Here is a 72,089-nt window from a genome sequence, read left to right as displayed (position 1 = left end):
AAAACCTATTGCTTTGCTGTTATTTATAGATCTTAAAGAAGTAACATTGATTCAAGAAGGGGAAAAATACAGGATTAGCTTTATCATTACAAATATCCCACTTTGCACTCATGCCTAGATAGCATATATTACAAGAATGATTAAGTATACCAATATGGTGATTATTTTGGGTGTAAGTTTTGCCTATTTACAACATTAAACTCTGTTTACTGCCTAGGTAAGGTTGCTTCAATTCACATATTTGGAAGATAAGGAATTCTTCTGACTAAATTTTGCTCTCTCCAGAACTCTGGCTTGCATTATTTATCCTCAAACATTTTCTTATAACATACTTCTTTTCTTGTTTGGTTATAAATGTAGTAAGGAGAACAAAGTATTTTAAAAGCTGTCAGCGAAAGGATATTACTATTAAGAAGAGATCTCATGTTTTGTTTTGTTTTTTGAAAAACCATCCTAGAACTCAGAAGTATGGAAATAAACACCCCAGAGGCAATTGTGAAGGAACGGAAGGTAGCAGAAATAATAGAATAGTGAGGGATCTGAGTAGAAGGAAGAAGCATGTCCAGAATGAATCAAAGAAGAATAAACTTGTTGCTCAAAATGCATTTTTTTTTTTTGAAAATGCATTATGTTATATCACTGATCACCTATCAGGTAAGTGAGGTTTGTAGACCAGCCACATAAGCTCTGGCTTCCCGCTAGGCATGTGGAATCATGGGCCGGATTTTCAAACTTATTTGAAAGGATTGTCTCGGGGTAGGATCCAGGAATCTATGTTTTAACGAGCTTTGCAGGTGATACACATCACATTTCTAGAAGTGTTGTGCTGGATTCTAAACACTTCAAGGTTATTCACCATTTGTATCAAATACCTAGAATTGCTCATACTACCACATAGTAGACAATCAGTGAACGTTTCTTGAAAGAAGGAATTGGAGGGAAAGAATGCTATATACTATGCTTCAGTCGCTGTGCGGGAAACCAAAACATTCATGGTAAAACAGATATAGGCATTTCACTCTGGGTTACTATGGCCATCTAGTATGTGTTCACACTCCCTACTGTTTCTTGCACTAAAAATTCATTTTTGTGGGGTGTCTGTGAAGTGTGGAAACAGATAATATTTTTTTTTCTAGATCAACCTCATGCTTGATGGCACGATGGAGCTGCATTCATATCTCCCGACATTAGGAACATCCTGTACATGGCACCCAGACAGGTATACCTGAGAGGAGCTTGTATTGTGTTGCTCAGTGTAACACAATGTAACATAGTGTCTCCACCAGCTTGACAGTAGTGCTTTCTGTCATTCAGCCTTTGCTCCTCCATCCAGTGCATTCCATGAATACTCTCAAGTATTTTCAAGTCTTGTTCTTAATTCATGTGACATTTTTATAGCAGTTAACTATCTATGCCAAAGAGTCGAGTAAAGAAAATGACAATATGATTAAAAAATATTTTTATAATTGTCCTAATTGTTTTCAAGCACTAGTTGAGTTATTATTTTTAATCAGTGTTTCACATAAGGAAGACATAGTGATTATCCATACTCTGGGAGTAAGGGAGACTACGAATAATTGAGATGCATGAATAATTATGGTCCACTGATATCACTACATTCTATACAGCCATGTGGTCGGTTGTTAATACCCAGAAATCAATGGCTGTTATTTAGCCATTTAGTTCCTGCTTCTGTCCATCCCTGTGTATGGATATTTGCCACAAATGATGTAATTCAAACTCGGGCACCAAATTCAATCAAAGTCAAAGAAGAAATGATACCAAAGGAAAAGAACACTTTTCACAAATTCTATAGCTAGCCTCTAGGTTAAGGGCTTGCTTCATAAGCACGCATGCATTCATCCATTTCTATGAATTATGCAGTAGTAAATTGGTTTTGGTGCTGTATCCAAAGCTGAGTAACAAAGAGAATTAAGAACTTTTTCTTACAGTGCTCGTTCTCAGCAGGGGCGATACTGCACCCAAGGGAGCAAAAACCAGTTCCTGAGCAAAGTCTTCCTCTTTGTTATATATAAAGCACAGGGATATATAGAACATGAAAACAAATGTATACGTATGATCTATGGTATTAAATTTTCATGTGGGATTATTGGAAAAAAGAAATGTCTAAAATGGATCCATGGGAGTGATTATGAAAAAAAGAAAGTTGAGAAATGCTGATTTGAAGGAGAGTGAAACGCAGTACTAGCAGTTGTAACTCTAGAATGTCTACATTATGGGGAAGGGAATCTTCAAAACAATAATCTGATTAGAAATAGGACAAGGTTAGGAGGTGCTTGCAGACAAGAGTTAGGACACTTTGCTTAAAGTTTTATTCCATTTATACATTGTGGGAGCCAGAATTCTTTTTTTTTTTAAATTAATTTTTATTGGTGTTCAATTTACCAACATACAGAAAAACACCCAGTGCTCATCCCGTCAAGTGTCCACCTCAGTGCCCGTCACCCATTCCCCTCCAACACCCGCCCTCCTCCCCTTCCACCACCCCTAGTTCGTTTCCCCGAGTTAGGAGTCTTTATGTTCTGTCTCCCTTCCTGATATTTCCCAACATTTCTTTTCCCTTCCTTTATATTCCCTTTCACTATTATTCATATTCCCCAAATGAATGAGAACATACACTGTTTGTCCTTCTCCGATTGACTTATTTCACTCAGCATAATACCCTCCAGTTCCATCCACGTAGAAGCAAATGGTGGGTATTTGTCGTTTCTAATTGCTGAGTAATATTCCATTGTATACATAAACCACATCTTCTTTATCCATTCATCTTTCGATGGACACCGAGGTTCCTTCCACAGTTTGGCTATTGTGGACATTGCTGCTAGAAACATCGGGGTGCAGGGGTCCCCGTGTTTCATTGCATCTGAATCTTTGGGGTAAATCCCCAACAGTGCAATTGCTGGGTCGTAGGGCAGGTCTATTTTTAGGAGCCAGAATTCTAACGGCGCCCTGACTCCTGGCATATGTGGCTTCTATAATGCAATCCTTTGAGTGTAGGCAGGAGAGGTGAATACAATGGTGTTAGCCCTCTGATTAGATTCCATGGCGAAGGAAAAGGCATCTGCATATGGAATTAAGGTCTTACATCAGTTGACGTTGAGTCAATCAAAAGAAGGGTTCTGCTCAATGGGCCTGCCTGATTGGACATGGTCTTTAAAAGATGCTGAAGCATCAAAGACACTGTCCTGGTCATCCTGAAGACAGCAAATGACCATTTTGTTAATGTCCTGTGAAAAGAGATGACCTCAGGACCTGAGGATCTCACTTCCACCACTGCAAGGAAGTGAATTCTCTCAACAACCACACAAGCTGAACTTTATGGCCAACTAATATTCAATAAAGGAGGAAAGACTATCCATTGGAAGAAAGACAGTCTCTTCAATAAATGGTGCTGGGAAAATTGGACATCCACATGCAGAAGAATGAAACTGGACCACTCTCTTCCACCATACACAAAGATAAACTCAAAATGGATGAAAGATCTAAATGTGAAACAAGATTCCATCAAAATCCTAGAGGAGAACACAGGCAACACCCTTTTTGAACTTGGCCACAGTAACTTCTTGCAAGATACATCCACGAAGGCAAAAGAAACAAAAGCAAAAATGAACTATTGGGACTTCATCAAGATAAGAAGCTTTTGCACAGCAAAGGATACAGTCAACAAAACTAAAAGACAACCTACAGAATGGGAGAAGATATTTGCAAATGACATATCAGATAAAGGTCTAGTTTCCAAGATCTATAAAGAACTTATTAAACTAAACACCAAAGAAACAAACAATCCAATCATGAAATGGGCAAAAGACATGAAGAGAAATCTCACAGAGGAAGACATGGACATGGCCAACATGCACATGAGAAAATGCTCTGCATGACTTGCCATCAGGGAAATACAAATCAAAACCACAATGAGATACCACCTCACACCAGTGAGAATGGGGAAAATTAACAAGGCAGGAAACCACAAATGTTGGAGAGGATGTGGAGAAAGGGGAACCCTCTTACACTGTTGGTGGGAATGTGAACTGGTGCAGCCACTCTGGAAAACTGTGTGGAGGTTCCTCAAAGAGGTAAAAATAGACCTGACCTACGACCCAGCAATTGCACTGTTGGGGATTTACCCCAAAGATTCAGATGCAATGAAACGCTGGGACCCCTGCACCCCGATGTTTCTAGCAGCAATGTCCACAATAGCCAAACTGTGGAAGGAGCCTCGGTGTCCATCGAAAGATGATGGATAAAGAAGATGTGGTCTATGTATACAATGGAATATTAGAAATGACTAATACCCACCATTTGCTTCAATGTGGATGGAACTGGCGGGTATTATGCTGAGTGAAGTAAGTCAATTGGAGAAGGACAAATATTATATGTTCTCATTCATTTGGGGAATATAAATAATAGTGAAAGGGAATATAAGGGAAGGGAGAAGAAATGTGTGGGAAATATCAGAAAGGGAGAGAGAACATAAAGACTCCTAACTCTGGGAAATGAACTAGGGGTGGTGGAAGGGGAGAAGGGCGGGGGGTGGGAGTGACTGGGTGACGGGCACTGAGGTGGGCATTTGATGGGATGAGCACTGGGTGTTATTCTGTATGTTGGCAAATTGAACACCAATAAAAAATAAATTTATTTAAAAAAAAAAACCCACACAAGCTTAGAAGAGGTCTGGTGAGGAGGTGCAGGCCCGGCTTAGGACCAGATGGCAGTCTTCTACGACTGGAGAAGAACCAGCTTAACACTACCTGCACGCCTGACTCAGGGAGATGGGCAAAAAATAAGTGGATGTATTTTTTTAAGCTGGTGAATTTGAAAGAATTTGTGAGACAGCTATAGAAAACTAATACACATTCCAGGAACACAATTTTTATTTAAATTTGTGTTATTTGATGCAGATTCGGAGGCTGATATGATACTAAAACCTACCGACCACACCTGAGCTCTCACTGATAAGAAAGAAGTTTTATGGAAGAAAAATACAGGGTTAGAAGTGAAGTGCTCCTCATCCTTTCTGAGAATGAGCTAGGATGAACATTCTTCTAATGGTAATTTCAAATGGGCTTTTTTTTTCATGTGAAAATTCATATAGTATTTGAAATTTAAAAGTATACTTTTGTATACTTCAACTTTTCTGTCTTTTAACCTAAGGTAGATATTATTAAGTAGACTCGAGAATGGAGATTAGTAGCAACTATACAACCAAGTTGATTAATCCAAGTAGACCTGGTGCTTTAATAGTGGGAACAAAATCTAGAACCATGGTCTTCTGAGGGCTTTAGATCTCTTTCTCCAACACGTTCCTGTTTCTGTCCCATCCTAGTGGTGGTTTATTTATTCATTCAAATCCAGCCTTATGATATTGCTTATCAGAACATTGCATTTTAAGAGAAGTTAATTAAGATTTTTTGCTGTTGTAAAGGTAGATAAATAGGCATGCCTGGAATAAATATGTTTATGGAAGATCTATGTTTAGTACTTGTACTTTATGGTAAGTGTTGTTAATTCTTTTAACATGGCTCTGGCCAAAATATCTTTTATTCAAACTTCAGTTGAAAACTGACATATCCTACAGTAGTGGCTCCTTCACAAGGTAAAAAATTGATTCTTTATTCGGTTTCATACCTGTAAATAAATTGTTAAGAAGCTCTATTCTGGGAGTTTCTCTTTTCTTAAAAGTTATATAGAAACCGGAAAACATTTGCACCTTTCTCTGACATGGAGAGAAACCCCATATTCTGTGAACAGAAGGAATCCATTTACTTGTCAATATTTAATACATTCCTTTCCCAAGTATTACAATTACTTATTTTTCTCAAAAATTTTTGTCTGTGTCCATATATCCTCAACTCCTGAATTTTGCATTATATTTCACATAGTTTACGCTCACCTTTCAACTTTGAGAAATGCTTCTATTTCTGCTGTGAAGTTAATTCTGAAAAATTGAAAAAAGATCCCCACATAAGCCTGGTATCTTTTAAGCTTATTTATAACTTGCACATAGTAATGCCACTTTCAGCCCCTCTTGAATTCTCTCCTGTACAAATGCCTGGGGAATATTGAGCTACCACAGTACGTACTGCGTCCCTTTGAAAGATTTTGAGTCAACCAGGATAAGCAGATACTATATTCACAGCTTTGATAAGTGCCTCTGTAGAGGCATTTGAAAGCAAAAAGATCTTGTTCTAGCATGTCTCCAAGTGGGATCACAGGATGCAGAACTACAGGACTACAGACTGTAGAAAATTATTATAAACATCACTTGTATCAAAGGCAAAAACTTGTTGAGAATTTGAATTTACATCTGGAAACACATGAGCTTTGATATATGGCAACTTCAGCTTCACAGAAATTTTAGATATGTCATGCTTCTTCCCCTTAAAATTATTCCACTCGCCCTGCTCAATAAATATATACACAGACAAATTTTGTATTACAGGTATATCTTGTTTTATTGTGCTTGGCAAATATTGTTCTCTTCAAATGAAAGTTTGTGGCAACCTGTGTCAATCAAGTCTACAGAGGTACAAAGGCTCACTTCGTATCCCTGCATCATGTTTTGGTGATTCTCACAATATTTCAAACATTTTCATTATTATTATATTTGTTATGATCACCTGTGATCAGTGATTATGAGTCGTTGAAAACTCAAATGATGGCTGGAATTTTTTAGCAATTAAGTATTTTTTAATTAAGATATATACATTGCTATTTTAAACTTAATGCTATTTATTGTGCACTTAATAGAGTATAGTACAGTGGAAATATAACTTTTACATGTACTGGGAGACCAAAAAATTAATTCAACTTGCTTTATTACAGTATTCACTTCATTGCAGTGGTCTGAGATTGAACCTGCAATATCTTTGACGAATGCTTGTAGTTTCCAATTGCAGATATGACAAATTACCATAAACTTAGTTATTTGAAACAACAAAAATTTAATCTTTTACAGTTTTGTAGGTGACTTGTCTGACATAGACCTGACCAGACCAGAATCAAAGTTTTGTCAAGGTTAGTGGTTTCTTGCTTCTTAGATTCTAGAAAATACCAGCACTCTTTGGTTCCTGGCAATATCACTTAATCTCTGCTTCCATTATCAACATCATTTTTTCTCTCTCTGATCTGCTTGTCTCTTATAAAGGACCCTTCTGATTATATTAGGCCCACGAAGATCATTTTCTCATCTCAAAATCCTTTTCTTAATCCTAACTGCAAACTTTCTTTTGCTATATAAAATAACATTTACAGATTCCAGAGATTAGGATAAGGACATCTGTGGGGTCATTATCCAATCTACTACCGGTACTGAAGGTCGAGTTCATGAGAAGAGTGGGAGTCACCATTTTAATTTTTTAAAAAATATTTTATTTATGTATTCATGAGAGACACAGAGAGAGGCAGAGACACAGGCAGAGGGAGAAGCAGGCTCCATGCAAGGAGCCCGACATGGGATGTGATCCAGGGCCTCCAGGATCAGGCCCTGGGCTGAAGGCAGGGACTAAACCACTGAGCCACCCAGGCTTCCCGGGAGTCACCATTTTATGATCAGCAAAATAGAACCCAACAATGATAAATGCTTGGAGGGATGCTGTTTTGAAATTCACTTGGGAGCTTGCTGCTTGGGTAAACGGAAGGGGGAAATACAAGACCATTGTATGAGTTGGAGACCATGAGTGTCAAGAGTTGTTCATCTGATTGCTATAAAAGCATTGTTTAAAAAGAAAAGTGGTATTTATAGGGATCAGAAACTAGGTTCATTTTTTACTTAACTGCAATACTATATACAGGCCATATGATTTCTGGTCATGTGAGGTGAAGTGTTGATGTGACTTCAATGCATACCTCATTAAAACATGGTCATGGAATCTTGAAGAGCCTTCTGGTTATCTTACAGTCTCGGTGATGCCAGGAGCTCTCTTCCAGGATTTGGAGTGCTTCAATTTCCACAGAGTTATCAAATACATGAAATGACAAGAACAGAAAGACATTTGAACCCAGGCAATGTGGCTTCAGGACTGATATTTTTAAGTTAATGACTGACACTATAGTGTCTACATGACACTTCACCAAACTTCATCAAAATCTACCTCTAAAATTCTTGTTAGGATTAACAAGAATTCTATTAAAAAATCAGTTATACATTAGTTAAAAGGACTAATGTGCAAAATGAATGAAGAAATGATAGTGACACAATTGACAAAGAATATAAAATCTCTAAATATGATGGCCAACTGTCACCAAAGCAAACAGCTCTGTGGATAACTGAGCCTTCCACGTGAGAGCACAGATAGCTCTCTAGGACTGATGTGGCCGGGAGCCAGATCTTCTTCATTCTCTGGTTCTGCCCTCTTCTTTCATAGGGATCCCCCTGTAGGCTTCTTCACTCTATGCAGATTCATTATTCCACATTATTTCAACAAATATTTATTGAACGGTCAGAGTAATAGAATCAGCGTCATCATGGAGTCAGAAAATTTAACAGCAAACATGTATCTGAAAAATATTTTTTATTATACTTGTGATAAAGGCTACAAATACCACCACAAAATATCATCCTTGTATCCTAACTGAAGTGATAATTGCAGAAATTGGGCAGCTTAGGTGGCTCAGCGGTTTAGCGTCTGCCTTCAGCCCAGGGCATGACCCTGGGGTCCTGGGATTGAGTCCCACGTCAGGCTCCCTGCATGCGGCCTGCTTCTCCCTCTGCCTGTGTCTCTGCCTCTCTCTCTGTGTGTGTCTCTCATGAATAAATAAATAAAATATTTTAAAAATAATTCCATAAATTATTTGATGTACAAAGGTCGCTTAAAATCTTAGAATTTGTATTTGTACTATGCACACCATATCGACTACATCCATATTGCTTTAGATATATCCTGAGACATGCTCAAATTATTACAAATATAATTTGTCTCAAATACAGAGACACTCTACAAAGTTACCTCTGACTTCAAATGTTATCAGAAATCCATAAAAGGAGTCTTGAGGTTAAGCTAAGCTAATCTTAAAGGTTAAGAAAATTGTAGCTGGTTAAAAATAATACCATGGTGTTCCAAAAACAGTTCTCTTATTGTCACAACTCCCTTCTCTCCACACTCACTGCTTAACTACTAAAGGCTCTGCCATTTTCTGCCTGGCTCCACCTCTCCCAACTATCTATCTGAACATGGAAATTCCACACCTGCTTTTCCCAGCACTCGATTAATACAACAAAAGTAGGTTTGTTTTTGGGCATTTTGTCTCTAGAATGTCAATGTGTAAATCTTCTACTATGACTGAGATTCCAAGCGAAGGGGGCTGTTTTTGAAAGGCTTCTGGTTCTCAGCTCACCAACGTATCATTTCTGCTAGTGCTTCTTACTGTTAACGACCTAGTCTTCTAGTAGAATTTATTTCTGTCCCTATTACATTTCATTTAGCGAAGAAAATTCCAGTAAAATGTGCTAAGTCCTAAATGACAGGTGGAGTATGATTTCATAGGCCTCCTGAAATTTATGTGGGCAGTATTAAAATTTCTTGGCTGCATGCTGTCCAGATTATCTTTATTGAGCAAGAGCACTTTCTTCTGTAGTTGATTATTATTACTCAATCGTCCTCTAGTGACAGTATCAGGCTTTCAAAGCATAGATATACTTGCTAGAACATGCCTGCTTGCTCTTGGGGCTTTGCAATTTGAGAGTTTATGTTTTTGTTTACAAAAATTATAAGTTTTACTTTCAATACATGTTATTATTACCATGCTATTAAAGTTGTCAAGCAATATCCTTTTTAATTTATTTTTATTCCCTCCAATTTATTTTCCCCTATTTTGTAACAGATCCCTATGTCCCTAGTAAAGTATTAAAAGTAGGTTTTGCTATATTTATCATGATTACAGAAACAGAAAATACCATAATGACTATAAAAAAGTTAAAGCCAGTCCACGGTGGCTAATATTATGGGCCCTGGTTATAAATACCAAAAATCAATCTAGCAGAAAGGGAAAAGCTAGGATTTAAAGCAAGCTGCTTCTATGGGCTTTCCCCTCAATTAAAATAGCTCAGTGCATCTTCAAAAGAAAATAGTTAAAGAGCTATGGATTATGGAAAAAATAAGTGCTCCAGATATCTTTTGTAAAAATAAATTTAATTTTTCTTTTTGAGCTAACACCCTATGTTATATCAGATATCTCAAGCAGCAGACCAAAGTGAATATTTCAATTTATTTTGGTAACATTTCCTTGAAATTATTTTGCAGTTAAGAACTTGACTTCATATTATTTTCTGACTACTAAGTAGGACACTGTCATCTTTTGAAAGTAAAAATTTATATTAAATTGACCGTGTAAGTTAGCAGAGGCTCATAATGCCAAAGATTGCTTCTAGAGAATGATTTCTCAGATGCTTTGTAATTCCTACACTGAATGTTACCATCTGAAAGTAACACTACGAAAGGAAACATATTTCTAAAGATGTGAGGCATTACCTTTATATATCTAAAAGACAAAAACATGGTAAAACTCTACCTGACAAATAAGCTGCATGTGTAATTTTAAGATTTTAATAAGATACATTTCTCATGTTATGCAAGATTTGGGGCAGTCTCTCTCTCTCTCTCTCTCTCTCTCTCTCTTTCTATCTATATTTTTGCACATGTTTAAGAATGAATCCCGAAAAGGGACCATATTTTCCACCTGATTTTTTTCTAGTAAGGCAGTTGTTTTCTGTAATTTATGTATTGCTCATTGTGGAATCTGGGATTTGATTGTATTCTACACGTGACTTAATAAGTGGACCTCAATTGTTACATATGCTAGAAGATAAGAAAGTGCTGAGTTAGGGACATAGCACAGCAAGCAGCATGACCATCAGCATATTTGTGTCAGTTCACTCTGCCCCCAATTCTCTTTGGGGCAACATGAATGGCCAGGTTGCCATCCATGAAGCATTCATGTTACATACACTGTGGGGTTCTTCATAGTTGGGGGATCATTGACCTTTGGGAATCTACTGCTTTTATATCAAGCAGTAAGTAAACCCAATTTTTATCTTGTAACACCTCACCTCTCAAGGTTGCTCACTACAAACACAATCCTGGGAAACAGCTTAGGGAAACAATTGCCAGAGGCTTGAGGCCCAAAGTGGGTTTCTAGTACTCATATGCTGCTCCTCATCCCAAATTAATAAACATAATTTAGATCAATTGCTTACTCAGCTATAGTACACTTTAGAAGAAATTTTACAGTACTAGTGATGTAGTAGTGATATACAGCCATATGTTTTTTAATGAATTTTCCTGTTTTAAAAAACATGGAGTTTGTGAAAACAAACAATCAAAATTCCTATCGTGATTTTTTTTTAACAAAGTAATTGTTAAAATGATATAGTATGTTCTCATAGTAGCCCAAGGTTTACAGGTAATTGAAAAATATAGTATTATGAAAACAGAGCTACTAAACAGACACTTCTCTCTTCATTTCTCAAAAATAAAAATATATCCTGGATGAACTTAAGGAGAAAATAGTCAACCATCATACTTATAACATCTGTTTATTTGGATACAAGAGAGCTAGATGAAATTATATGAGACTTTGGCACTATATTAGTTTATATGTAATAAAAATATGCTAGTTTTATAAACTTAAATATGATTTAAAAAGGCATTCAGAGAGATACAACATGTTCAAAGAAACAAACATACAACTTTGTAAATTATTTTCCATACAATTTCAAGTAAGATGTAGGAAAAGAAGTTTTATCCATTTTAATTTTGAAGAAGTTGAAGTTCAAATTATTTAAGTAGCCTATCTAATTTCTGGGACAGGACAGCTGCTTGCAGAAACAACAATCTTAAAATTGAATCGTTGAAGGGCTGCAAACCATAACAAATCACATTATTTCTTCTTCCTGGCTTGAAATGAAAAGTATATAAGATCAGTATTATTCACATATTTTTGCTTATCTATCTCTTACCATATCAAATGACATATTAAAATCTACCAATTTCCTACAATTTAATAGTGATTGTCATTTTACATGTGTATGTCTTAACTTCACAGTCAATGTGTTAACTCCTTTAGAGTCAAAAACTTTTGAATTACAATTGTTTACTGAAATATTGCATCATTTTTTATCCCCCATATGATTCTACTTCAGTCTAAACTGGTTACTGGGCATCATAACTCCTTGCTTTGTGGGTTTGGAATGGGTTTAAAACAGAAGCAGTCAGGAGTCAAGCCTCTATATATTCTTTCTAATACTTAAATATATGCAAAGAATTCTGCTTAGTAAGAATAAGGAAAAAGAATGAAAGAATATTTGGATATTGAGAAGGGAGTAGATACTCCAAAAAACTGTGAAGGTAACATAGTCTATGGTCTCATTTCTACTTCTTTTCTTTTCTTTTCTTTTCTTTTCTTTTCTTTTTTTTTCTTTTTATTAATGAGGTCTTTCCTGACCATTTTATTCAAATTGCTTATGTGGTTTTTCTCCTTAGGCTTCTCTGTATTTTTCTGTAGCAATTATTATTTTCTAACATACTGTATAATTTACTCATTGGCTGCATTTGTTGTAATTGTCTGTATTCCTTCACTAAAAAGCAAGTTTCATGAAGGCAAGCCTTTATTTTGTTCATAACTGATTCTTATTTTACCTAACTTCAAAAGTAAACGCTCTTTAAAGGGATGGCTAGCATTGCATAAATAAAGAATAAGAACATAAGAACACCAAAAAACATAGAATTTTCTGACTTGAGGGTGGGAAAGTGAAAGATAAATGCAGCTCACATGTAAAATTTTAATTCAGCAAATTTATAGAGGTATATGAACTGTATCCACTTATTTTATGAATCAATAAATAACTGAGTTTTTAATTAATTGGACTAATGGATGACATAGATGCAGTGTATGAATATTGTAACAGGTGACATTTACACTGATTAACAGGATAATTAAAGAATGTTAATACTCACAGTGCATGAAAATGATTAACAATACACTACTTCATCCTTTTATATGAAAAGGAGGAATATAGCAAAGCTGCTATTCAAAAGATCAGAAAAAGAGGTCTATTTTTGTCAGGCATATTTTAAAAATCCATTTTATCTGTAGTTTTCCTTTTCTTTTTCTATGAATATGCATTTTGTTAAAATAGAGAAAGAACTTGAATTTCTTTAAAATTGTGTGAGATCAGGGTCTTAAAAGCCTATAAATGGCCAGTCCAAATATTTTGTAGTCACAAGGAATGAGCATATAAAAATTAAAGTGATAGTTTATTGAGACACATTTTCAGTATTCCCCTTTTAAATACATCTTACTATAATGAAAGTTAAATAAAGTGACAACCACCTGCTTTTCACTGTTCTGTTTCAAATGAATCCAAAGAGTTTTAAAAACCCTTCAACCTGTCAGGATCTCAGATATATCTTTGTATCTTCATTTAGCTCTATTTTTTTTTTCTTTTTAAATTACTGTCTAGCAGAACTACAAAGAACAATATTCTAAATCTTGTCTGTGGACTTCCTCTTCCACATTTTTATCTTCCTTACCTCAGGAAGATAGTTCAGAACAGTGAACAGTACTTGATGGAGCTATGAATTCTAGTTTTATGCAGTAACAAGGGCAAATTGAAACACATTTCTGAGTATCATTTTTTTTCTTTTGGAAAAAGATGTATATAGAAAGAACTGGCCACATTTTAGCATTAAAATGCCTATAAAAGTCACAATTACATATTATGTGTTCAGTAAATGTCCATTCAAGTTTCATTTCCCCAAACCCAGTCCCAATACCTAACAATACTCTCCACACTGGCCTTTCTTTTTTTCTACTGAATAAACCCAATTAGTGTAAACTAGATTTTTATGATTCATACTTCTCTAGAGGCATTTTATTTTAATAAGTCTAAAGGGATATGTTAAAGTAAAGAAATGAATTTCCAATCATGGAATAGAGATATTAGCAAACGATTTAAGAATGGAGAGTAATAGTACTTAAATTAATCATATCATGTAGGCAATTGCCTTGTTCTGCTCATAACTTAAATAATTATATCTCTTGTATGTTCTCTTATTTTATTTTACCTTAGTTTAGGTTCTACATGGAGTTCTATAAAATTTTTTGAGGGGTTAGATTGAATGATGAGTAAGCTATATGTGGTAGAATTAAACAAGGGAATGCCAATTAATATTTAAGAAAATGTTAATTGAGAATCTACTACATGAATGACATATTTCCAGGCACTGGGGATACAAATATAAGGAAAACACAGACCTAGACACATTTTGCATAGAAGCATCTACCTGTAACATGGAAACTATGGAAAGAATACTGACCTTAGGTAACTACAGCTAGACCTGTATATTAGAGTTAAGTCAGTTTATTATTGTGAGATTCAAAGTCCTCATCTATCAAGTGACAAGGTGGAACTAGATAATGTTAAGTTTATTCTAGATACAAGAAAGTACACATAAGCTATTTGTACCAGTTGTCAATAAATCCCGTTAGAAGATTTCAGCTAAAATGTTTAGCCAATTGCTAAAGATAGAATCTTGGGTAATTTGTGAGTATATTCATGAGCTGCATACTCAAGGGGAATTCATACCTATACACAGGCTCTTCTTTACGGAACTTTCTAGATACACACACACAAAAAAATAAGAGTCAAAGCCAGAGATTGAAGAAAGCTTCCTCTACAGTTCAGGCCTCAGCGTGGAGAAAAGCAACTGCTGCAGAAACAGTGGGAAAGGTGCTGGACTGCATCACCAACAGAATACACTGCAGCGGGGAGGGACAAGGCCATATGCCACTAGGAACCACCTTCTGCTGGGAAAGGAGGGATGGAATCACTGAGTAAGTCCCATCCATGAGACAAAGGGACATAGCACCTACCCAAGACTGATGACCCATGATATCAACACAGCAGGACTCCCAACATAAGGCTAGTAAGAGTTAAGTAAAAAAGAACTGTTACGGGCTCCTGGGTGGCCCAGTAGTTGAGCATCTCTCTTTGGCTCAGGTTATGATCCTGGGGTGGAGTCCTGCTTTTCCCTCTGCATATGTCTCTGCCTCTCTTTCTGTGTCTCTCATGAATAAATAAGTAGAATCTTAAAAAAAAAAAAAAAAAACTGCAAAAGAGGGGAAGCAGCAAGGAGAAACATGCTCCAGGTTGTAGGTACAAAAAAACATAAACTGAGTGTGAAGAAAATATGAAAAAAATCCTATTGAAAATCAGCCTCAATCTACCCATAAGGTAACACTAGAGGAACTGAAAATCATGGTTTCACTGAGAATAACTGTAGCAACAAAAAATACCAAACCAAGCTCAGGTTGTCAATGATTCAAAACCCTCACTAGAAAATGAATTCTCATTTCCAGAAATGAATAATATTTATAACATTTTCCACTGTCATACAAAAGATGTCTGACATTCGACCAATAATGATGAGGCTCATAGAAGAGTGAGAATAAATCTAATAAATCTACATACTGTCAAGAAACAAAGCAATCATCAGAATTAGATTCTGAAATGAACCAGATGTCAGCATTTTCAGACAAGGGATTGAAAACAAGTATGATTAATATGTTAAAAGTTATAGTGCATAAAATAAACAACATGAATGGAGAAACAGTTAATTTTGACTGAGAGATGAGAAGAGTAATGAGGAAATGGATATGCTATAAGTGAAAGCACACTAAAAGAGATGAAGGATGGCTTTGAATTCATTTTCAAGCCAACACAATTGAGAAAGCAATCAGGAAATAAGATAGATCAATACAAAATACTCAAGCTGAAACAAAGTTAAATAAAAAGTGAAAAAAAAAAAACAACTACTACAGGACAATTTCAAATTGTCTAACTTAATTTGAATCTCAGAAGAAGATAGAAATAATAAATATTTGGAGATAATATTTGAGATTAAAAAAATCATTAAAAAACATCAAAACAAAAATCTAAGAACTCAGAGAACATCAAAAGGCATGAAATAAACAAACAATATGTCCCTAAACTCATAATATCCTAGTACCTGAAGATTAATGGGAAGGAGAAAATCTTGAAAGTATCAAGAAAAAGAGATTCATTACATGTAGTGGGTCAAAGGTGAGAATATAGCACGTTTCTTCTCAGAACAGTACAATCCAGAAGGTAAAGGCGACATTCTTAGAGTTATCTAACACACCACACACCACACACACACACACACACACACACACACACACGATTAACCCAGAATCCTATACTCAGTAAATGTATCTTTCAAAAATGGAAGGTAAGTACTGATTTCCTTAGAAATACAAAAAAGGGCAGAGAACTTATTAACAGTGGATTTATCCTAAAGGTATATTAAAGTGCCTTCTTTAGCCCAGAAGAACAATGGCACAGGAGAGAAACCTGGATGCAGACAAAGAAATTAAAACTTTAGAAATGGTATTAATGAAATAAATTGATTTGTTGTTATATTTTAATTGATTTAAAATAACTGATCAAAGCAGAAACAGCATGAATTAATTTTGTGTTTATAACTTCTATAGAAGTAAGACATATGACAAAATAGCAGAAAATATGGAAAGCCAATTGGAAATACCCAGATATTGAGGTCCTTACACAGCATACAAAGTAACATACCATTTGAAATTAGATTGCCATTAATTAAAAAATATATAGTATACTCATTACTTTTTAAAGAGAGATATAAAAATTAAGCCAAAAGTAAAGACAAAATCAAATGATAAAATGTTTCTATTACACCAAAAAAGAGGAAAAACAAGAAACAAAGAACAAATGAAACAAATAGTAACTATAACTACTTAGAGGAGAGTTAATTATATGCTTATATCATATATTATATCATATACTAAGTCAACTTATATATAAGCAGTCTAAACATACCTATTAAACAGCAAATACTACCAAAGATTGTCTGGGTGACTCACTTAGGCAATGGAATCTTGATCTCAGCTCAGAACTCAATCTTGGTGTTGTGAGTTGAGGCCTCATATCAGATTCCATGCTAGCATGGAGGCTACTTAAAAAAAAAAAAAAAAAAAAAAAAAAAAAAGCAAAATCTAACAATTCCAACAATTAGCTATTCATACAAACTGACTTCTAATATAAAGATATAGATAGATTGGGGCACCTGGGTGGCTCAATGGTTGAGTGTCTACCTTTGGCTCAAGTCATGCTCCTGGAGTCCTGGGATCAAGTCCCGCATCGGGCTCCTTGCAGGGAGCCCCTGCTTCTCCCTCTGCCTATGTCCCCGCCTCTCTGTGTCTCTCATGAATAAACAAATAAAATCTTTTTAAAAATAATATAGGTAGGTTAAGATTAAAAATATGTGGAATAATAAAACATGCAAACGTGAATCAACAGAGACCTGGGGATACTAATATCAAACATAGTATATTCAGAAGTAATATTCCCAGGAACAAAGGAGGATATTACATAAAAATAAAAAGATTAATTCACCAAGAAATGTAAACCTAAATGCACATATATGTAACAACAGAGCTTCAAAATGCATTAAGCATAAGTAATAGAATAGATGGAACAATTACACAGAAACACAATTACAGTTGTAGACTGCAAAAGCCAATTGATTAAAAAGAAAATCATAGGGAAATTAGAGAATACTTCGAGTCAAGTTAAAATAAAACACAACTTATAAATTTTTTAGATTCAGCTAACAAAGGGCTAGATAGTACTTATAATATTCCATGTTTATATTAAATGAAAGGTCTCTAATCAATTACCTAAGCTTATACCTTAACATACTAGAAAAAAGAAACGTCAGTCAAGCACAAATCAAGACAATAAAGAAAATGCTAAACACGAGAGTAGAAAATATATTGAGAATGGGGAAAAATAGAGAAAAACAATGAAAGTTAAAGTTAGCTTTTTGAAAAGACCAATAACATTGATAAACCACTAACCAGATTGACCAAGATATGACATACATGTATTAGAAATGAAACAGGTACCTTACTACAGAACCTACAGATATTAAAAAGTTACTAAGTGAATGCTACAAATAATTCTATGCCAACACATTTGATCACCTAGGTGAATGGTCAAATTTCTTGAGACACAAAATCTTCCAAAGCTCATCAGAAATAATTAAACAAAATAAATAGCTCTATATGTTAAAGATATTCAATTTGTAATAATAAACCACTCAAGAGGGACAGTTTTAGGTTGCAATGTGGTCACTTGGAAACAGTAGCAAACATTAAGGAAGTAATACTGATTCCATGCACACTCTCCAGAATATAGAAGTGACAGACCGCATTTTATAGAACCAGAATCTATCTTGAGTCACAAGAAAAAAATGTGCCAATTCAAGAAAATGTAATTATAGGCCAATATGCTCCATGATCATAAAATGCACAAATATACAACACTACACTAGATATTAAATCTAACCACATGTCTAAAACAGCACATCATGAACAAATGGAAATTATGACAGGCATTCAGCTCATTCAAGGTAATTTACCACATCAGCTGATTAATGATGAAGAATCATATGATAATCTTTGATAGGTGAGGCAAAAACATTTTACAAAATTTAATATGCATTTATAAGTACATTCAGAACATTAGGACTAGAAGGAAACTTTCCAGATAAAGGGTTTGTATAAATCCTATATTTAGCAACATACTTAATGCTGAAAGGCTGAATGCTTTCCTCATAGTGTCAGAAACAAGGCCAATATTTGAAAATTGATAATATTTTTTGAGTATATAACTTTAATTTACTGTTTCTTAAATTTTCATCCAAAAATTAACAGAAATTAAAACACCTACCACAAGGCATTATGAGAAGTAATTAAGTTACTGTAGTAACTTAATACTGTAGTGTAGTGTAGTCTATGGCACATAGGTAACTGATATCTGATGCTTGATAAACCTAAATATCAGATATTAGTCCAATACAAATATAGTAGGTTATAATTCACCTAAAACTTAAAAAAAATGACATATTTTGGTTATCCCTAAAGACTGGTTAGGATCAAATAGAAATTGAAATTTTATAAACAAAGAACATTCACAATACCATCAAAAGTATAGGTTCTGTATACCAAAAACTGCAAAACTTTGATGAAAAAAATCAAAGAAGACCCAAATAATTGAAGGGTTATTCCATGCTCATAGTTTGAGAAACTCAAAATATTAATTTTCCAAAACAGACATACAGATTCAATGCAATCCATACCAAAATCTTAGTAATGACTTTGTAGAAATTGCTAAGCTGATCTTAAAATTCATGTGGATAGACAAAGGAACTAGAAGAGCCAAAAAAGGTGGCTTTTTGTTTATTGTTTTGTTTTGTTTTTGGAAAAAAAAAAGTTGGATCATTCAAACAACTCAACTCCAAGATTCAGCTACGTTAATCAAAGATAGACATACTGAAATAGAATTAAGATTTTAGATTTGAATTTACAAATATAGACTTTTCAATGAATTGCAATTAATTTGGAACAACTATGGAAAGGTAACTCAATGAAGAGGAATAGTATTTTCAATGTCGTCCTAAAGAAACGGTATTTACCAATAAAAAGGATCCTCAATCCACATTTCCGAACATTTCTAAAAATTAACGCAATAGTATCATTGACCTAAATGTGAAATATGAAACCATAAAATTTATAGAACAAAACACAGAATACAAGTGTTTTAATTCCTTGGGATAGGCAAAGATTTCTTAGATACAATAGAAAGTACATTCTATAAAATTAAAAACTGAAAAATTGTCTTTATCAGAGTTAAGGATTTCTATTCTTTGAAAGGAACTGTTAATACAAGCTACACTCTAGAAAAATAATTGCAAAGTAAATATCTTGTAGAGAACTTTTATCTCTATTATATTAATATTATATATGTATGTATATAAATTTGTCTCAAAGGTAAGAAAATAGCATCCCCGCCTAAAGATAGGCAAATTATTTGAACACTTTGTTAAAGAAGGTATATGAATATAAATTAAAACTACTTGAAGTTATAACTACTAAATAATAATAATTATTATTATAATAACACAAAATCCTGCTGAGTATGTAGAGTAACTGTACATAGGAGAGGTACAGCAGCTTTGAAAAACACTGAAAAAAAGTTTGGAAGTTTTGTAAAAACTTAAGTAAAACATCCATCTATACAATTTAGCAAGTAAAACATCCATCTATACAATTTAGCAATTCCACTTCTAAATATTTACCTAAATTAAATGAAAAAAATATTTTCACCGAAAAACTTTATTTAAATGTTTATAGCAACTTTATTCACAATCTCCCAACTAAAAACAAGCCAGATATCCTTCAACTGATGAACGGATAAACTACATCTCTACAATGACATAAAAAGGAATGGGCAGCTCATGCCTGCAATAGCAACAAGTACTATCAAATGCATCCTGTTAAATGAAAGTAGTCATACTCAAAAGGCTACATGTTACATGATTCCATATACATGACATTCTGGTAAAGGCAAGAAAATAAGGTCAGAGAACAGATCACTGGTTGCCTCGGGATGATATACCAACAAAGAGGCACTGGGAATTCCTGAGAGTGATAAAATTGGTTTATATTTTGATTCTGGTGATTATAATGGCATGCATTGTCAAAACTCTGACTCTTTCTCTCATACTTTAAGCCTATCCCTAAGAATGGAAACCTTTGAGAAGAATCAGATTTATAAAACATCATGTATGCCTTTGATTGGCCTTTGTAATGAATCAATTGTAAATAACATCTCTGGTTTGATTAAAGTTAACTGTCAAGTCATGTTTAACATAATAGAATACACTAAAAGAGAACAGTTAGCAATTCTGGCTCAATATAAAATGTTAGAATAAATAGAACAAATTTTGTAGATTCACTAATTGACAGACATTTTGTGTTTATGTGCTTCGTAGATAGAGAAAGAATAGAAATGCAAGTTAAAATGGAAATGGATATGGAAACAGTTAAACAGCAAATAGCACAGAAAATGAGAAGTATATTTTTTAAAGGAAAATTGACTTCCCACTTGTTCAAGTTAGATCACTCTGTCAGTAGTCTTGTTTGATACTCCATACAACATCCATGGTTCATTTTTCTAACTATTAAATAGTCTCTTTTTCTTTTTCTAGCAGTTTTATTCAGATATAATTGATATACTTTAAAAAAACCCGTGCATGTTTAATGTATACAATTTGATGAGTTTGGACAAATGCCTACACCGATGACACTAATGCCGTGATCAAGGTAAGAGACACATCCATCACCTTCAAAAGTTTCCATGTGTCCCTTTTGTATGGAAATGTGTATGTGTGTGTATGTGTGTGTGTTGTATTGTGTGTGTTAAGAATGTTTAATGTAAGAATTATCCTTTAAGCAAAATATGAGTGTACAAAATACCACGTTATTAACTAGACCTACTACATTGTATAGAAGATCTCTAATTTGTTCATCTTATATAACTGAAACTAGAGATAGCATGGATGATATAACTGACACATTATACCAAATAAAACAAGCCACACTCAGAAGGACAAATCTGTATGATTCCATTTATATGAGGAAATCTAAAGTAACCAAAATCATAGAATAAAATGGTGGTTGCCAGGGCTTCCTGGGTGGGGGCATGGAGAGTTACTTGGTAGTCTCTCTCTCTCTCTCTCTTTCTCTCTCTCCCTTTTTTAGATTTTATTTGCTTATTCCTGAGACACACACACACACAGAGAGACAGAGACAGAGACATAAGCAGAGGGAGAAGCAGGCTCCTCCCAGGGGAGCTTGATGTGGGACTCCATCCCAGGACCCTAGGATCATGCCCTGAGCCAAAGGCAGATGCTCAACCATTGAGCCACCCAGCCTCCCTACTTAAAAGTCTCTTGACTGATTTTCCTAATTTAATTTTTGTCACTTTCAACTCTGTCCTATAAATGATTCAAGTTTTTCAAAGTGCTTCATTTTATTTTAAAGGTAGAAACACATGATATTGCCAGGGGCAAATCATTTTTGACCTACAAAACAAGCAATTTCTTATTCTTTTAATTTAACAGAGAAATGCTTCAATTCTTTTTGGGGCCTATTGGATTAGCTGTGCCCTGCTTGTGTGTCTCCTGCTTAATTTTGCCATTCACACCTCTCTCTATATTCTCCAAATTCACTGTCCTTTCAGTTTCTTTAATATTTCTTTCTCCTTCACAATTAAGGTGTTGGTACTACTCTTCTTTTTATCTAGAAGTAACTGGATTTAATCAAGCATTCCTTACCTAATTGTTCATAGCTCAGAAAATCCAACACAATATTGTCCAGTACACACTCTGTGACCTTTCTGAACTAGATTGGCAGCACCTTTTCCCATCTGATAATCTTTTATGGTGCTTCACACTTATTAAACGTGAAATTGAATAATTAATAGTAAAATACTTTCTTTAACACCATTTCCACTAGATTATAAGATTTATCAAGGCAGAGGCTCTGGCTTATTTACCACCATATCCCCAAAACTGAATATAGACTTAGAAAATAGACTATACTCACTATGATTTTTTAAAATAACATTAAAATAATTAATTTACCAGAAAATAAAGAAGTTCTAGTGCTTTTATTGTGTGTATGTACATGTGTGTTAGTAAATATTCATCAACCATGGTGAGAAAGACTTAACTGTCAAATGAGGGAGAGAATTTGTGCTTAAATGAGCAAAGGGGTGAAAAGAGAGAGACAGAGAACAAGAGAGAGAGAGGGAGGCAAAGCAAGAAACAGACTTAGCTGTAGAGAATCAACTGATGGCTACCAGAGGGGAGATGGGTCGGGAAGACATGTTGAACAGGTGATGAGGATTAAGGAGTGCACTTGGCACTTGGGATGGGTACTGGGTGTTGTATGGAAGTGTTGGATCATTAATACAGTTATCTAAGTAATAATGATGACAAAAAAGTTTAATAGAGTTTATGAGTTACCAATGTTTAATATTTAAAGCTTTTTGAATTTATTTATAAAGAACTGTAAAATGTGTTTAGTGTTTGACAAAGTAATTATACTTCTGGGAACATGGCCTCCATTAATAACCTGCAAAGTTGAATGGCTTTAACGAACAGTAATTTTTCAGGGGACAATTTTTTGGTGCCAGTCATGTCTTACCTTTCCCTCCACAAATTATTTCAGAGCTCTCTATCTAACTCAGTTGAGAATCTCAGTGGCCATGCTTTAGGAATTTACACCCAAAAGACAAAAAAATAAGCCAAGATGAAACACTTGATGAAACTAAAGAGCTATTAACTTTGGACAAATTACATAACCCATTGATACTAGATTTCTAATTTATGCACTAGATATGATAATAGTTTGTGGTTTTGTGAGATATATGAGACATTTGTAAGATTTAGTACTCAATTTGTAAGTAGTGAATAAGGTTGATTTCCTTGAATTATTAAAATTGACAAAACAAGAATCATTCACAAATGATGGATTAAGCACAGATCTTAAGTTTTTATATAACACATTTATTTAAAAATGTTACTTAAAATACATTATCTTGCTCTTAGTGATGCATGACGCTCTTCAAAATTATAATATATTTAGAAATAAAGTATTTGGCTTCTTGGGGTTTAGGATAGATGCCTCTTGCTACCTTTGTTATCTCTGAAAAATTACTTAAGCCCTCATCGTTAATAGGAGTTTGAATATTTTCCAAAAGAGTTACAGAAAATATCAACAGTAATTAAAACATACTAAAACAAAATACGTATTTTTTATGTTTTTATATACATTATCTTCTTTTAAAATTTATTTTTAATAAATCTGTGTATTTTTAAGATGTACAATATGATGTTTTGATATACATATACAAGTGAAATGATTGGTATAATCAGGTAATTTACATACCCATCTCCTCCCATAATTACTTCTGTGGGTGTGTGTGTATGGTGAGAGCATCTGAGATCTACTTTTCTAATAAATTTCCAATTACAATGTGTTGCTATTAACTCTAGTAACCATGCTGTACATTAGAACTCCAGAATTTGTTAATTTTATATTACTGCAACTTTGTACCCTTTGATCGACATCTTCTCATTTTCCCCACTTACTATCAGCAAAATGAAAAGGCAACATACAGAATGGGAGAAAATATTTGCAATCCAAATATCTGAAAAGGGATTAATATCCAAAATATATGAGGAACTACAATTCCATAGCCAAAAAGCAAATAACCCAATTAAGAAATGGGCAGAAAACCTGAATAAATATTTTTCCAAAAGAACATATATAAATGGCCAACAGGTACATGAAAAAGAGGTCAACATCACTAATTATCAGAGAAATGCATATCAAAACCTCAACGAGAAATCACCTTACACCTGTTAGCATAGATTTTATCAAAAAGACAAAAAAAATACCAAGTGTTGAAGAGGATGCGCAGAAAAGGAATTTTTATATTATTTTCTAAAAACAAATAACAATGGAAAGATAATAAAATCATTTACTTTATTTTATAAATTTATGAATATAATTCCTCTTAGGTTTAATTCTTTTTTTAGATTCGTATAATGCTTTTCTTTCAGATTTAAAATTATTATAGAATTATTATCCTCTTTTGTAGCTATATATTTTAGACTGTCTTATAGATTACCTATACTATTATAAAAAATGTGTTAGTATATATGTAAGTTTATCATGTAATTCCAATTTTTCTCTGTTATTTTATAACTGTAACGGGAGAGTGTTTTATTTATATGGCGATGTTACTGAATTCATGTGAATAAGTCAAATATCCTCAAGTGAATTAGCCTGGGCACAGCAGTTAATGTTTACACATAAAATGCACAATGCAAGAGAGAAATTAACTCAGCCTCGCAGAGAAATGATCACAAATGATGCAAAGGCCGAAAAGAAAAAAATATATATATGTATATAAATTTATGATTTCAATTTCAAATCCGAGTCTGAGATTTTTCTCTCCTCCATCTTCAAGTTGATCCACTTTTTATTTACAATATTATTGGTTATTTCTAAAGTAGTATTACAATTTAATAGATAAGGAAGCAGTTAAATAACCTCTCTGAAAGGATAAGGCAATGCATTTGCCTAATTACATTAATTAAGCCTAGATAAGGAACAAGCACTCCACCCAAATCTTTCCAAATTCATTCTGTATTTAAGTTCTCATAATCAGTCTTTTTTTAGGAATAAAATATAGAGGTTACCACTTAATACAAAATTCAGGACTAGTTATCCATTTTACAATTACAAGCATTATACTTGATTAATGAGATAATTTAAACTCTCTCCCTCAAAAATATGGAGACATTAGGAAGATTTTGATAAAATAGGAAAGAAGATTATATTCCAAATGAGCTAAATTTCCTTCATTGATAAATTGAGAATTTTGGGGAAGTTGAGGAATAGTAGCTTACTAGAAATCAGAGTGATCTTACTAATTTGTGTAAAATTGCAGGAATGGAATGCAGATAATTCACTGCATTTCTGAAAGTTCAGAGACTTTTTTCCTATTAAATTGCCAGCTTTATTATAATTACAATGGCCTTAAACTTTTGACATATTTCACATTTGCTGTGGTGAAGGCATAATAGTGTTATACACTGTAGATGTAATTGCAAGTATAAGCAATTAAGTTTTCAGTTTTGATGAAAAAAAAAAAACGTTTCTTCTACCCAGATTATTCAAAATGTTGCAACAATAATAATTTCAATATTTATGACCACAGGAAAATTTATTCATTTTTTTTCTATTCCTTATTTTTTCTGTCATTCATTAGTCAGTGGTGGTTCACTATAAAGGTGGAGTAGAGGTGTGTTTGTACAGACATTACATTTAATTTGACAAATTCTAGGATACAGAAAGCTGCTTTACTTTAGAAATACGATGGTATAATAATTCAGGTACATAATTAATATGCAAAAGTCTGCTGTTTTGTCTTAATATCTAGCAATGTATAAAATATATATAAAGCTGTTTGGCAATAAAATTGTAAATTTTTTGCTTTATGCAATACTTCACAACCAAATTAAACAAACATGTACCAAAAGTTTTTACAAAAATGCTGAGACTATTATGTTTACTGCTACTAAAATATTTATACTTAAGCACAAAATAATAAGACCAAGTCATTAGCAGTTTATTGAGTTTTTCAGTTAATAAATTTTAATTTCCAATTAATAAATATTTTATTATTTAATTTAATTTAATTTTATCTAGGGTGCATTTGACATTGGCTATAGCGCACAGAAAACTTGGTATTATTAGACATTAAAAAACGTTTCCTTTAATTTGTGACAGCTGTAAGTTACCATGAAACCAATTTGTAAATAAAGTTACTTATAAAAGTTTAAAGATGGCCAGATGAGTTGAGAAAATAGACCTATCTTTCTAGCACTATCATTAGCACTATAGTGGGGGATAAATATAAACTAGTCTTAGATTTATACTGAGATCATTTAACAGTTTTACTTACTGCTATTTTTTGTATATGAACTGAAGTGTGATAAAAACATAACAATAGCTGCAAGTTTTTTTGTAATAATTTCCATGATGATAGTAAACATTTAAGTAAGCTATAAAAGAGCTAGGTAAAAAGAAATGTAGATATGTATTTGCAGATGATTGATAAAGTACTAGCTGAATAATAAGTATCTCCAGATTTGGACACAGTTATATTCATTTAGAGCAAAGTGTGGCAAAAAGGCAACATTTAGAACAGCAAAATTACTGGCGACTTAATCCAGTCCATAGAAATAGAAGTGGAGCTAAATTAGTGTATAATTTTCTGCTAGTGATGTAAAAACTGCCAAAATCTTAGTGTCTTAAAACAACACAATAATTTATTACTTTACAGTGGTAAAGACCACAAGTCTCAAATTGGTCTCATTGGGCTAAAATCAAGTTGGCAGAGCTGCATTCCCTTTGAAGTGACTAAAACCTCCTCATTTGCCTCCCTGTTCCTTTTCCTAAAGGACCCTTGTGATAACATTTAGCCCCCCACATAATCCAGGATAATCATTTGTTTCACAGTCAATTGATTAGCATCCTTTGGATTAGGGAATATGAGGGTGTAGGAAGCCCAAGTTATTTGGAGAAGGGTGGCCCATTTTATAAGGAGTGGAGGCACCTGCTCTAAGTGCTGACTAGTTCCACAATTTAGGCAAATTCTCTAAAATGGAAAGGGAGGGGCTGCTTCAAAAGATGGCACTCTCAGTAACTTCCGCCTGTCTTATGTTTCTCACGCCAAGAACATGCAACCTTCCAAGGTCTTCCATGCTGGTTCCATCAGGGGTGCCTATTTTGGTTCTGGTGAAAAAGCTAATGCTAATGACAGCTGTGCCAGGAAGGATTAGGGCTAACTACAATTGTTGGCTGTAAAATGCACTGTTTTCCTAACTTCCTATTTTTCCTGAGAAGAAAATAAATCTTTTATTCAAATGGAAAATGACAACAACAAGTTTAGCTCTCTGTTGCCATGTAACAGCACATTTTCCCATGTTTCAGGGAGTAGGACGTGGATACCCTTCCTGGAGGACAAGGATACCACAGTAAGTCTTCATAGTATACAATAAGATATAAGATGGTATTAAATGTTATATTATGATGGAGGAAATAGGAATTAGTATGTGTGAGGGAAAAGCAGAGGAAAATTAAAATGGATGAGGGGATGATGTGACCCTGTGTTGATAAACTGTTTTCAATTATAATTGAGAAAACTATTCTATATCAACTTTTATTTGGGATCAATTATAATCAAAATGAAAGTCAAATTCATTTTAATACATGTTTGTTTTCCAGCATCTAACATCCTTTTCTGAGAGAGAGAGAGAGAGAGGGAGAGAGACCTCAGGGAGAGACAAAGGGCGAGGGAGAAAGAGATTCTTAAGCAGACTCCATGCCCAGCCCAGTGTGGAGCCCCAGCCAGGACTTGATTTCGCGCCCCTGAGATCATGACCTGAGCCGAAATCAAGAGTCAGGGATCCCTGGGTGGCGCAGCGGTTTGGCGCCTGCCTTTGGCCCAGGGCGCAATCCTGGAGACCCGGGATCGAATCCCACGTCAGGCTCCCGGTGCATGGAGCCTGCTTCTCCCTCTGCCTATGTCTCTGCCTCTCTCTCTCTCTCTCTCTCTGTATGACTCTCATAAATAAATAATAAAAAAAAATTTAAAAAAAAAAAAAAAGAAATCAAGAGTCAGATGCTTAGCCAACTGAGCCACACGGGGGCTCCTCCAGCATCTAACATTCTTTACCATTCCATTATGCTACATATTTAATAGGATGGTTTATTTGCACTCTTAAAAAAAAAAAGTTTTTCTTGGTTCTGTCATCCAATTAATATCTAATAGTTAAGGAACATTTTATTCATTGAATCTAGTGAACAGATGGTAGATATGAAGACAAATACAAAATATATCTTTGTTGTCAAAAGTAAGTAAAGCCCAGGCCCCTCTGGAAACACTTTGGCATCTGATTGAAAACGTTTCAGTGACCATGGCTAAAACTACAGGTTCTAAGATGCCAAGACTCACAAGCAAAGGTCAAAATCCTATCACTCTGAATGAATTAAAGTTCAGATTGAATAAGCCACTCCTCCATTTTTTTCTGATAGCATCCCTGATTTTAGAGTTACTGAGACACTGATCGCTGTCATTTTGGGAGGAGGGAAAATAAATGAAGTGAGAGAGAAGTGTAGAACACTGCAAGAACAGAACCTGCCTCTCCTTTTTGTAAAGTTTAGAAACCTGAGCGAGGGTTGGCATAAGAATATAAAATGCTCATATGCTACTAGGTGGCCTTATAACATGAATAATTTAAATTGTATTTAAATAACATAAATTTAAAATTGTTATTCTTTTCTAGTTCATTCTGTGTTTCTAAGAGACCACATGTAGTAATATCCTGTTACTTTTTTAAAATATTGACCTTTGAAAGCACCAGATGATCTAAGACAGAATAAAGTTCTGTTAATTAGGTGACTGTCCAACAGGGAATAAGAAACAGACATGAGGTGAGCCTGATGGAGAAATTTATTTGCTGAAAATGTTATGACATGAAGCTCCGTTAACTATAATACAGTTATTTTTAAGATGATGTGATCTACCTCTTGTAGTTTCTTAAGGAATATGCGAATGTATCTTTGTCATATTATATAACCAGCTTCTGATGGCTTAAAAAAGTGCCTTCAGGTCAGAGTTCTTAAATTCAGTGAGTGTAATAAGCTGTTTTTGTTTTGGAGTTTTCTTCAATGGATATCAGTAAACATGCCTTTTTTTCTAGAATATATTTCTAACACACATATACTCACAAATATGATCAAAGATAATGTTCTCTCTAATTTACTAACACTGGTACAAACTTCACATTCTTACAATGACACTGTACATATTATTGTATTTTCTCTAAATCATTATGTAAGATATGCTTTACTGTTTTTTCTATCATCTTCACAGCAAAATAATTGTCCTGTAGTATTTTATGGTATAGATGGACATGTACCTTAACTCAATAAATATTCATGACCAAGTAATAATTGACAAGCCAAGAATTCTCAGTGGGGAAAAGACAGTCTCTTCAATAAATGGTACTAAATAAATTAGATATTCACATGTAAAAGAATGAAACTAGACGCCTTATTATATCACTCACAAAAATTAACTAAAAATGGAATAAAGACTTAAATGTGAGACCTGGAATCACAATGCTCTTAAAACAAAGGGAAAAACGTTTCTGAACATTGATTTTGGCAAGAGATTTTTGGATATGACACTTAATGCACAAGGGACAAAATTAAAATTCAACCAGTGGGATTACATCAAATTAAAAAGCTTCTGCACAACAAAAGTAATGATCAATGAAATTAAAACCTATAGAGTGGGAACGAATGTTTATAAACCATATATCTGATAAAGGATTAAAATGTAAAACATAAATAACATATAACTCAATAGTAAAAAAAATCCAATTAAAAACTAGAAAAGAAAATGAATAAACATTTCTCTAAAGTAGCTATTCAAATGGCCAACAGGAGGTGGATGAAAAGGTGCTCAACATCTAAGCATTAGGGAAATGTGAATCAAGACTACAATGAGGTATCACCCCAAACCTTTTAGAATGGTTATCCCGAAAATGATAAGAGAAAAAAAATTCTGGTGAGGATGTGGAGAAATCCTTATGCCCCATTGGAGGGAATGTAAAATGGCATAATCATAGGAAGAAACAAATTGAGGTTTGCTGGAGGGGAGGGCTCTGAGGGGATGGGAGACCTGGATGGTGGACATTAAGGAGGGCATGTGATGTAATGGGCACTGGGTGTTATGTAAGACTGATGAATCACTGACTTCTACCTCTGAAACTAATAATACACTATATGTTAATTAATTGAATTTAAATTTAAAAAATGGCACAGCCACTATGCAAAACAGTATGGCTGTTTCTCAAAAAATAAAAAATAGAACTAGCATATGATCTAGCATTTTCACTTCTGGGTATATATCTGAAGGAGAAGAAATTACTATGTCAAAGAGATAACTGACTCCCATGCTAACTGCAGCTTCTTTACAGTAGCCAAAGCATGGAAACAACCTTAGTGTCTATCAATGGATGAATTGATAAAGAAGTGTATTCCACACAACCAATGGAACACTGTTCAGCCACAAAAAAGGAAGAAAATCCTGCCACTTGCAATATGGGTGGGACTTGAGGGCATTTTGCTAAGTGAAATAAGTCAGACAGAAAAAGATAAATAGTGTATTATATCTCATTTACATGTGGAAACCAAAACCATAACAATAACAAAAATTCATTGAGAAAAAAAGATATCAGATTTGTGGCTATGGTGGAGAGGAGAGAAGAAATGGATGAAGGTGATCAAAAGGTACAAACTTCTAAATATAAGTTAAATAAGTATTGAGGATGTAAGGTAAGACGTGATGATTATAGTTAGCACTGCTGTATGGCATACTTGAAAGTTGTTAAACTAGTAAATCCTTAGTGTTCTCATCAGAAGAATAAAACCAGTGTTTCCTCTTTTTTTATGTAGCTGTATGAGGTAACGGATATTAACTAAACTCATCATGGTAATCATTTCTCAATATACATAAATCAAGTCATTTACTGTATACTTACATGGTAGTATGTGCCAAATATGGCTCAATAAAACTGAAAAAAAACTCAACTAAAAAATAGATATTTATTTATTTACCATTCTTGGACAAACTGATTTTTAAGGAACTATTTAAATAAATGGAAATAAATTTAAGTACTTATTCATTATTTATTCAAATCTGTTCTGAGAAATATCATGGAAACAAAGTATTTCATCTCACTCATTAAAATATAACAAGGATTGTCTTACTGGGCATTTTTCCCCATCTACTTGTTTCCTAGTGCATGGAAGTTCTGAACAAATGAAATCCAATCTAAAAAACACAATGGATATGTGATTTAAGTTATAAGACTTAAAATGTTAAAATAAATTTAAAGGAGAAAAGCCCGTTGGACTTCCAAAGCATGGGAACAACCTTAGTGTCTATCAATGGATGAATTTATAGAATTTTTGTAGACAGAAAAGAATATGTAGGAAGAATATTGTAGGCTTAGGAAACAGTGGGAAAATTCAAGGTGTATTTGGGACTCTGTGAGTTTTAACTAAAACAGGAAATCATGATGAATTCATAGTGGTTATGGAAGCATTTTTGTCCCTCGCTGAATGCTCTGTTTCAAATGCATTCATTTGTTGTTTACGATTCAAGGGATAAGTCAAAATACAAAAGGGGAAAAAATAAATAATATAGACCTACCAAAATAAGATAAAATCTTAAAAGATATAAAAAAGTGAAATAAGCCAGACTTAGAAAGATAAATACCGTATAATTTCACTTATATGAGGCATATGATGAGTCAAATTCATAAAAGCAGATATTAGAATGGAGTTTGCCAGAAGAAGGGGAAGGGAAACATGGGAAGGTGATGTCCAAAGAAGACAAATCTTTAGTTATGCAAGATAAATTAGCTCTGAGACCTATTATATAGTGTAGTGACTATAGCATGCAGTGCTGTATTGTATACTGAAAATTTGCTAAGGGGTAGATCCTATGTTAATTGTTCTTAACATATTCACTAATAATAGTAATAATAATGGGAATAGGATAACTCTTTAGGAGGTGATGGATGTGTTGATGACATTGTTGGTGTGATGGTTTTATGGGTATACAGTTGTCCCCAAACTCATCAAGTTGTATACATTAAAGATATGTAGCATTTGCATGTCAATCATTTCTCAGTGAAGAGCATAAAAGTACATAAAATGATACATTTAAGTGAAAAAGAAAATTCCCATAAAGAATAAAATAACACCAATATCTGAATTAAAGTGTGGTAACAGTTACTAAATACTCTATTCCATCAAGAAGACCCGGAATTACTGTTGCACTGGGAATGGCCATGAAGGAATGTAAGTCAATTGAGCTGGAAAGCGATAAAGGAAAGTTTTCTTTCTAAACAATTAGAGCAAGCAAAATTATGAGACAGGCAAGTAGGATATCACTGGGAAGGAGTGAGTCAGTGGGTTTAACGTGACCAGGAGAATCCTAGAAGAAAGTAGTGGGAGTTACAGTTCGAAAAGTGGATTTTAGACATTAGTCTAATAATACCAGGATAAGAATCTTTCATTTATTGAATAGAAAGTGAGGATCCTTTAGGGGTTGTGTGGGGTTGTTTGTTTGTTTTTTTCTAACGTGTGCTGTGGTTAATTTTATATGTCTACCTGACTGGACTAAATATGTCCAGACAGCAGGTGAAACATTATTTCTGGGTGTGCCTGTGAGGATGTTTCTGGAAGAGATTAGCATTTGATTCAGTAGACTGAGGAAAGAGATTGCCCTTACCAATGTGGGTGGGCATCATCCATTGATTAAGGGCCCAAATACAACAAAAGGGTTAAGGAAGGGTGACTCTCTCTTTTCTTGAATGGGGACATCTATTTTCTCTTGTGCTTCAGAGCTCCCAGTTCTCAGGCCTCCAGACTTGGAGGGATCCGTAGCTTTCTGTTTCTGACTCTCTGGTTCTCCAGCATGCAGATGGCAGGTTGTGGGACTTCTCAGCCTCCATAACCAAATGAGCCAATTCCTATAACAAATCTCCTCTTCTATATGTCCCTATATCCTCTTAGTTCTTCTCTGCAGGACCTTGCCTAATACAGGGTGTATTATTTTGTTAATCCTTCTTGTCCCAAGGGGGGAAATGCAGTTTATAGAGATATATAAAATAGCAAGAAGAAAGTTGAAATTATGTATACAACAAATAAGTAATAATTTCATTAAATAAGAAGTATTTTTAATACAAAATATTTAAGTTCATTGCAAAAATGCAAATAAAATAGCAAAGTGCTTTTTCTGCCACTTCCAGATGTTTGTTATTTGCATATTTAAAACTCATTTGTCATTATGCTTTCAAAAATTAAACATATAGGTTTATTCTATAGTACAACTTCTTTTTTTCCTCCGCAATAAATTATGGAATGCTTCTGTATCAATATATACAGAAGTGATTCATTTTTTTCATTTTCTAAAAAGTTGCATACAGAAAAGTGCACATAAAAATAAATGCACTGCAGGATGAATGTTCACAAAGCAAACCTCTCCATGTAAGCAGATCCCTAACCAAGAAACAGGGAAATAAATAGCACTCCGGAAGCCCCACCTTCCTATGCTTCTTTGTAGTCTAAGTCCCTGCCTTTGAAATGTAAAGTCTTTTGTGTCAGGTTTCTTTTGCTCAATTTCACATTTGTGAAATTAATTTGTAGTATTATGAATCACTGTAGAACATTCTCATTACTATTTTAGTATTCCTTCATGTGATTGTACCATAATTTATTTATGCAATCTACTGTTAATAGCAATTTGAGTAGGTTCCAGTTTGGAAATCATAGTAATATATTATATTATATGTTTATTATCTATACATTATATACATTTGTTCATGACTGAGACATAAACACACGCAGATATGCACATGTATACACACATTTATATTTTTGTTGGAGTAGAATTTCTGGGTTTTGGGATATTTGCTCAGCTTTAGCAGATAACGCCAAATTGTTTTCCAAAGTGTTTATGCAAATGAATCACCCCACTGGCATTATATGAAAGCACTGGTTGTTTTAACTCCTATCAAACACTTCATTTCTTTTTTTTTTTTTTTTTTTACACTTCATTTCTTTGGTCTCTTTTATTTGATATATTTCTGTGGGATTGTGATAGTATTACATTGTGGATTTATTTTGAATTTACCTGTTGGCTAATAAGATTGGATACTATTTCTATGTCCATTGCCATTTGGTTATTCTCTTTGTGTTATGAATTTGAACATATCTCTTGACATTTCTAAAAAAATTAAGTCATTTGTCCTTTTCTTATTGATGTGTATCTATCTTTATGTATCTTGTACATGGGACCTCTGTTGGATATATGCATTACAGATAATTTCTTCCACTCCATATCTTGCCTTTTCACTTTTAAGGTGTGTGGGTGTAGGTATGTGCACGTTTGTGTGTTTTATAGACAATTTTTTAGAACAATGTTAGGTTTATAGAAAAATTGAAAGGATATTACAGAGAGTTCCCATATATTCTATACCTGGATTCTCTTTTATTAATATCTTTTGTTGATATGTACACATTTATAAATAATGAGCCAATATTGATACATTATTATTAATCAAAGCCCGTAATTTATTCAGATCCCAGTAGGTTTAACCTAGTGTCCTGTTTCTGATCCAATATCCTATGCAGCATACATGTTACATTTAGTAGTTGTATCTCCTTAGGCTCCTCTTGCTGTTGACTATGTTTCTTAGGCATCACTGAAGGGCAGTGACAGTGGTCTCATTGCTACAAAGGTGGTGAAAATCCTCCCACTTCACTGTGCCTCTTCTGACCCCACCCCAGTGAGGACAGGGAGCAGCATCTCCTTACTGCTGGGTATTGGGGTAAGTCCAGGCTTCTTAGTGGTTTCCACTAATACCAATACTGAGGGCAGACCTTTTCACCACCTGGTAGGGATGAAAGTCCTGACTTCCTATTTGACCCAATTGGGATCACTGTTGTGATGCCTGGTTGCAATGTGGAAAGGGCAAAAGTCTGGAAGACTCCATCTACCTTTACTGGCATGGACAGAGGTAGGGTCACAGTAGAAATGTGTGTGTGTGTGTGTGTGTGTGTGTGTGTGTGTGGGTGTATATGGGAGTGTTGTTTGGCTGTATTGCCTAAAAGGTTCTGACTTGCTAGGATTTCTTTTTCCTGGCACTTTTGCTAGAGAGACTCAACTTTTGTTGTGTCTGAATATGTCTCTGCCTATTGTCATTTTGGGGATGCAGGAGGCAAAAAGAAAACTCATGGGACACATAACCATGTTGTTCTTGCTCCTAAGTTCCCTAGACAATATGCCTTCTAATCATCACCTTTCAGAGATTTCTTATGTTTGTTTTTATAATGTACATGTTTGCTAGTTGTACTAACTGGAAAGAATACAGAAAAGTACATCTATTCCATTACCCAGAAGGGAAACTACAATGTGTTTATCTACTTTTAAATTAGCAATTTTTAGAATTTATTATTGCTATTTCCTGTATCCACTTTATTTTATTTTTTAAAAAATCTGTTTTTTAAAAGAATGAGAATGACTGACCTGCTTTTTTCAAGAAAATTCAACCACTTAATATCACATTTTCACCCTGGAGACTATAAGCTTTGAAGAATCATTTAAGCAAATATATGCTGTTATTTATCCATCTGTAGCAGCTTAACAAGTCCAAGGAAGGAATTCCCACAGCCTTCACTCTGCTGGGATGCCAGGGGAGCTTTTATTAATATTGTCTGCTCTAAAGCACCCACCGAAAATATTCGCTTGTGAAGATTTCATATATTTATTAATTTGATCTTACTTTTCTACAAAGGTAAACATTTCCCTAGTTTTATACGGTACAATTATCTACCTCATTTAATAATATATTTTAGGTTTACTGTTTACATTTTCAAATTAGATGTATTCTCAGTCTCACAATTTAAGACGCTATTGACAAAAACGTTATGTTTTTGCAATTTGAAATCTATAAATAAAGAAGATAAAATTGAATCAGCTTTTGATCTACTAACAATGAATGTTGCCATCTCCTTTATATTGTGCCAGATTTTGCTTAGAAGTATCTTGTATATAGTTGATGCTTAAAGATTTGTTGATTTTTATTTCTATAAAGATTTCAATCATGTTTTATTAATATACCTTTGTTTTGCTGTTAGATTGTATGCATTTTCAGTAATATTTTATTTTAATCTACTTTATTTTATAAAAACAGATCTTTTAAAGGATTTTAAACATAAACTATGTGACAATTCCATATGTGAGCCTTCAGCAAATGACTGGTGTATAACTATTTTTATATGAGACAGAAACCCACTTGTAAAGATTCATTATTTATTTATTTATCTATCTATTTATTTATTTATTTATTTATTTATTTATTTATTTATTTATTTATGATAGATATATATAGAGAGAGGCAGAGACAAAGGAGGAGGGAGAAGCAGGCTCCATGCCAGGAGCTAAAACCAGGGATCCCCCAAAACCCATTTGGATGAACAGTTTCTTCAAATGCTGTAGTTATTTTCTAAAGATCAAAATATAGATACAACTCATATATACAAATTTTATGTAGTTAAATGCTTAGTAAAATAGGTAGGGACAATGTGATGGCAAAAACCATTTAATTACTTTTCTTACACAGTTGGGAAAAGAACAACAGCTATTTTTGAAATTCAGGTACCTCTTCTCCTACAGATATAGAATTTTAAGGTGCCAGTCTCTTTTGTAGCTGAGTGTAGTTATTTGACTAAGTCCTCAACATGAAATGTGAGTGAAAGTGACATGGGCCAATTTCAGGTCTGATCAAAACACCTTGCTTCTTGCTTCTGCTCTTCTCCATTCTTTTTTCTTCCCTGGGTGTGGAATGATGATAACTCAGAGCCTTACTGGAGACGCATTGGAGATGGCAGGGCTATACTCTCTCCAGATCTTCCAATCTCTGTGTGAAACATATCACTCTTTTCTCAGTCTACCTTGTTGGAAAACCCATCTAGGGTGTCACATCAGAGAAAATTAAACTTTAATTGAGTTTGAACCATTATGGTCTATTTGATAGACTAGATTTAGTCTAATCTAACACATAGATATTCACTTCAAAATTGTATTGGATTCTAAATAGAGAGGATCATTAGTTACATATGAAGTCTCTTTAGTTTTAACATTGCTACTATATTAATATAAATGTACAAAAACTAGAAATTCTTGAGACCTTATCTTAGTGTAGTGTAAAAATTCCCTTGATTTATGCAGCTTTTCAAACTTTGCCTATAGTGATAGGTGAGATGGTATTGAGAGATAAGCTATTCAATGATATTGAGAGATGATGGCAAGTCCTAGACAGATGCACCTGGCATGTTGCATGATTCTTTTTCACTGTAGTAAGATAATGGAATGTTATTTTTTCTTCTTTTTCGAGTTTAACAAAATGGACAAGTTATGCTTTTACAAACTAAAATAGAAACAAGTTTATTTTTAAAACTAAGTATTTTAGTCATACGATAAAGAGAAAGCATATTGCCTTTCCTTGTATATATTTGTTGATGTCCTCCAGCCAAAGACAAGTAAGTAGTTGACTAAAACCCATGGTTGAGCAAAGTTGGATTTGTTGGCTCTTTTAATGGTTAACTGTGTGATTTCTCAACAAGAAAGTATGTTATTGGGTTTGTGCTTCTGTGAAGTAATTTGAAGGAAGATTAAATGAAGCAGGATTTTGCTCTGGATTGGATGCTCTCAGAAAGTGGGGATGATTTTATGTTTGAATATCTTAATTTTTATTTAGAAGATGTGAATAACAAAGTGGGTTAAAGCTATAATTAATAAAGTTGCAGTAGTCACATATTTTAGTCAGAAAATGGGTGTTTAACTATTATTTTTGTTTATACAATGTTGTTTTTTCTGTGCTTAGACATGGTTATTAAGTTGTCACATTTTTGTTCTTTTTATATCATGATCACAAGAGGCCTTGCTTGATGTTTGTGCTTGCACAATTTTTATATTCAATGGGAGATCATCAGAGCTTAGTTGGGAGTATCAAAACAACCCTAGCAACACTAAGTCTTAATTCACAGGGCCACCAACTGTCAGTGCTCACTTTTCTCTTAGTCCCTGCTTTCATCCATGGGTAGATGAACTGAGGACTTAGGGTATTAATCTTTGATCCGCATCTTCACTATTGCCAAGATTTTGTTCATCAGGAAGTTTCTTGCAGAATTTTGTCTGTAGTTTGAATAGAATTAGCCTTTCCCATTCATTTTGGTGCATTTGAAATGACAGGAGCATTTAAGATACTGAGCAGGATACTTCAACAAAAATGGTTATCAGTCTTTGTAATAGATTTTGAAGATAGAAGCCTGAATTACCAAACCCAGACAGTAAAACCTATCCTAAATCCAGCTGTGTCATTTCTAAAAATCCAGTAAGCTTTTCTTTCAGCCTAGTCACAGGCTATTCTATGCAACCCGCAGTATTTACATATGAGCAGCAAGAAGTGTTTGCTATGATGTAACTTCCTTCTTGGCTAGATAAACAGAAATCAAGGGTTATACATTTGTCCATTACACTTTGGCTAATAAATCCGAGTTTAAACAGCTCCGTTGAGCTCCCAGAGTACTAGTTATGCTCTCATGAGAAGGGCAAACAATTTTGGAAATATAATATTATTTACCTCATCAGGAGATAATTATTGTTTCCTTAAGGTCAGAAGATTCTTTGAAAGGATTAAACAGTTCCTGCAAAGCAAGTTGGAATATGTCTAATGAGAACAATCTGACTATTGTAGTAAGGATGAACCCAGTATTATTTTCCATTCCTGGTTATGGGCTAGGTTTTGCTGTAATTCTTCAGCACAAATATCTGTTGATCTGAGCTCAAAGTTCAAAATTAACAAGATTGAGGTTGGACTTAATTATATGAGGAAAACTTAAATATCAGAAGAAAATTTTAAAAGATGTTTATCGCCTGAAATGTTTAAAAAGACAGCTGTTAATTTTTTTTTTTTGGTCAGCAGGGTTTCATAGGAAATTACATGTACATCAATTGGTCAAATTCAGAGCAATCACAGATCACAGTGTTTAAAAGTAATAAGATGAAGGTAAAAATGAGCACATTGAGAAACTTTTTGTTAATTAAAAGAGCATGTCAAAGTGTAATAGTATGGAGGATTAATGATACAAGAAAAAGAAGAAAGAGCCTACTGCAGAATTAGAAAATTCATCTTGTTCTCTCATCTTGTTCAGAAGTTGTTCACTTTTGTGGTCATTAACCTATTCTGTTGTCATGGGTAAAAGCAGCCCAGTTCTATGGTTAGTTTCTGGTGAATTTCTAACAATCTTAAATTTAAGGTTTCCTTTTTTTAAGATTTTATTTATTTATGAGAGAGACAAGCAAGAGAATGAGCTTGGGGAGGGGCAGAGGGAGAAACAGGCTCCTCCTAAGACTGACTCCAGGCTCAGTCCCAGGACCCTGGGATCATGACCCGAGCTGAAGGCAGACACAACCAACTGAGCCACCCAGGCGTTCCTATGGGTGGTTTCTATAGAATGCAAGAAATATCTGCCTCCAAAGTATTTTAATATTATCATATAACCCATAATCACATCTAGTATTAGGACAAATACATTCTCTCCTATCATTTGCTAGCTGGAAGTTATTGGTGAGGGCAATGGATCCAATTGACTAAATTATTTAATTCCTAGAATAATTGTATATTTTAATAGTAAATTGATGTCAGTGACAATGCAGCTTGCTTGGACATTTTCAGGGTTTTTTTTAAGTTTAAATTTTTAATACATGTTTATCCATAGGATATTTTAGAGAATTTGTACATGATATGGATAAGTATTCAAACATAGTTAAGCAATTATTGACTTAGTTTTCTTCATTATTAGGGGCAAAACGTGTCTCTATTTAGAATTCTGCACCAATGGATAGTTGCATATGAAGGGGATACACTATGTTATAAGAGGAAAGGCAATTAATGAAGAAGTGATATGTCCTGTCAATAGAAGAGTTTATAAAACATAGAGTATCATTAAGTTTAGTAAGTTCAAGAAAAGAAAACCACTGAAACTTTTATCAGTTTTGTTGCTACTGCTTTGATACAAGGTAGATATGCTTTGGCTCTTGGACTTAAAGGAAGATTAAAACAAACAATAGCTCTTTAATGATTTCCATATAATTTTCAGGGGCCTTAGTAGTGCCTGTCCAAACATTTTGTGGACAAAAATGTAAAAAGACTTTGTGAACTCAGAATCTTGGAAACAAGTCCATTTGTAGTCTTTATTTACCAATCTTTGAATTTAATCATAAGTGTACCTTTTTAAAATTGAAATGTACCTGGTCACTTCTGTTTTGTGAAAGATAATGTCAAGAGAATAAGAGGAAAGGCTGGAGACTAAAAGAAAATATTTGCAAAGGACATGTTAGATAAAAGATTGTTATCCAAAATATATAAGGAATTCTTAAAAATCAACAATATGAAAACAAGCAGCCCAATTAAAACTTGAGCCTAAGATCTGAACAGAAACTTCACAAAAGAAGATATAGGAGGAAGAAAAGCATATGAAAAAATAGGCACATCATATGCCATCAGGAAAATGCGAACTAAAACAATAATGACATACTGCTATATTTCTATTAGAATAGCCAAAATCTGGAAAAAATGTGGAAATCTTTGTGTTTCCTAGTGACCAGTTTAGGAAAATCATAATTGTGTTATGCATATATGATATGTATTATTAAGAATTTGGGGTCTGAATACGAGAAAGGCAAAGTTAATCATAGGTTTTAAACAAGACAAGATTAGCAACATATTTAAAGGAAAAAGCATTTATAGACACAATTTTAACAATATAAAGTAATAAACAACAATGATGGTTAGGACTTTAACATTTTTAAAAAGTAAGAAATGTTTCACAATTCTGTTTAACAATGTGTTAAAAGGAAGATTTAACAGAACATTTTGGTGAAAAAATGAAGCTCTCTACATATGGGCAGAAAATAGCAATTTACAGGAAATGAAAGACATGATTCTACCTTATTTTATGTGTTACTTATGAAATATTTTTTATTAAGCTAATTATTAACATGTTTATAGATCTGTATGGAGACATACAGAGATATGTAAACATACAAATCGGCAATACATTGAAAACTTTTAGCTAAAGCTTTAAAATATAATTAATTGGATTTCTTGGGTGGCTCAGTTGGTTAAGTGTCTGACTCTTGATTTTAGCTTAGGCCATGATTTCAGGGTCATGAGATTGAGCTCTGCGTGGGTTCCACCCTGAGTATGGAGCCTGTTTGGGATTCTCTCCCTCCTTCTCCCTTTGCCTTTCTCTGCTCTCTCTCTCTCTCTCTCTCTCAAAAAACAAAAACAAAACAAAACAAAAACGAAACAAAATATATATATCTTTAATATATATTAACTAAAACAATATATACCATTAAATTTGTTCCCTTGATAAACTGTGAAAACTTTCTTAATAAGAGAAAAATCATATCTGTTATGTTTTATACATATTCATACTTTTCTGTAATTATTTTACCTAGTTGATTTCATTCATTTATATATCAACTTTATATATAATGATTCAAACCAAATAGTAATCAATCAAATTTAATGACTTTCCTTTTCTTCTGACACAAGGAAAAAAAGCACACAAAAAATAAATTAAAATGATATGCAAAAAAAATTGTTTAGCTATTATTTTTCTCCATGAGAACTCATTTCGTATTACTTTAACAAATTTTGAGGTGACAAAAAATGTATATATATATATATATAAATATATATATATAAATATATATATATATAATACACACACACACACACACACAATATCAGGAAAGGCCTTTGCATGTTTTCTCAATTTTAGCCATTTAAATAAAAAAAGTAAGTTACAATTATATTGGTGATCGGTGTTTACAGTATACGCTTCTATTAAGAAATTTTCCTACTACATAATCTTTAGCTATTAATAAACATAATCATTTTTGGCTAAGGATAGTATGAATTAGGGGCACCTGGGTGGCTCAGTGGTTGAGCGTCTACCTTCAGCTCAGGTCATGATCCCGGGGTCCTCGGATGGAGTCCCCTATCAGGCTTCCTGTGGGGAGCCTGCTTCTCCCTCTGCCTATGTCTCTGCCTCTCTCTCTCTGTGTCTCTCATGCATAAATTAAAATCTTTAAAAAAAGGATAGTATGAGATAAACTCTTTACAAAGGTGTTAGTCATTAGCATTCCATTTAGCTATATACATAATTTTACATGTTACATGTTCTAATGTTTTATTATATATTTTATATATTTTAATACATATATTATTTTGAGCAAGTTATAGAAATATGATAATCTACTTAACTCATAAATTCAATTCAGGAAATTCAAGAAGTTTAAACTCAAATCATGAGATAGTTAATACTGATCTTGTACAGGCAAAATATTGTGCTGACATTTTTAAATGGTAAGCTAAATTTTAAAGACTGAAAAATCATTCCAAAAGCTCTTCTTCTGTCTTGGAACTTTTTCTTTGTAACTAGTAACTATATATGAATGAAGGCTATTATGCAAATACACTTTGTAAGGTCATAAAAAGACATAAAAAAGAGTTTAATTACTACTCTTTGTATCTTTTAGACATTTTTGACTGCCTTTCCAGATCAGACATTCCTAAGAGTATGCACATAACAATACAATTATTTTTCCCTCATCAATCTTCAAAATTTCAAAAGTGAGGAAAAAGAAGGCAAGAGGAAATTAAACAAAGAAATGACGTGAGGTGGAGACAATTCAGACATATATGAAATTATCACTTAAAAAAAGCTAATGTTCTTTTCTCTGCCAGGAGAAGGCAGAAAGTTTAGATGCAGTGAAAGGCATTTGACATGTATACATCAAAAAGATAAAAAGTGTGGTTGAAATAGTAACTTGGGCCCTTGAAAAATTTAACAAGCTGTGTAATTTTTAAAAATACTTATTAATCTCCAAAGTAGAAACATGAGTGGAACATTTCATCTGATAAGCAAAATGTTTTATCCTCCTTCAAAGCTGTTCATCTGTTGTTTGTTTGTTCTAGGCTCCTCTTAGTAGATTAATTCTTTTCAGCACAAAATTTCAAAATGTAGTCCCTACTATTTCAAATTGTCCTGGGGAAATTGTGCCAATTTGAGAAATAAACATATAATTTAACATTATAATAAAGAAATATGAATAAAGAGGATATTTGGCTTAGAACAGTTACATTTTATATTAAGAAGACAACATAAGATCTGCAATGATCTGTAAGGATGATGCTTCTGCAAACTTGTGTTCTCTGGAACTTGACCAAAAAAGAATTGGCAAGCCTTCTGATTTGAGCTGATAACTAAACAAATTCTCAGAAACATAAAGACACAACTGAGAACCAAGTTCTTTGTAAGGTGTCAAATGGTGAGCAAAGGACAAATTTCTCCAGACTCCAGTCTGAGGAGAATTTAAGAACTTTCCAATCCCAGAGCTGGTTCAAGGAAGTTAATCAAACCACCCCCACTCTCCCATTTTTATTTTCTTTATAAATTTCAAACGAAAGAAAACAAAACAAGAAAACACGCAAGACAGAAGGCAAGTTAAAAAACATAGTAATAGAAGTTAGAAGTCTAGAAAAAAATCATTTATAAACTATAGAAACCTAATCAGATAACCAAAATTCCCAGATAACTTTTTTTCTTGGCAAAAAACAAAACAAAATGAATTCAACAATGAAGAGCTTCAGCAAAATAATGGTGCTCAATTTAGCCTGAGTTTACCATCCAACTACAGGCTTAGTTTCATCTGGGTCTATCCACGGGGATTGCCAATGTGCACAGTATCATTAGTCTTAGTCTTTATCTTTGGCAGTGAGGGCTTTAGCTGAATCTTGGTGGATCCTCAACTTCTGTCAAAAACCTCAAGGGACTTCACTGCAGTAAGATAAAATTGGGATTATTACATCATTGCAAAGGTAGAGGTTGTATATCCTGAAGAACTGTAGGTATCTCGGCAAGAGGACCTATGGGATTTGTGTTTGTGTTTCAGTAATTTTTGTGAGCTTTTCAAGAAATGGTTTTTTTTTTTTTTTTTTTTTTTTTAAGAAATGGGGTTTGCTACATATTGAATGTTGTCAGGAATTGGATATAATTCCAAATTTTCATCAAAAAGAAAAAAGTTGTCATTATAAAGAATCAGGAGCCATTCAGTCAGCCATTTTAGTGTTTTGTTTTTTGTTTTGTTTTTGTTTTTGTTTTGTGGTTTGGACAATGTTCTGTGTTCTCCTCACTGGGAATACAGAAGGTCCCTCTCTGGGTGGTATGGCTATAACTTTGCTTTATTGTGATCACAGCTGCTTCTCTGATATTAGTATTCTAGAGTTCTGTGAATTTCTTGTGTTCAACAGAGACCACATGCATTATCTGTGATTACTAGGCTAGCTTCTGAATGTCAGAAGATGTTTTTTTTTTCTTTCTCCATATTGAAATTTAAAATTTTAATTTTCACTTAGCCACCTTCATAAAAATTGTGTCAGCTGCACCAAATAATTATTTTCTACATGAAATTGCAAACGGAGGTTGTCAATGCTGTACTAAATTGCAATGGGGTTGGAATAGTCTCTTGACAGCTTGTGGAAAGGTATAGAATCCTAAAAACAAATAGAATGATGCCTTATTTATAACACTTCAGATGAAGGAGATTCCTTTAATTCGAGCTTTTGAAGGCAAATAGGTTAAAAGATAGATGTCACATCAGTGGTAAGTTTCAAAATGTTCCACAGGTTACTCATCACGTCTATATATATATATATTCATTTTTTTCTAGTTAAATTAATGTGTCTGGAGAGTACCATGGTTCCTATTTTTGCCTCTCATATTTTTTATCTTATCTTTCTCTCTGAGTCTAAAAGTGTTTTATTCTTTTAAATTCAAAATTTGCTTAGGAGAGCTTTTATAGCAATTCAAAGTGTATAGTTTTATATGTGTATAAACTTTTGTGCTTTCAAATCACTTTTCTATACCTATAAATTAACAAACCATGTCTTAAAGCTCAGCATTGCTTATAATGTTCTGAAAGCAGACTTCCATTCTTTACTACCACAAAAATCTTTGTGTCAGTGGCATATTTCCCTGGAGAACTTTGGTTAATTGACCTTTTTAAATTTCAGGCTTAACAATATTTTCCTTCAAAAATTAAATTGTCTCCAGTAGCAGAACTAGAACAGACCTTAAAGTTCATCTAATTTTCATCTTTCTATTCATAGATGAGTTTAATTTACTTTTGCAGGGCCACATGGCTAATAAATGCTGAGTAAGGACCAGAATTCAAGTCTTGTAATTTCCAGAACATGTTCTTTTCTGTTCATTTCTCTCCTTCAAATCTGCAAGCTTTTCGTGTGTGTGTGTGTGTGTGTGTGTGTGTGTGTGTGTGGCATTTCTGTATATGTTTTAATCAGTTCTAATCCAAGCCAATGTCATCATTTGATAATAATTTTATCTTTCCACCTGACAAATTTAGGTAGCTTAATGTTCTATAGAAGCCTGGAGTGGAAATCTGAGTCTAGTTTTTTGTGGAAGTAGCCTTTTCTAGCTTTAGTGTGCAAATGCTAATTGGACTGTGAGCAATACAGGCCTTGAAGAATAAAAAGAAAGGTGAGATTGCTAGTAGAGAAGTAGAAGACACAAGGGCATTAAAAGGAATTGTATACCTTCTCTTCCACTTGGCCAAAATGGTTCTTTATTTTAATTCTCCATGCAGAATGAATGGATTTCCAAGGCTTGGATGGATTGTAGACATCAACCATAGTAATTCTAAGTGTTGTCTAGCAATCTTACTGTTTTCTTGGTGTGTCCCCAAATAGGGTGTTTTACCAGTTCCATAATTTGTGAATAAAAAGTGCTTCATTCTGGAATCAAAATTTATTAAATTAATTTATCTTAGACTCTCCTTGTGAAAAAAGGATAAAACTAGAAATTCTCTAGGCCTCTAAAAAAAAAGACATCATTGGTATGCAATGAGGCAAGAAATAAATAATAGTTACTGAAGACCATTAGTCAATCGTTATGCCACAAATGTATAATAGGATATTTATTTCTAACCACTTTACTAATCAAGTTACCCAATTAACAATTTCTGTAGGAAGATACTAGATTCTTTTTGGTAAGACTGTAAAAATGTTTAAGGAAATTTCTTTTAAATAAATTTACTAAGCAATGCTGTACTTTCCAAGTATACAAATATGGTCTTTTGCTACGAACTTCTTTCTTTCCTAAGACTATCTATAAGACATGAAAATGTTCTATACGTCTCTTAGGTTGGCTTTATTCAAAAAATAAAATAAAATAAAACGGACAAAAAAAAAAAAGAAACCCATGAACTGAACAGATTTCCCCGAACGAGCAGTGTGTGTGTCTAAACAAAAATTATCATGTAAATGGAAAAATAAGAATATAAGAATAATTTCAAGCATATCCATCAGTCACAATAAGTTAAAATAACTTTTTAAAAATACGTTTTATTTAAATTCAATTTGCCAGCATATAGTATAACACCCTGTGCTCATGCTCATCTCATCTTGTGCCCTCCTTATTAACACAAAGACACACTAGGTTAAGGTAAGAAAAAAAATTCTAGGTATATGATGTTTTCAAGGCTTACATCTAAAAAAATCATAAATGGAAATAAAAAATGAAGGGATGGATAAAAGTGCCAACCAAGGGGGCACCTGAGTGGCTCAGTCAGTTGAGCAGCTGACTCTTGATTTTGGCTCAGGTCATGATCTCAAGGTTATGAAATGAAGCCCCATGTGGGGCTCTGCACTTAGCAAGGAGTTTCCTTGAGATTGTCTTTCTCTCTTCTTCTATCCCTTCCCCCACTCTCTCTTTCATAAACAAATAAATCTTTTTTAAAAAAATATTAACCAAAAAAGTAGTGTAGTAATATGCAATGAAATTAAACAAAAAGGTAATAATAAGTGATATAAAATATAAATGATATATTTATACCATAGAAATTATATAAAATTTATATATGATGTAAAATAATCAAGCATTATGTAATAACCATACATAGACAATTTAAACTCACAAGGTACACTTTTTCAAACTCATGAAATTTCACATTAAATCAATCAAAAAATTCAAATTCCATAAAGTAGAACACCACGTCTCTAAATATAAAGCAAGAATGTTAAAGCCACAACCTCAACAAAATAGTAGCACACCAAATCCAACAATATGTTAAAAATAATCATTCACCACAATCAAATGGAATTTATTCCTGGGATGCAAGAGTGATTCAATATTTGCAAATTAATCATTGTGATATACAACTTCAATAAGAGAAAGAATAAAAACCACATGATCATTTCAATAGATGCAGAAAAAGCCTATGACAAAATACAACAACCATTCATCATAAAAATCCTCAACAAAGTAGGTTTAGAACTAACATACTTCAATATAATAAAGGCCCCTCATGAAAAACCCACAGCTAATATACTTAATGGTGAAAAACTGAAAGCTTTTCCCCTAAGGTCAGGCATAAGACAATGAGGTTTGTTCTCACCACTTTTATTCAACATACTATGGAAAATCATAGCCACAGAAATCAGACAACAAAAAGAAACAAAAAACACCAAAAATGGTAACAAATAAGTAAAAATTTATAGAAAAAAGTCTAACAATACTAAATCAATTTGAGTTTTCAACAGACAGAACAATTCACATAGGCTTTATAACATGTTTTATAATCCTTAGTAGTACTGCAGTGAATAGAAATACAACACTGTGCAAAAATCCCTGTGTGCAAAAATGATACTAAAAAAATAATCCCCCTGGTCACTATTAAGCATGGCTAGGGCTTCTTTCCTAGGGAGGAAAAGAGGGGGAAACTAAACATTTATTATCTTTTTTGTATGAACTATATTTCAGAGTAACCAAACAGTTGATGCGGGGAAGCATTTCTATATATAAAGAAATCCAGCTACTAGAGAAGAAATAAGTGATAAATCCAGAGCATTGTCATTTTGCAGACCTTTGGAAATGATGGATTTAGATAGTAATTATCATTGGCTGCAAAAACCATTTTAGAGAAGGTTTATGGAAAATTTTAGAATGGAGGGATCAAGCAAACAACATGTGAATTCACTGATCAATTTCTACATCACAAAAAGAAAGGCAACCAGATATCATACATACTTTCTTATATATTGCAGTAGATAATACTCTAGGCTACCTATAAGTTATTCTTTCCAAAAACCGAATTTGAATATGATACTTTTCCAATCTAAACATCTATTGACCAGCAATACAGAAGATAGAGGCATATATGAACTAATGCCATGACCTTGTAATCAGACAAATCCAGAATGCAGGAAGTTCTACTAATACATGGCAAAAAAGATAGATGTGGAGAGGGTAGTAGGAATTTAAATACTGACCAAATTCATCATATGGAACTTCTTTTATTCCAACTCACGCAAACCATCTAAGAAAAAAAAAGATAATCATAGAGACTAATCTGATATTTGCTAATATTAAGAATCATTTTTAAAGTTTTCCTATTAAAAACTGGCATAGGATAAGCTTTCAGCTATCCCTGCTTCTATTTAAGACAGCACATGTCTTAGGTAAATCACTAAGACCAATGAGAAGAGTCACAGTTGAAAAAAAATGATTGTCAGTGAATGGGCCCATGATCAGCCTTAACTATTCTCGAGAATCTAGGTCAAAATTAAAGTTGGAGAGGTCAGAAAGATGATCATATATAAGACAAAATTTAAAAAATATATATATTTTATATATATGTTACCAATTCTGTATGTAAAAAGCTTGGAGGTGGTCATTCCATCCTAACAAGAGCTGAAGAATCAGCAACTCTTCTTGAATTCACAGGAGATGGGAGGACACAGGGCAAATTGCTGCCCCCAAGATTCAAGACATAGACGGGCTACTTCCTGGAGCAGGGTCTCCCAAGGTGAAACCACCAGAGGAACCAGTGCCCTAGGAGGGAAATCCAAACTGTACAGGGCGAATTTCTGGAGGTTCAGTACAGACAACTCAAGAGAGTTAAAAACTCCTGGGGAATTCAGTCATGGTGGGGAGGGAGGTCTCACAATCTTATGAGATTTGCCTTCAGAAGTTTTACCAGATTCCCATAGTAAATATCAGAGAAAAATTCTTCCATACTTTCTGAAAGTAGAGGAAAAGGAACCATTTTGAAATATGCCAGAGCACTGTGTTCCTAACATGGCCTGCTCTCAGGAGAAACTAGTTAATCAGAGACTAATTTTCTGGGGAAATATAAAAACCTAATTGAACTGGAGAAGTGGAAATATACTAGTCCACCTGGCTCTAGCCTGCCACCTGCCACATAGGAAATACCCAACTCCAGCCCCCTCCAGCCATCCTCTCCCACCCAAGGGGGTGGGAGGGTGGGGGAAGCTAAGGCTCTTTTGAAGTTCACAGACCAGAAGCAAAGGTTTAGTACTTTTTCAATACCTCATTTAAGCCATATAAAATTATTCTAAATTAGATGCCATCATTGTCCTAATTCCATGGATGAAGCATAGACGGACTGCATCATTTGCCGAGATCATCAGGTTTATGAGTAGCTGAGCCAGGCATTGAACCCAGGTCTGTTAGTCTCCAGGGCCAATGCCTATTCGCAGAAGAATTAATGGTTAATTACGGAGTAAACATGCTACAGTGTAGGCCTTGAATTTATAGCAAGCAAAAGTCTCGGTAAGATCTAGTAACCTGGTTGGAGTTGATAAAGCATGGATAAGTTTGAACAAGTATCCTGAGGTGATGGTAATATTCAAATAAGAGAATGGGGGTCATATGGGTATTATAACAAGAGAAATAAACTACATGGGAAGAGGCAAAGATCTGTGTTTTAAAATTTACTGAGATAAAAATGAAGTGAGTGTGACTGAGGAACCAAATTTTGTATTTTATCATATTTTATTCAATTCTAACTTAAATTTAAATAGCCACACGTAACTGAGGGCTATCCTGTTGAATGACTCACCTTTAGATATTCATGCCAGTTTTAAAAAGTGGAAAATGAGAACAAAGTAAAACATAGTTTTTTTTTAAGTTTATGCTTAACTAATTAATACTTTTTATACATAAAATTATAATGATTACAATACAGTATTATTTGTCCAAAATACAGTCTGTATTACCATAGACTTTATTTATGGGTATTCAGTAAATTTGAGTAGCTTAAGTAGAATTTAAAAGAAAAGACAGGGAGGGACACCTGAGTGGCTCAGTGGTTGAGAGTCTGCCTTTGGCTCAGGTTGTGGTCCCAGGGTCCCAGGACTGAGTCCCTCATGAGGCTCCCCTTGAGGAGCCTGCTTCTCCCTCTGCCTATGTCTCTGCCTCTCTCTCTGTGTCTCTCATGAATAAATAAATAAAACATTTAAAAAAATAAAAAAATGAAAAGAAGACATTTGTAATACATTGTAAGAAAAAAAAAAGCTGAGCTTCCTTAAAAATAAATAGGAAAATGAATGTGTGCAATAAAGCTTATTCTAAATATATTACCTAGATATATTTTCAATTTCAAAGTACACATAAAAATAATTCCACTCAAATTTAATTGCTTCTTTATAATTGCGGAGAAATGTTGGGAACTAATTTCATTTAAAAAACACTAAACCAATAAGTATATCATTATTATGAGTAAGAATTCCAAATTTCTGTGATTTCATTGCAGAGAAAAGGTCATTATAACTAAAATAGAGCATATTTGATTACTGAGTATTATTCTGCTTTTAGCAAAATAGAATTCTGTAAAACTATCGCACAGACAATATTACATTTCCCATGTATCTTTAAATACAATTCTTTCCTTATTTATCCCTTGACCTATGCATTTTATTTTTACTGAATAAATCTAATTTCTTTTAAGTGTGATTATTCATTTCTGAGTCTTTGAAGCCATTTTCTACTATTTGTAAAAAATTGCTTTTGTTTCTTATTTTCTGCAACATTTACATTTTGTTTACTAAAAAATGATGTCTTGTGAGACATTAGTGAAACATTTGTCTTTTTATTTGGATGGTAATCTTACAGCTTTTCAAGTCTTTAAAACATCAGAATTTTCATGCCATCCTCAGATAATTTTTCTAATTCTAGTACTTTTGCAATCTTCTGAAGGAGGAAAAAAAAGAAAACAAAGTAAAGACTTCCAACATCCTAACAAAAATAAAATTGTTTTGGTAACTTTTCCTCCAAGAGAAGGTTGTTCCTTAGCGTTGTGCAAGGAGTCCTGCGTAATTTTGTACAGTAAATAACTTCAGAGAACATTAAAAATAACTTTCTCACTGTTGCAGTAGATTAATTATAAAGAGAGAAGATGAGTGCAGGCCAATAAAGCATAACTTATTAAAGAATAGATTTGGCAACATATTTCTGTCTGTGGCTTCAATATACACTTATTTTCAGAATTTGGATTATTTTAAATTTAAAATAAAAATTCCTGATGATGATTATTTTTGATTAACAGTTGACAGACACAAACCATATTTCACATGAAATAAACTTTTTGCAGTTTTTCAGGTCGTAAAGTTTCTTATAATGAGGAGAATGGCTTAGAGTCGGGTGTAATGATGTCCAGAATTCATTGTTCTTAAAGAGATTAATGTTCATTTGTTATACTAAAAAATGAGTTCCTTCAAATTTAATTATGATAATTTTTTCCTGGAAATTAGTTTGGCTTTTAATTTGAAACATACTATCTAATAATTATGTAATAAATTTATTTTATATATGGCATATAATAACTTCAATTATATAGGCTATGTCACATATAGAACATTCTGTTATATGATTATATATTATATACTTATATATTATTTATATATTATACATTATATATCATATATCCATATGGTTGGCCTTAGTTTTGCCTTTAAAATGGAGGTTTTAAAAAAATAAATAAATAAATAAAATGGAGGTTTTAATCTTCCAAACTTCTCCTCATAATTTTATTAATTAAATATATATTATATCATGCATATTCATCATTCTTAAATCCATTATATGTAGGTATGGTTGATATTTATAATTATATTTATAACTATATGTAAAAATATATTTATAATTATAATACACTAGAAGTACTTAGAAAACAAGAAAGAGAGAAGGAAAAATAATGAAGATCTTTTCACCATGAGATTCTTTTACTCCTGCTCAGACCTCTACTGTTAAGGTGCATTTGTCTAAGCATTATAATGTTGCTCACCTTTCCATAGCACATTCTTTTGTCTTCTGTTGGAATTGATCGTCATGCTTCAAGTACTGGATAAGAAAACAAAATAAAAACAAAAAGTCCTTTACTCCCTCTTATAAAGCAACTCAGTTACAAGTGTGCCAACTGCTCCTTAGAGTTGGCAATGGAGAAACTCACTATACTACTTAAGATTCTAGGAGATAGTGTAGAGCTTTTTCAACTAAATAAATGCTTTCTTGGCATATCACTTTACTATTTAGTATGCAATGGAATTAGACATGGAAAACTTCTTATAATGTTTTAACCAATGAGGCGTGCATGCTTTTTTATAATATATTAAATCATCACAAAGGAAATCATGGATGTATCTGTTACTTCCAAAGTTGTGATTCTTCCGTACTACTTTCCACTGTTCTCTAGCCCGTGTTCTTCACCTTGGAAAGACAACAGCCTATTTACTTTTAATATCTCCTGCTCATTCCTAACTCAAAATGATTATTTCTCTCATTGCCTACCCCCAAATGCTGTATTCTTTTAATCTTTATATTAATGTTCATACTTAGCCATCAGCTGCCAATAAAAGGTTTCTGTCCTGATTTATTTTTTCCAGCCTCCTCTGGCTAACATTAACGTCTCATTCCCTGAGCTCTGTGATACTCCTTTGTGTTACAACAAACGCACATAAAAACCTATTTCTCTGAATTGGTTTTAAATATACAGAAAGCAAGCCCTACATCCAATTTAGAAAATGAAAATTCTTCAGTGCTTAAAAACAATAGACTACATACACGAATGGGATCAATAAGTACCTATGGAGTGAAGGTACATGGCATTCAAATTAGAGAAACAGAGAAACGGATTCTTTTTTCTTTGTCGATTATGAATATAGAGATAGCTTAGGTTTTGTCTACTTCTGAATGCACCATTGCCACTGGGACTAGTGCATTCTAATTTCCATGCTTATGATACTTAATATGTTGCTTCTAAATGGATGTAACATTTCACTATACACGCCATCATTAGATTGCTTTTATCTTAAATGGAAAGAATATTTTATTTTTGAATTTTAAAAGGCCATTTTTCCCTTAACCAACTAAACCACATCCTGTTCAAGTAATTTTATTTCCAGATCCTTCTACTGGAAATTGAATTAATTGAAGCACTGTTCTTTTATAATGTATGATAGGCTTGGAAGAAAGGCTGCAACTTTACTGCAGTTAGAGAAAAAAAATCTATAAATGAATCAGTGGCAGCTTCCCCAGCCAAATATAGCTGTATGTCTTTTAAAATTTTAGTGAAGATTAAAACTTTGTCATTTCAGTGTATCAGTCAATTTAACATGTAGAATAATGTTCTTTGGTGAATGATGCAGGCTAATGATATAATAACTGGAAGAATGTAATGACAAATGCCAGGGATAGAAGCTATCTTTCTCTGAATGATTTTTTTTTTCTTTTTAAAATGTAAAGAGTCTTATAAACAGAGGCTTCTGGATATTGTTCCATGATAACTAGCTAATAAGAGTAGCCACATCTGTAAACTGGGAGTGCTGATACTTTGTTTTAATGTGTGTTAAAGTTAAAAATACTTGATTTGGTAGGTGTTCAATAAGGCAAATAACTCCTTATTTTCACTATATTTGTACTAAAGCTAAACTGATATTGCAATTATATTAATGCATCTAAAAATGAAGCTTCAACAAGAAACACAAGTGAATTATACCTTGACTAACTAGAACATACCCCAAATTCATTTAAATCCTTTTAATTTGATAAATCAAGTGTATGTGTGATGTATCTATCAGGTGTGAGTGTGTGTGTGTGTGTGTGTGTGTGTGTGTGTGCTGTTTTGTTTGTCAACAGTTTGCCTTTCAGTGCATTGGAAAGTAAATCACTGTTGTGCTTTGGTTAGTCTGACCTGTGCTTTTTCTGCCTGGTGCTTGGGTGTGAGACGTGGCAGCCATTTGGACAGGCAGTTCTGTTCCTGCTAAGGTTGAGGAGGGGTACCATCCTTCTGTGGCTCTGTGACAGTTATAAATCAGAAAATCAGGTGCAATGGTCTTTGAAGCAAAAATTTCATTCTGAGTGAATCTCCTGTCCATTCCCACAATATTTTAATTGTGCATTAAATATGGTACTTATATAAAAAAAAAAAAAAAGCCTGCCTTACAAAGTAGCTTGTACCTGTATCTACTACTCTGGAAAGATGGGGGTGGGGTGCTGAATCTTATCTTCACTTGTATTTCCCTCAGCCTAGGATGGGGCCTTTCACTTGATTAAATGTACAATAAATGTTCATTAAACTACTCTTTCTCTCTTAAAAAAAAAAAAATCCTCTCCTGTTAGAGAGGATTCTAACAGTGCGCAAATGCTGACAATTGATATTTTTATTGAACCTATGTATCCATTTAATAAGTTTGTTCTGTGATATCAAACTGCTGCACTTCTCAACATTTCTCACCTAACATGTTCTGAGTTCCTGGTGTACACAGACATTTAGTTACTGAAAAACAGACTGCAAAATCATTAAGTTGGAATGTTTTCTCATTACAGCAGAAAAAAAAATCAATTAATGTTGACTAATATGTCACAAAATACATACTTTTGCAGGCCAGTGGGGATAAAATGTTAAAAATGATTCTATGCTGAAGATGCAACTTTCTTTTTCTCCCTTTACCTTTACAAACTGTATTCCTCTCACTCTGTTTTATTTTACTGTAATTCTCTTGCTGTGCTGCTCATCAATTCCTCTCTCATGCTTTCACCTTCCTCCTTTCATTGCCGATGGATTTTCAGTCTTTTACCTGCACTGCTACTCTAGAATTTGACTGAAAATGATGCTCAATATCAGGAGCTGAATGAGATTTTTCCTGGAATATCAAAGTGAGATATCCAAATGGCTACTGGATTTCCATATATCTTTGGGTACCCAAAATAGTGCTTTAGATCTTTTGCCGCAAAGAACAGAGTGTCCAAAAAAAAAAAAAAAAAAGAACAGAGTGTCCTTTTCCATTGAAAAATTATCTGTTCCTTATGTCATTAAGTTTTATTACTATAAGGTACTTTACCTGTGACAACTGCAAAGGACCCCAAAGGAGACTGTAATTGAACCACAATGTGACTATCTACTTACTGCTGTCACCTTGGGAAGTCATGCTATGTGATAGTTATTTATGTTGATTACTAATGCAATGCAAGGCATACACAATCTAAATGCCTAATACAGGACCTAGTACTGTGACTCAGTCAACATGAAATGAAAGCAAGATGATCATATCTTTCAATTGGCTTTGAATAAAAATGAAAGGATAGAAGCATTAGGGAAACATAGATACAATTTAATTCGAATTATTGTTAAGTGCAACATAAGTGGGCATGGTAGATTTCTACATTACCCAAAGATGTAAATTTGTACATGAGAGATGATAAACTTTCCAATACCTAAATTAAGCAAAAAATATGTGGTGGAAAGTTGTGTAAGAAGATACCACTGTCTAATATTGCCTTTGAATACATGAGAGAGCATGGGAAACGTATACTAAACAAAAAGTTCTTGTGTGTACGTGTTTATGTCATAAGCCAAACTCCTGTTCAGCATTTTGCACTTGAAAATGTCTTGTTGATTGTCATATTTAGAGATCTTGAGAAGGGAGGAACACTAGAAAAACATAGCATGTTCTTCCTCTTTGCAATTTGATGTAACACAATTTAAAAAAAAACTCTTGTAATTCGGAGGGATTCATAGTAAAGAGCATATTATAAATGAGATCAAATGATAAGAAAATGGTTGGTGATGAAGAGATATCAGAAGACTTGAGAAGCTTATGACACCCAAAGACGCAGCTGGTAACTCTCTAGAACACCGCTATAAACTCTCATTACCCCAGAGTGATGACAATTGTTCATGCTTTACACAGCTGTTTGGATTGCCAGAGCAGCTGTTACCTGCAAAAGAATATTTGAAGAGATTAGTCTCCTGTAGACCATCCAATAACCTCCTTAAAGAGTGAGATGCCGTGGACGAGTAATGCAGCCACAAAAGCAGAAACGACGTTAGGTCTGAGGTGTCAATTGAAGAAACATTGGTAATTCATGCGGATTAATGTTCGATTTCTCAAACTTGTCTCTCAAGCTACTTAAGTGATTTCTCTAATCAATTTTTTACTTCAATTACAGGAAGAATGACTTTGGCAAATTTATAATTAATTATGATTTGGCATCTTATGCAGATAAGTTGTCTTAATTACTTGCTATTGCCCTGATAACTCTTACACTGAACACTGATTTCTTTTTTTTTTTTTTTAGGTTTTGTGAAAGAAATAAAATAATCTCTGCAAAATTATTTTTATCTGAGACTTTAGAAATATTTTTTCCTCGCTTCAGTTAATTTTTAAACCTTTAGCATTGAACAGATGTTCATGATCTGCTGAAAATTCATTGGTAATTATCCACCTGTCATGGAACTCTGTTTTGAAGAGACTGTAAATGGCTAATTGTTACTGACAACAGTATTTCGTTTTCTTATTTAGAATCTGTAGACATTGAGTTTGCTTGAATGGTACTAATGACGTTCAAAACACTGTATCAGATCCAGAGAATTGTGTTGTTCCCTGTGCCCTATCATTTTATGTGAATTAGATCTTTTTTAAAGCCTTTGCCTTCTATTTTATTATTTTTACTAGAAGTAGCAACAAAATATCAGTTCATGCAAGAGCATTACTCCGATCTCTTTAATAAGGTAAGTGTGTAAGAGTATTTTCTGAAGGCTTTTCCACAGGCATATTCACTTGCTGTAGCCTTTTCAATCTTGTCCATAAAGGATGAAATGGCCAAACAATGAAGAGGTATTTGTCACTATAATCTGAAAAGATGGCAGTTGGAAAAATTTAAAATAAAGCTGGCTTTTAAGGGACTGAGTTGGCTTTTTATGAAGACAGTGTAAGATTAAATGTATTTCTTATTTTCTCACAAAAATTTTGTTACTATGATCACATTTTTGCCATGAAATATCTAATATATTTGTTCCATATTTGTAATTTGTAGCTAATCATTTTCTTCATAGTGCAGTCTATAACATTTAAAGTAAATATCCAGTAATAGTGACATACTATAATCCCTTTAATAGATGATCTTGTTATAAGGCATGAGTACATCTATATATAGTATTTCTTGTAAAATGTAGACATGTAATTGCTTTCAACAGAGACATTCTGAAATGTAGATATGAAAATTTATTTTATTTTTAGAAACAGTGTTGATGACATTAATTCTACAAAAAACCAACACTTTTAAAGGTGGTTAAACAGTTTTGCAGAGTGGATTTGCTAAGAAGGCTTAAAATTGGATTCATACGATTTCTTTATTGTAAAATAGATTTGTTTAGGGATAATGAAGCATTAATACTGCATTTAACACTTCTACAATGGCTAGTCTTGACTAGGAAATGGAATACAAAGAGGGATAGAGAATAGAGACAGCCTAAGAAAATTATGCTGTCTATATATTTGACTTGAATTTCTAGATATTCTTACTTTTTTACAGGTTTTGCTGACTCATTTGTCCTTCAGGAAAAATAATTCTTTTTTAAGACTTTTTATTAAATTCTGGTTAGTTAACATATAGCATAATATTAATTTTAAGTATAAAATTTAGTATTCATCACTTCCACACAACTCCCAGTGCTCATCACAAGTGTTCTCCTTAATCCCCATCACCTCTTTCACCCATCACCCCACCCACCTCCCCTCTGGAATCAGTTTGTTCACTGTAGTTAAGAGTCTGTTTCTTGGTTTGCCTCTCTCTTTCTCTTTTTGAATATTTTCCCCTCTGCTCATTTTGTTTTGTTCCTTAAATTCCACACATGAGTGAAACCAGAGGATATTTGCCTTTCTCTGACTGATTTATTTCGCTTATCATAGTACTCTCTAGCTCAATCCCTGTTGTTGCAAATGGCTAGTATTTGTTTGTGGCTGAGTAATAGTCCATTTTATATATACTACTTTTTCTTTACCCATTCATCAGTAAAGAGACATTTGGATATTTCGTTAATTTGGCTTTGTTGATAATACTGTTATAAACACTGGGTTGCATGTATACCTTTGAATTAGCATTTTTGTATTCCTGTATAATTGCTGGACCATAAGGTATTTCTATTTTTAACCTTTTGAGGAACCTCCATACTGTTTTCTAGAGTGGTCGCACCAGTTTGCATTCCCACCAGCAGAAGAGAGTTCCCCCTTTCTCCACATCATCACCATCACCTGCCATTTCCTGGCCTCTTTCTTGATTTTAGCCATTCTGACAGGTGTAAGATGATATCTCATTGTAGTTTAGATTTGTATTTCCTCTATGATGAGTGACATTGTCCATTTTTTGTGTGTCTGAGGGACATCTGTATATCTTTTTTGGAAAAATGTCCATTCATATATGCTACCCATTTTTTTAAAACTGTATATTAGTTGTTTTTTGGTGTTGAGTTCTAGAAGTCTTTTATAGATCTTGGATACTAACCCTTTATTAGATATGTCATTTACAAATATCTTCCCTCATTCTACAGGTTGCCTATTAGTTTTGTTGTTTTCTTCACTCTGTGCAGATGCTTTTTATCTGATGTAGTCCTAATAGTTTACTTTTGCTCGTGTTTCCCTTGCCTCACGAGACCATATCTAGTATGAAATTGCTATAGCTGAGGTCAAAGAGGTTATTGCCTGTGTTTTCTTTTAGGATTTTGATGGTTTCATGTCTCACATTTAGGTCTTTAATCCATTTTTAATTTATTTTTCTGTATGGTGTAAGAAAGTGGTCCAGTTTCATTTTTTGCATGCTGCTGTCCAGTTTTCCCAACACCATTTGTTCAAGAGACTGTCTTTTTTCCCATTGATATTCTTTCATGCCTTGTCTAAGATTAATGGAACCTGTAGTTTTGGGTTCATTTCTGGATTTTCTTTCCTGTTCAATTGATCTGTCTATTTTTGTGCCAGTACCATACTGTCTTGATGACTACAGCTTTGTAATAGAGCTTGAAGTCTGGAATTGTGATGTCTCCAGCTTTGCTTTTCTTTTTCAAGGTTGCTTTGGCTATTTGGAGTCTTTTGTGGTTCCCTACAAATTTTAGCATTGTTTGTTCTAGCTCTGTGAAAAATGCTGGTGGTATTTTGATAGAAATTGTATTAAGGGGATCCCTGGGTGGCGCAGCGGTTTGGCGCCTGCCTTTCGCCCAGGGTGCGATCCTGGAGACCCGGGATCGAATCCCACATCGGGCTCCCGGTGCATGGAGCCTGCTTCTCCCTCTGCCTATGTCTCTGCCTCTCTCTCTCTCTCTCTCTCTCTCTCTCTGTGACTATCATAAATAAAAAATAAATGAAAAAATAAACTAAAAAAAAAAAGGAATTGTATTAAATGTGTACATTGCCTTAGGCATTATAGACATTTTAGCAATACATGTTTTTTTCTGATCCATGAGCACGGAATGTCTTTCCATTTCTTTGTGTCCTCTTTGATTTATTTCATCAGCATTTTATAGTTTTCAGAGTATAGGTCTCTCACCTCCAGGATTAGGTTTATTCCTAGGTATCTTATGGTTTTTGGTGCCATTGTAAATGAGACTGATTCCTTTATTTCCATTTCTGCTGCTTCATTATTGAGGCATAGAAATGCCACAGATTTCTGTATGTAGATTTTGTGTCCTGTGGCTTTACTGTATTTATGTATCCATTCTCGGAAATTTTTGGTGGCTCTTTGAGTTTTCTACATAAAGTATCATCTCTGCAAATAGTGAAAGGGTGACTTCTTTGCTGATTTGGATGCCTTTTATTTATTTTTGTTGTCTTATTGTTATGGCTAGGACTTCCAGTGCTATGTCAAATAGCAGTGGTAAAAGGGGACATCCCTGTCTTTTTTCTGAACATAGAGGAAAAGCTCTCAGTTTTTCCCCACTGAATATGATGTTAGTTGTGGGTTTTTCAAATATGGTTTTTATGATGTTGATGAATGTTCCCTTTAAACCTACTTCATTGAAGGTTTTTGTCATGGATGGATATTGTGCTTTGTCAAATACTTTTTCACCTATTGAAATGATCATATGATCCTTATCCTTTCTTTTATTAATGTAGTATATATGTTGATTGATTTGTCAATATTGAGCCACCCTTTGCCTCTTAGGGATAAATTCCACTTGATCAGGGTGAATGATTCTTTTAGTGTAATCTTGGATTTAATTTACTAGTATTTTATAAGAATTTCTGCATCCATGTTCATTAGGGAAGGTGACCTATAGTTTTTTTGTTTGTTTTGTTTTATTTTGTTTTGTTTTTGTGGAATATTTTTCTGCTTTCAGTATCATGGTGATGCTGGTCTAATAGAAAGATTTGGAAATTTTTTCTCTTCTATTTTTTGGAATAGTATGAGAACAGGTATCAACTCTAAATGTTTGGTAGAATTTATCTGGCCATAGACTTCTGTTTTCTGGGGGATTTTTTTTTTTTTTTATTGGTGATTAACTTTCTTTGCTGCTTATCAGTCTGTTCAAGTTTTATATTTCTTCCTATTTCAGTTTTGGTAATGTATATTTTTCCAGGCATTTACCCATTTCTTCCAGGTTGTCCAATTTATTGGCATTTAGTTTTTCTTAATATTCTCTTATAATTGTTTGTATTTCTATGGTGTTGGTTGCTAATTTTCCTCTCCCATTTGTGATTTTATTTGAAAATAATTCTTTTTCACCTAATTCTGGGTTCAAGTCCTACGTTTGAAAATGTAAATAAAACTATTTACTTTTTCATTTAGAATATGTCCTCTTTACTATGTTTTCATTAGTCTACCAAATGTTTTATATATAGTTAATTATTTAATTTTCATAGCAACCATAAAATAGCTATCATATTATTTGGTTGTTTAATATATAGTTTTTGCAGTAAATCTGCATATGCTGAAAAGCATAAATGTTAAGTGTAAAATTTAATGAATTTAGACAAATGTAATCAAGAATCCTCAAAAGTCAATAATCCTCTCAGAATATGTAGAATAGTGTGATCACTTGCTTTCTGCCTATAGAACTTCCTTTAGTATTTCATATAAGACAATTTTGCCACCAACAAATTCTCTCAATTTTTATTTATCTAGGAAAGTTTTTATTTTCTAGATTTAGGTTATTTTCTAGATTTAGGATAGTTGATTGACAGCTTTTTTTCTTTGAGCATTTTAAATATATTATCCCACTCTTTTCAGCCTGCATTATTTCTTCTTGGATTTCCCTTGTAATAACTGGTGATTAGAGTACATTTTTTTTCATTGAAGTATTGATCTGTTCCAATATTAGAGAAAACTATGGATAGCTTGGCTTTCTTGAGAGTTGTTTCTCTCCTTCTCAGATGAGGATAGGGCTCAAGGCCAATTTTGTTGTAATTTTTAACTTATGGGAAACTCTACTGTGTGAAAGAAATGGTCTTATTGTATTGTGACAGGCAAAAACACAGAATAAAAACTCCCAGTTTTAAAACTCACAACTATTTACTGATCCTGCTTAATTTTTTATTTTGATTTCTTTTGATTTAATTAATTTACTTTTCTCTATACCACTTCTACCACTAACTTATGTTTTCTGTCCACTAAAGGTCTCTGAAGAATACTTTCTAGCTCCAACTTCTTTTTTTCTAGCTCCAACTTTTTATTTGTTTCCAGGTGTCTTCTACACTTCAGTCAGAATTACCTTTCTGTTATAAATATTTTCAAATATTTACCCCTACTTAAAAATTTTGGAGGAACTTCTATTGCCCTTTTGACAAAAATCAAACCAATTTACTGTTTTACAAGGTTTTCCAATATCTGATTCCTTCTCATTTCTTTTCTTTCATATTTTGACTCTCTTCTTCACACTCTAAGCCCTAGCTAAGTTGTATTCATTTCTTGAACACATCATATTTCTATTCACCTCTGAGCTTTTGTATCCCTTTCTTCTACATGGAAATAAACCTCAACTCTCCTTTTTCTAATGTCTCAGAACACCTGTCCTGTGCCAGCTTCGTCACTCTTTCTGAGCAGTTTTTTGTATATTATTCCCATCCTAGGAGCTCACATAAAGCATCATTTTCTTGTTAAAGCATTCATCTGTGGAGAAAACCCTTGGACCTTGTACACTGCTGTTTACAGCAGCTACCCACAGTGTGTAAAACAATATTAAACCATTTATTAAATAATATCTCCAAATATATTGCTGTGTTAAATCTTTGAAAAATAATTGTACATAAAATATATTGAAAAAATGCACACCTGAGAACAGATGCTATACATATATATGTATTATTTAAATCTAGTAGAATTTACCAAAGTGTGATTCATACAAAATGATGACTCACAATTCCAAATTACTTGTAATTCAATTAAGTTACATTCTCATGTAGAAAGTATAAAATATATATGAGGAATATAGTACATTTGCATTGTCCTTTAATTATAAGAATATTACTATAATTAAGTTTTTATCTTGAAAATCAAGTAACATTTTGAATGTCTTTGATTGAAGAATTACTAAAAGATAGGTGGCAAAATATACATGACTGTTTTGGCTATTTATCAGAAACCTCTTATTTTTCCTCTTCATTTCTATGTCAGGCAATTTTATTGACTTCCCTATTTTTTATCACTTCTTTTTTATGGCAGTCTGTGAGATTCTTCTTGACTAGCCAGGATAATTATGCATTTTATATACTGGTGAGGTTATTTAAAACAAAATCAATGAGGTCATATTCAGTGGAATACTTTCAGAACAAATTTGTGGGTAAATTTATTTTTTCAATAGAAGTTTTTACTTTGTGGAAGAAATAAGATTCATAGTTTTATTCAGAGAAACATCTCTTAGAATTACCCACTTATTTTTCCACATTTGTAGAAACAAATAAGGTAGAGAATCTCAGTAATTTCCTATAATCAGGTGAAATCATGCCAATCTTATAATGATGGATAAATAAATCAATGAAAATACATGGTGTGTAATCACTAGGTGTTGATGTGAATAAATTTGTTTGCCACAACAGACATTAAAGAAACTGCAAGATTATAATCTTGTATTTCAACATTACTTTATTTAAAATAAAACAGTAATATTTGTTGTTGTTGCTAAGGATATTAACAAAACATCTTATTTTCCTTTCAGCATATTCATTACACCCAAAGGTGAGTTCATTTTCCCCAAAACTAGTTTTCCTCCTCTATTATGAATCTTGATTAATGCTATTTTCACCCACATCTAACAAACTCAACTTCTCTTCTCTCTTTTCTAATTCAATAAATTATTGGATCCCTTCTACAGTATCATATTAATAATCATGATTGGTTTCATTACTTCTTTATCTCCTCTCCACATTCATCCAATCCTTTCTAGGATTTTCTTAACTTTCTAGTTTCTTTCTAATTTCTTTCTTGTTCTCTAGTTTCTCCTTAACTTCTGCCAATAGATTTTTACCAAAATATTTTATTATTTTTTCACATTGCTACTAGAGTAAGCCTCTAAATCTTGTCACTTTTCCTCTTATAATTTTCAACGACTCCCTACCACTATCAAGATAAAATCTAATTTCCTTAGCATAACTTGAATAGATATTTGACTATTTGTATAAACTGCTTACTAATAAAAAATGTTTTAATAAAGAAAAAAAGATGATTTACCTCTGTATAATGGACCAAAAGAGGCATGTTACCTTCTCCTTACATTCTCTAACACATCTCTTACCTTTGGTTTCATGGTAGGGTGATTTTTACAGTCTGCTTTAGAGGATCTATTCTGCTTCACAATAGATATGGTAATAGATATAACACTAGGGAATTGTCTTAAATTGTGCCCTGACTGGTACAGGTTCTTATTTTTAGAATTAAAAAAAAATCAAAAGTGGATAGTTATTTCTGCTCAGGTCTCAGTTCATCACCCGAGCACACAAGGTTTAGCTGGCTACTGGATCCAACCTTCTATTGTGTGCCTGTTTCTGAATTAGTAACTCATTCTTCCTCAGTGCATCGACCTAAGAAGTGGAATTTATTCATTGTTGGTTAATTTTCTTATTTATCCCAGAAGGCTATATTCTTAGTGTGGGACTTACTTCTTATACACTCAACTTTACTTGCATAATGAAATTATCTTATGAAATTTTGGAAATGGAATATTCTTCTAGTTGATATTAGCTGACCAGATTGAGAATCTAAATTTTTCTTACTGTTATACCTCACTTGTATCATAGGAACATGGGTTAGTTTCTAATTCAACTCAAGTTTTCCTACAGGAATAACAAAAATATTGTGTAGGGAGGTGGGAAATGGATCTCTAGAACTCCTAAAATCTCAATCCTTTGCAGATTATTTTTGTTAATTTATTAACATTTTAACTTATTTTACTAAAATTATCTATTTTGTCATAGATTTTCTCATATAATGGTGGTCATTTTATTTTTTATAGTGTATTATCACATCTAAATTACAAAGGAGTAATATTAAAATAAAAGTATTCACTAAAATTATGGCAAAAATTCTCATTCATATAAACAACAATCTTTTTCAAATGAAATTTACATAATTTGGTTACTATGTTATGTTTTCTAGCTGAAGCTGACTCTTCATATGTCAGTAATGTATATATGCACCTTCCAATTATTTGGTTGTCAATTTTTTGTTTATGCAATTACAGATACATTTTCTAATGAAATTTAGATATACATTATTTCAAACCTTGTGGAAAAAAAACATATAGTTGATATATGGCACAGAATTTCAAATGTACTGTGATGGATATTCTCCAAAGTTAGCTGCTAAAAATTCTTCACTTCCTTGTGTTTACATGTTCTGCATCCCAACAAGAAAAGGATTTAGTTTCTTATTTTCTTTTATCTGGATTGAACTTGGAGTGACACTGTTTCTATTCTTTGACTAGGTGGTATGAGGTCTGGTTGCTTCTACTTGATGACCATCTATACTGCTAGAGAAGAGAGACCAGAGAATCAAGGCTCATAGTCAGCTTCAACTGCTGGTCAAATGCATGAGTCCTTCCTGGATAGCAGGTTCCAGGCAAGTTCCAAGTTGAATTCAGCCTCATACACGGGCAGGACAAGTCATGTAGGTCCAAATCCTGCATGAATTCTTGACCCACAGAATAATGAGAAATATATCTCATAGTTTGAAGACTCTGGGTTTGAGGGAAGTTCGTCATAGAAATATAAATGCATAATTCTATGACATATATTATGTCATAGAAATATAAATACATAATAAAATGCATAATGAGGCTATATTGTTTCTGTAATTCATAGGCTGATTATGTTCTTTATTTTCTCTTTAATTGAGATAATTGGAAAGAGAATGAAAAGTAATCTAATGTATATTCTTTAGAAGTGTTTCCTATATCTTTTTTATTTCTACCTGGCTTTGTGTTGTTTGTACAATTTGCTTCCCCCTGGAAGGTATATCCTTCATGTTCATTTTTAATTTCTATGCATTCTTACAGATTAACAGAGTCTATCTCTCAACAATTATTTTCTAAATTTATCTCAGTGAATCATTCCCTCTTTCCCCTATCCTGTATGTTCAAAGATGGTAATTTTCAAACTTCTGTGGTTTGCTTTACATCTTTGCCAGCTGTTGCCCAGGCTAAGCAATTAGGCCTGGCTCTTCCATATTCTATGGCAGGAATCAAGTGATATGTGATAAAACTTTTTGAGAAGATTGCTTTCTCCCTGTTCCTGATAGCCTATGAGTGCACAAAAGATACAAAATCAAACTACAAACTGTAGGGTTTCTGACAATATTGGAAAGAAACAACTCTGTAGAAATATACAGCATTTTTCAGAATAATTTCATTAGTCATTTTGTTACCAATATTCTGCAGGTGGAAACTTTCTTCTTTCAATCCCATTGTGAAAATTCAATTATATAGATATATTTGTACATACACATAGTATGTATCCTTTTCACAAAATTAGAAAGAAAAAAATTAGAAAGAAAAGACAAATAACTAAATGCTGACCTATTGTTGTCTCCCCTAGATTTTTTTGTTAGTTTGCCTTCTTAATTTCTATTGTTGCTTAATTGTTGACACAACAATTACTTATTTATAATAACCATTTTACTATATGCAGGTGATTGATAAGCCAAGTAAATGTTACTGTTGAATGGGATAGGACTTTTGTACTTACCTGTATAGGACTTCTGTGGTCTGAAATCACATAATTTTTATAAGGCAAATTTTTTTTGGCCTATTAGGATCCATTAAATTAGACTCTCCTGGGTGCAGCCCAGGAGTAGCATCTAGGACTAACTAGCTCCCTCAAGTGACTACATTCACATGAAAGTTTCAGCACAATTGTTCTATAGACTCTTGTAGAAAGGGGACATTGTCATATTAGTTTAGCTACACTTAGGTATCAGAAAAATAAAAATAAAATGACAGAAGTAATATCTTTGTTGAGGGTAAAGAAGAAAATCAAGTGTCTGCTTTATTTTCCAAGTCATGGAGTTGTCATATAAATATGAATAGTAGTATCAGTTTTATGAAATATTTATGAGGGAGAATTAGAGTTTTTTAATCTTTTATTTATTTATTCAAGAGAGAGAGCAAGAATGAGAAAGAGAGAGAGAGAGAGAGCAAAAAGAGAGAGAGAGAAGACATGAACAGAGGGAAGGGGCAGAAGGTGAGGGAGAAGTAACTCCCCACTGAGTAGGGAGCCTGATGCAGAGCTTGATCCCTGATCCCCAGGACCTGGGGGCCTAGGATCATGACCTGAGTCAAAGGCAGATGCTTAACTGTCTGAGCCACCCAGGCACCTCCATTGTTTTTAAAGATACTGGATTAATAGTGCATCACCTAAATTTATTAAAAATTCATATAAAGCCTTTATAACCTATTAGAAATTAGGCTTTCCTCTTATTTTTAGTTACTAATTTTTTCTATTTAATAATTTATTTCACAAACTGTATCCTAAAATTTTCCTTTTGAGGTTTTTTTTCAAGTAATTAGAATTACACCGGCAATGATATTGGCAAACTTTAGATTAGTTTTATATTCATTTCTCATGTTTTCTTAGATTTGAGAATGACAACCATTTCATAAGTTTTTTAGTACCTCTCCAAAAATACCATTTCCATGTTTGATACACTGTTTTATCTGACACTTCTTAGAATTCATTACAATCTATAGCCTCTAAATGAAATGCTGTTTTCTACTACCCAAGCAATGTACCTGTATACAGTCAGTCAAGGTTGACCTGACAGTCAAGGTTAATCTGTTGTACAAGGATAAGAGAACCAACAGTAATACTGAGGCATCCAGGATCAGAAATATCCAAATACTGTTAACAGTAGTCCTTCTCCTGATACTTCAACTTGGATGGTAACAATATCCAGAATAAGAGAGAGGAGCTACTCAATGGTAGGCATGGACATTGGTAGAAGGATGCAGGTGGGAAGATACTGCTACCTCCATCTCTTATTCTTGTGCCTCCCATTGGTCAAAGTCAACCATATATCAGAAGGAAAAAGGAGTCTGAATGATAAAGTCATAGAGAACTTCCCAGGGTACAGAACAGGTAAGAAGGTAGAGGAATATGAATTGTAAGAAAAAAAAATCAGTGCTTACCGTTTATATAAGAGAGAAAAGAATCAAGTCAACAAAACCAGAGAAAATACAAAAATCTCATCAGCCTCTCTTTATAGGGGGATTTTAATTCAATTATCACCAGGAAATTTCATATAAGATAGCAGGAAAGAGCAGTAGATTTTAAATAATTAAATAATTATTGTTACAGCCTTCACTTCTGTACTTTGTTTTAAAGTGTAAGATGATACTACACAGACCTGATACCAGCATTCCATGTCCTCTAACCTCATCCAGCCCTTTGATGTATTGGGAATTTTTACTCAGTGTGCTTTATTGGGACAAGAATAACAAGAGGCAGCCAGAGAATGCCTGAAGGCCTGAGTATAGTCCTACTCACTTCCATTTGTCTCCTTGTAATCAAGATTCTAATAGTTTAACAGTTGGAAGATTTGTCCCCTCAGTTCTCGAATTGAAAGCTTTTGCTGGTTCGATGGCTACAAAACAGCGGATGTGTTGCTTTGCCATAGTTATATGCTACATCTGGAATCACAGCTGTGTTTAGTGTCACTACCTGAATAAGCTTATGATAACCCACAGTTATTATCCAAGACCCAACTGATTTTCGAATGATCAAACAAGCAAATTAAATAAGGATATGATGGGAATTATTTCCCTAGCATCATTCAGATTTTTAGTAATAGCACTAACATCTATAATCTTCTCAAATATATAGTGATGTGTTTGGTTATTATTTTGGTGAGAGATGAGAGGCAGTTTTACCTGGCCCTGCCTACAAAATTAGCCTTGACTATTCTTGTGAGATTTCACTCAGTTGATAAGTATATATCATTATTATACATTTTGGAATGAGAAAATAACTATAGCTGACTTCTCCAGTCCCACAAAACTATTTGTGAGATATACTGAGACATCTTTCATCTGAGTTCACTAACCACTCTTAACTAGAAGACCATAGTAGCCTTTTGGTTCCCTAGGAAACAGGAAAGTCAGTTCAGAGGCAGAAGGTCTGAGTATTTCCCTTTCCAGAGTAAAGAGTCACCTCAATACATGGCCAACACTCCATTTAGGGGGTGAGCTTAAACTAAAAGGAAGAAATAGAATGTACATTTAGTATTTGCATTACGGACTGCATTCTCAAGGTGATGTGGCCTGCCCCTCAAGGGTATCTCTGTCTCTGAACTGGTTGGCTGCCACAGAATGTATGACCAACTATGAGATAATCCAAACATTCCAAAAATAAGGTATTCTGGAATGGGCAGAGTTGAGGAATAAATAGCATGACTTCTCTCTTCTCCCTTTATCCACTCTCTTGATGGTAATTCCCTTTGATTAACTTCAGCCAAAAGGTAAATGGGAAGGGAACATTGCTGATACAGTCCTCAGAGATTGGCCTCCTAGAAAATAACGAAAGCAGAGAAAGGCAGAGACTAGATAGACAATGGTTCTGAAGGAGTAAAGAGAATAAACAGGAGAAGAGTCAGTATATGTAACCAACTCTCCTCTTAAATGTGAGATGGGGAGTCCACTGCAGTTGAAGAAATGGCTTAGGCAGGCCTTTGTACTTCACAGAACCTCAAACATAAGCCTTAAACAAGTGGGAAAATGATTTAGTCAAATCAATGCGACATTTTACAGACATGGAGGAACATGTGCATTTTTTTCTTTAGAACTGATCAAATTGAATAATATCATGTAATAATTCTGTTAGTAAGAGTAATGATATCACATACAATTGAGAATAAAATGTACAGTGGTCCATGCACAGGTAAAATCTGGACATAACTTAATCCATTTAATTATAACAAAAATTCTGAAAGATCGCTACTTTTAATTCTACAAGAATTCTAAAAAATTACAAGATTTCATGTATAAATTTTATATTTTTCTGCACAGAATTTGCATCATTTTTAGTAAACACACATTCTCAGTACCATTGCAGTAAAAAAAGGGAAAAGAAAGAAAAGAAAAAAAAGAAAAGAGAAAAAAATACAAGCACTGTTTTCCTTTACATTTTAAAAAGAACCTAGTGGTTCAAAGACTCTATCAGAATCGATCTAACTGTCCTAACACAGAGACCCTTTCTCTCTCTCTCTTTTACAGTATATCTCAGTTATGCTTTCTCTTCCATATATTTTAACAAATATTCAACAGCACATTTTAAAATCAATCTAAGCTACTGTTGCAGATATTAATAATTCCTCATAATTTATAATATGAAAAGTCACTGATCTCATCTAGATAATCTGGCATGCAAATTTTTTTTAAATGTTTGACTATAATTTAATATAGAGATATGGATTCACATCTTCTACTCAGCTGCTGTCTGTGGGCGTGATTATGGAAGAAAGAGGCATGAAGTGAAACAGAACAGATCTGGCATACACAGTGATTCATGACATGACTCAAAAGTAGGAAGAAACTTATAAATCATTCCCTTTCCTTCTAAAAATAAGCGTTAGCAGATTTTTATTGATGCCATTCTAAGTTCTCCATGTGACAACATCATTATCTAAACTTAGAAGCAATATTCCCACAGGTGAAACAAGGAAAAACTGCAAAATACCTTTGACTGTGTTCGGTTGAACGATCCCAAAAGAATGGATTTATTGGATCCTTAGAGTCTTTTGAAGCAGCAACATCTTTTCTGAGTTCCATGGACTAAAAAAATAGATCCCAGTGAGGACATTCGCTGAGTTCCTGAACTAAGGTATCCCTTAATCGACATTTCTTGAGTGCTTCTAATTTCAGTATTGAGGTCACTCCTCAAAGCATTTAGATTTGTTCTTGTCAGTGAAGTGGCCCTGACTCTTCTATTAGAACTCCTCACAGATTCATGGAATTACCTTTTTATACAAATCTGTGGCTTAGATCCTTTTAAAAATATTCTTTATCACACTTAGATTATGTATATGGATTTATGATGTTTATCTAAAAGTATGTCTATCCATGTTTAAAACTAAATGTTGAATCTATACACCTTCTTGGTTGACAAGGGAACTTAAAAATACTCATAATTCCCTGTTATTCATATTGGCCTAAGCTTAAAAGAGTATCTCCCATTCTTGGGGTGCCTGGGTGGCTCAGTCTGTTGGGCCTCATACTATTGATTGTGGCTCAGGTCATGACCTTAGGGTGGTGAGATTGAGCCCCATGTGGGGCTCTGTGCTCAGTGGGGAGTCTGCTTGAAATTCTCTCTCTCCCTCTGCTCCTCTCCCACAACCCCCATAGGCTCTTTCTTTCTTTCTTTCTTTCTCTTTCTTTCTTTCTTTCTTTCTTTCTTTCTTTCTTCTTTCTTTTTTCTTTCTTCTTTCTTTCTTTCTTCCTCTCTCAAATAAATAAATAAATCTTGAAAAAAAGAATATCTGCCTTTATTTTTGAAAAAGATTTTACTTACTTATTTGAGAAAGAGCAAGTGTGAACAAGGGAAGGGGAAGAAAGGGAGAGGGAAAAAGAATCTCAAGAAGACTCCCCACTGAACACAGAGCCCAATGTGGGGCTCAATCTCATGACCTGGAGATCATGACCTGAGCCAAAACTAAGAGTCCAGCACTTAACCTACTGAGCCATCCAGGCACCCCTATTTGCCATTCTTAATATATGTCTTGTCCTCTCTTCAATCAAAGGGGATGTTTCAGTCGTGTCCATTTTTTTCAGAGAACAAGAAGGAGAAGGAGGAAGTGAGGCAATTAACTGTATTTTTAAGGATGTGATGTAGAACTTGTACTCCGTACTCTTGCTCAGTTTGATTGGATTGAATTTAATCATATTGTTACATGCAACTGCAAGGGAGGCTAGAAGGTACATCATCAGCTCAAAGGCAATGTGCCCTGGTAAAAATTGAAGTGAAGGGAAGGTAGGAAGAGAGAATGGATATTTGGGAAGTCTAAGAAAATCTCTTATACATTGTGCATATGCTGACAGTAGATCACTGTTAATCTTTAAATTCTATTTAAAAATAAACATATTCATAGCCTTACCTGTAAAAACCCTGAAGACTGGCCCTTAGAATATGAGTGTATCCCGCTTTCTGCAACTCTATTACAAACACAGAGAATATCAGATTGAAATAGATAATGTACCTAATCTGCAGGAACTCACTGGATCATGTACTTTGGATGTGAGTTAGATATGT

Source organism: Vulpes lagopus, chromosome 17 (genome assembly GCF_018345385.1).
Source record: "Vulpes lagopus strain Blue_001 chromosome 17, ASM1834538v1, whole genome shotgun sequence".
NCBI lineage: Eukaryota > Metazoa > Chordata > Mammalia > Carnivora > Canidae > Vulpes > Vulpes lagopus.
Note: the sequence above shows the minus strand (reverse complement) of the source record.